Here is a 72,089-nt window from a genome sequence, read left to right as displayed (position 1 = left end):
TGGGGATTTGATGGGCGGAGATTCAACTTCCGTGACTTCTTCAAGCTGACTCAGGGGCGCCGTCTCCACGCTTGACCAGGGACCTTAAGAAGCCCAGCCTGTTTTATCAAGGGGTTGCAAGGATTAGACACCAGGAACAACAATCTACTCCAAACTAGAAATCATACTTGACATTCAACAACTGCACAAACCATCCTTGGCCACAACAGCGCAGCCTACCTAGCACCCATTTGCAAAGGCTTTTTCTTGATTGTCTGGGGAACTAAATTTCTGCAACCTTAACAATGCTTCAGTTGTCAGATCTAAACAGATTAATAGAGACACAAGCCTCAGATCCACAAACTTTTCCTGAATTTGTGGCTGGTGTCAAAAATAAAAAATAAAAATTTTACTCAATTAGGACTTTAAACTACCCGCTATCACAGAAGATTGACAAGTTCCTGCCCAGTTATGAAAGGCACGGGCATTAGTAAGGCATGCTTACAAACTATTCTATGACCTCCCGGCTCTGATTAATTTGAATGGCCAAGCACAAGTGACTCTGAGATCTGACACCATCTCTGCCATCCAAGCAGAGGCTTTCCTGTCCCAGTAGTGTCTCTCCACACAGGGATAAACATCCCATTGGCATTTCACTTTGTTGATTGCTGGATTTGAACTCAGGGTCTGGGCGCTGTCTCTCAGCTCTCCAGCTCAAGGCTAGCACCCTGCCACTGTGAGTCCCGACCTTGGTGCTTGAGTGCTTCCCCCCAGCTTTTCAGCTCAGAGCTAGCACTCTGCCACTTCGAGCTCCAAAGCAACTCTGTCCCAGCATCCTGCTGGCAGATTAGACACCACAGTCTCACAGGGACTTTGCTTTGCCCAGGCAGGCTCAAAACTGTGGCTTTCAGATCAATGAGTCCTACAAAAGGCCACTTTACTCCAATTAGAAGCAACAAGGTGGTCAATACAGAAATAGTCTGTAAGCATGAGCTTACCTAGAACCTGGTAAAAGCCAAAGTTACATCTGAAAAAGGATTGCTGTCCTTCTCCATGGGCTAGCTGGAAGTTGCTATAAGGTAACTTACAAGAGCAAGCTGAAATAGCAATTAAGCAATTACTTTGGTAATCCTAATTTTCCTTTTTTCTCTTTCTTTAAACATTTAAGACAACTTCACTTTCAAATATTGTTTAGAAACCCATTTCCAATGTTCTTAACAACTTTTACTGATACTGGCTTAAACAATTAACACCTTAGCCTTTATTTGCAATTGAAAAACCTTTAAGGGCACAAAGAACTCCTTCTGCCTTCAGGCCCCCTAAGGCTCAAGGCACTCCTCTTGCCTTTTAGAAAAAAGGGCTCTTTTGCAGTTTAGATTACTGTCTAGAACTCCAACAACAGTTTAAACTCAAATAACAGTTTTTCCCTAATTCAAGAACTATAGACATCAGTGCACCAAAAGTCTAAGTCTGGACTTAGTTTCCTCTCCTTTTTTTTAAAATACACCCAATAGCATGGAGATAAACCTTTAAACATTCATTTAAAATACTAATCACATTATCCACATTTTACCATCAGATTTCTAGTGTCAGTTTGCAAGAAAGGACAGGCAAAATTTCTGACGTTAATGAACAATTTTACATTTAAATTTCTAATACATGTTTCCAAACTTTAACTTAAAGTAATAAATCCCAAATTCCCTAACACCGCTGTGCTGAACAGGATACAATGTTTACAATGTAAACAGCTGTATGTATTGCAATACCAGATCTTTTAAAATGCAGATTTCAGGATCTTTAGAAAAAAATTTTTTACCAGTTTTTCTTTAAAACAATGCAATAATACTTTTAAGACATAGGAAACATTCAAGCATAATAATTTTCTTGAAGTTTAGACTTAGATTTACCCAATTGCCTTTGTTTCAAATGAGTTCAACCATTGTTTTATACAGCATGCTGACAATTTAACCTTGAACATGTTCACTCACTCATTCACACACATTCATACTCAAAGATCATAAAGTGCGCAAAATTAATATTGGCCGTTCGTTTTCCGGAAGTTTGTGTCAAGAGAGTTTTGCCAATTTTACTCTTATAGATGAGACCAGGTTCAAAACAAAACTTTTTGCAAGGCAACTTAGCTGGAATTTATTTTTCCAGGGCTTGTTACAACTGCAGACATGGGGGAGCGGCCATGCTAGGCCCAGAAATGTTCAAATAAATAACAAGGATGTGTGCTTGAGTATGCACAAAAAAACCATAAGGATCCATACTTAGAAATGGTACCAATTTTTAAAGACAAAACTGGACAAGGAAAAATATGTAACACGAACAAGACAGAGAAACGGAGACTTTTAAATAATCAGACATTGACATATAACAAGAAAATTGGACTCAATCAGATACACTTAACACAAAAAACATGAGCTCAAATGAATGTTTTCACCAAACAGTTATTTTTAGATTTAGACATGTCTTGCTGGTGGGACTCTCACGTATGCCTTGTTATCGACAAGAAACTCAGAAGGGGAGGGGGGGTCAAGGCGTCCCTTGACCACCCAGGCCTCTGTTTTAGGCCCACAGTGCACCATTTCAAACAAACAAACAAAAATAAAATAAAATAAAATAAAATAAAATAAAATAAAACGCAGACATACAAGGGGGTCGGCCGAATTCTGCTTACCTCTGGAGGCCTTTGCTTTTCACCTGGGCATCTTTTACAAAAAAGGTTATTAAGAAGAGGGCTGGTAAAGACAAAATAATGTCACATGTTAAATTGTGTAGAGTCAATAAATATGTTAAAAGGTCCCTACATAATAGTAAAAGGAGGAGAAACACAGCTCATATGAATGTGTGGAACAAGTGGATCAGTAGCAGTCCCGATTGACATGCACAAATAACTCAGGTCCTTCCCACGTCTCAGGATGCACCACTGGAGGGTTGGGGGTGTAGGCCCAGTGAGTCGCTGCTTGGATGGCCACTGTCACTCTCCAAGATCCGAACGCAGCGTTCAGGCAGCCAGCGGGCGTCATTTTCTCCTTGTGAAAAAACACATACATGCCCTCGACCCCAGGTTAGAACAGGATCGGGTCCATGCCAAGCACCAGTTAGGGGATCCTTCCACTTTACTAAGGCAAAAGCATGCTGCTCTCTTTTTTCCCAGAATCGCTGAGCAGCAGATAAATTATTTGAATCCAAATTCAAAAAATTTAAAACAAATAAAGCATGATTAAGTATATTCACAGGGGTAGCGGGATATGACTCTCCTTTCTGTATTTTAGCAATTTGATGTTTTAATAATCCATTAGCTCTCTCCACAATGCCTTGACCTTGAGGATTGTAAGGAATGCCTGTAATATGAGTGATATTATAGGAATGGCAGAAGGATTGAAATGCTCGGCTTGCATAGCCAGGGCCATTATCTGTTTTTATTTGCGAGGGAATCCCCATCTCAGCAAAGCATCGAATGCAGTGAGAGATACAATGTTTAGTGGCTTCCCCAGCAAGGGGGGTGGCCAAGATAAAATTAGAATAAGTATCTACAGTAACATGAACATATTTTAATCGGCCAAATGATGGAACATGTGTGACATCCATCTGCCAAATGTGATTAGAAAGCAGTCCTCGTGGATTTATACCTAAATGGGGGGCTGGTGAAAAAGGGACACAGTTGGAGCAAGTCTTAACTATTTGACGTGCCGCTTCTCTAGATAATTTGAACTGTCGGCGCAAGGCTCGACTGTTTTGATGATGGATGGCATGTGACTGCTTAGCAAGTTCAACCTGAGTTAAGTAAACTCTGGTGGCGGAGTCAGTAACTGCATTGCCCTCACTTAACGGGCCAGGAAGATTAGTGTGAGCTCGAACAAAGCCAAAAAAACAGGGGTGGTTGCGAGAACAAAGCAAAGTTTGTACTTGGCGAAATTGGGTCTGAATATTGGAGTTAGTAGTTCCAATAAAGGGAACAGTTTCTATGACTTGAAGAGCACGAATTACATATTGACTGTCTGAGTATAAGTTAAAGGGCTCGTCTTGTAACAGGACGAGTGCTTGTAAAACAGCCTCTAATTCCACCTCTTGGGCGGAGGAAAAACCCGTAACCCAAGACTGAGTTTTCCCATTAATGGTCAAAGCAGCCTTTCCATTAGAGGATCCATCTGTAAATACCAAAGCAGCAGAAGATAAAGGCGAGGCCTGTACTATGGAAGGAAATAGAAACGTATGACACGCAGCAAATTGTAGAAGTTTGTTAGACGGGTAGTGATGCAAAATTTTCCCCGTATAATTGGCCCAAGCAATGGCCCAAGAATCGCAATGGGCGAATAGCCAATCTTGTTGTTGTAGATTATATGGGACACAGATAAAATGAGGTTCCTGACCTAAATATTTACAGGAATCCACTCGGCACATATGTATCAAATTAGCTACCAATTCGTAGTAGGGGGTCAGCACTTTGCCGGGTGTTGATGGTAGATAAAGCCATAAAAGTGGGCCATCCTGCCACAATACAGCAGTTGGGGAGTGAGAAGTAGCTAAAATATAAACTCCCCATGGTTTAGAATAGTCACAATAGGTCACTTGTTGCTGGGAAATTGCCTTTTCTACAATTTGGATGGCCCTCCTGGCGTCAGGATTTAATTCACGCAAGGATGTAGGGTTGGTATCTCCTTTAAAGAGATCAAAAAGGGGTTTTAACTCTCCTGTGGAGAGCTTTTGATATGGCCGAAGCCAATTTATATCTCCTAAGAATTGCTGAAAATCATGAAGAGTTCTTAAGTGGGAAGTTTTTAATTGTATTTTTTGGCTTTTAAAATAGTGTGGGCCTAATATATGGCCTAGATATGTAAAAGGGGGGTGTTCCTGAACCTTTTCAGCTGCTATTATAAGGCCAAAGAGGCTCAGATCTTGCTTTAGTTGTCCAAAGGCTTGTCGTACGACGATAGGGTCAGAACAAGCCAACAAGATGTCATCCATATAATGAACAATATAAACAGAAGAAAATTTTTCACGAGTGGAAGAAATGGCTCTAGCTACAAAACTTTGACATAAAGTTGGGCTATTTGCCATGCCCTGTGGGAGCACAAGCCAGTGATATCGCTTCATGGGTTCTTTGAAATTAACAGAGGGGACGCTGAAGGCAAAGCGCTTACAGTCTTGAGGCGCCAGGGGTATAGTATAGAAACAATCCTTCAAATCTATAATAATCTTATAAGTATCCTTTGGGATTGCCATGGGTGAAGGCAAGCCAGGCTGTAGGGCCCCCATCAGTTCCATTGTCGCGTTAACCTTTCTCAAATCCTGTAACAGCCTCCATTTACCTGACTTTTTCTTTATAACAAAAATTGGAGAATTCCATGGAGAGTTAGAAGGGGCCACATGTCCCAAGTCCAGCTGTTCCTGTACCAGCTACTGAGCTGCAATGATCTTTTCTAGAGAAAGAGGCCACTGTTCAACCCATACCGGTTGTTCAGAGAGCCAATTTATGGGATCAGCATGAGGGGGAGGGCAAACGACAGCTCCCGTCAAGGGATACCCCAATCCTTGTCTCGTAGGGTGAGACTGGGGTTGGAGTGGCTCTAGCTCCCCCTGTGCTGCTCGGCCTAGTCCCCTAAAGGGGAGGAGGCCTTGATCAAGTAACTGCTTAGTGACCGCAGCACTAGGACTAAACATATACACTCCCATTTTTTCCATGATATCACGACCCCATAAATTAATTGGCAGATGATCCAAGACAAATGGCTGAAAATGACCAGAGTGCCCTTCCTCATCTCTCCAAACAAGGATTGCACTGCTCTGCTGTGGGTCAGTTGCTTGCCCAACCCCCTGTAGGGAAGTCATAGAGGTTGTCAGGGGCCATTGGGCTGGCCAATGTTTTTTAGATATCACAGACACATCTGCTCCAGTGTCTAATATTCCTTTAAAGGGCTTTTCTTGTATAAATATAGTCATCTCAGGCCTCTCTTGTTTTATGCTTTGTATCCAATAGATATCAGAAGATCTAAATCCTCTCTGTCCACATGGGGAATTAGCAGTCTCCCCGGGAGGTAAAGGCACAAGTATTAATTGTGCTAATTTTTGACCGGCTGGGATCGATACCACGTGTTTCAGGGCAGAGGCCATAACTTTGATTTCTCCAGTAAAATCCTGGTCAATTTTGCCAGGTGTAATCTGTATCCCTTTAAGGGCTGAGCTACTTCGCCCTAACAGCAATCCAGCCACTCCCGGGGGAAGGGGGCCGAAGACCCCCGTGGGGAGAGCTTGTGTCCCCATCTCTGGGGTCAATACTGAGCAGATGGAGGAACAGAGGTCCAATCCTGCACTTCCTGGGGTGGCACGGAGGAGGCCGGAGACTGATCTTGGGGGGTTGTTAGAAGATGCACTTGTGGCCGAGAAGAGGGAGGGACTGCCCCATGGTTTTGCGGGGCCAGGGGCTGGCCCCTTCTCCAGTTTCCCAAATACGGGCGGCCATTGCGATTTGTTGCTGACTTGCAATCTTTAGCCCAGTGCTTCCCTTTACCACAGCGTGGACATGTGCCAGGTGATTTTTCTCTCTTTTGCCTGGCCTGGCGTGGGCATTGCGTCATCCAATGTCCTATTTGTCCACAAGAAAAGCAACGCCCTGGGGGTCTAGCATCCCGAGAATGCCGCTGACCTCTATATTTTAGAGACTCACTAACAGTCTTTCCTTGAGGAGCGGCGGCTAAAGTAAGGCCTTGTACATGGGAGGGTCCAATATCAGCACACAGTGAAATAAAGTCCGTGATTCCTCCCTTATTCCTATGGGGTCTGATAGCCGCCTGACAGGCGGCGTTGGCATTTTCATAGGCTATGTGTCTAACTATACTCTCCCTTGCATTCTCATCTTGTACTAGGCAGTCTGCAGTCTCCATTAATCGAGACAAAAATTCTAGATAAGGTTCATTCAGTCCCTGTTTAACTTCTACTAGATTTTTTGTACGATTGGAATTGCGTAACTTTTTCCAAGCCTCTCTCGCCGCAGCATTTATTTGTAAATAGGCCTCCTTTGCATAACCCAATTGATCTTCGGTGTTTTTATAGGTTCCCTCTCCTAACAACTGATCAACAGTGTAAGGCAGGTTCTTAGACCTATTTGTTTCAATTTTAGCCCGACACTGTGCAGTGAACTCTGTCTCCCATAATAAGTACTCTCCTGCACTAAGGCATGCTCTGGCAAGCCGCTTCCAGTCATTTGGGCATGCAATACCAGCACACGTGGCCTCCAATATTACTTGAGTAAAAGGGGCAGTTGGCCCATATTGGGAGCAGGCATTTTTTAAATCCTGTAATAGTTTAACAGGAACAGGTTGATGGTATACTTGTTCATCATGATCAACTAAACTAGGGAAGCATCGAGGCCCTGAAATACCTTCCCTCTCTCTAGCAGCCTGGGTCAGGTTTAATTGCGATGCACTGTGCCTGGTTGTAGTGCCTGTTAAAAGGGACTTGTTGCTAGGGCCTTTAGGCTTGCCTAAAGGTTGAGAAAGGGATTGAGGCTGTAAGGCTGCAGCCGGAGGCGGTGGGTGTGAGGGGTAAGGTTTAGAATCAGACACCATAGTGGCCTGAGGGTCATATTTCTTTCCTACTTCTGGGGGGGCTCTCTGCTCTGTCCCCATTTTCGATAGAAGATGTAGCATTTCTTCTAACTTCTTCTCTATCGTAGCCACCCGGCCCTCCAATGACTCACCATAACTTTCCTCCTTGGTATTCAGACCTGAATTCTGATATTCAATATCTACTGGTTGTTGTTCCCTTTGCAAGATCTCACTTAGACTCTCTTGGGCTGCGGCATATGGCTCAGCCTCAGGTTCTTCAGAAGGGTCCTTTAACTCATAAAGTTCCCTTAATTCAAGATTAAGTTCAGCATCTTCATGTAGAGGATCTATGTATTTACTTACTAAATTCCATACAGTAGTAGCCTCTACTGGGGTCTTTTCGGGGCCATATACATCATAATAATCTTGAATTCTTTTTCCTATCTGCTGCCAGGCTTTTTGGAACTCCTCCTCTATAGACCTCGGGCATGCCTCCTCGAGAAACTGTAGGAAGCTCTGAAGCACCCCTTTTTCCACCCACGTTCCGTGGGCTTCAAATAGGCCTGTTAAGATCGGTAGAAATAACCCATGACTATTAGCTTGACCCATAATTTTTACTCCTGACTATACTCTCTTAATAGTCCTACGATATGTTACTCACCGCAGGGAGGGGTCCTTCACCTTCGTCCCAGATTTTCAGGGTCCCTGTTCGGGCGCCAGATGCCTGGGCCAACCGGCAGCAAACCAGGGTTCGCAGATTGGGGTTCCTGAAATAGGGGACAAGGACTAGGAAGAAAAAGAAGAGAGACAGACACACCGGGTCCAGGATGTCCGCAGTCCAGGCAAAAACTGCCGAGACTGCCGCGTTTATTTTCCACTCCCCCTTCTTCCCTCCTCCTCTCCCAGGGAACCTCCAGGTGTTACATTCACATGGTAATTCTCAGGTCATTTACATAGAATAGGGCCAGAAAGCAATAAGACAATATAGCCATCATCTGATGCAAGTCAAGGTACAGTTTGATTCCACTCTGGCTCCCAACACTAGTTAAACATTAATTATAACTAACTTGACCCAAACTGACATGGTTTCTTTTGCATTCCTTTTTATTCTTTAGCAAAACTGAAGTAGAAACCAAAAGAGTACCTACAAGTGGATTACCAATTAAAATGTAAGATAGAAAGTACAGTGTGTGTGTGTGTGTGTGTGTGTGTGTGTGTGTGTGTGTGTGTGTTTAAAGAAGCAAACACGGAGATCACTGCATTGGCATCCAGTGTCCATAGATTTCTTTCAACACTGTTCTTAAAGTCTTCTCACAATTAAGATTTTTTAAAGAATTATTCTTTATTTTTCAAAGAATTTTATTTTGAAAAGGTATACAGACTTGTTTATTTGCCTCATATTCAGAACAAAAAGAGCCAGGGCCCCACCCACTGATGCTGGCTGAGATGGAAGTGTAGCATTCCTGCCATTCTTACTGGCCCACAGCAATGGGAGAAAAGCCTGCTGTCAGGAGCAATAGCTCCTTAGTGTTCTGAGGCATGTAGTGGCATAGGCTTTCTCATGTTTTCTGGGGTTCTGTGTCTTCACACTTGGTTATTTTTAAATTAGCTGCACTGCTCCAGAAGCAATCAGAGGAACAATACTGGATCAAGTGTTGGGAGTCCTCATCCAATCCATCTGCTCATCTGATTCGGGTTCTACCAAACAATGTTATTGCTGTTCTTTTACTCTCAGAAACACATATGAGTCTGGATCTAGTTTGGTATCTGCCCTCTAGAGGTTCACCTTCTGTAAGTTGGGAGGCATATGCTTTAAGGTGACATTTTTAAGATAAATGTCCTTGTGAGCCATGTGCTCTTTGGTGAAGGGAAATTCCTCTGGAGAAAGGCTGCAAGGTTCCCCTTCAGGATTCTGTCTTCTCCTTCTCTAGAATGTGAGGGAAAAACTTCTCTATCATTGTGAGTCAATACTGCAAGCAGCTGCTAAGGACATAATGGATTCTCTCCATCTCCATTTGACGTATACTAACCTTCAGATCTCCCTTTTTGGCTCTTTTGAGATTTTCTTCCATGTGATCCAGCTGTTCTGTGACGCATTCTACAATTTCACACTTGCTTTCCAGAAGTTCAGGAGCAAAGTTTGCATCCTCCAGGCCTGCTCCAGCCTTTCCATGAGCTCTGCAAGAGTTAGGACCACCTCCTCACTGAGTCTTGCCCTATGAAATCCAGTTCCTCTGTCATCTTCTCTGAAACCAGGAACCTCACCTCCCACCATCCAACTCCCGCACTCCTGCACCAAGATTTTGTTTTTCACTTTAGACTCTAGATATATTTATGGCTATTTTCCCCACATATTTATATATCTTAGTTTACTCTAGAAGATGACAAGACAGCTTCCCCCCAGTAAAACCCTGTCCTAGGTAAATTTGCTTTACTTAGGTAGCAAGGGGATAACATTAAACATGGAAGCTTTAATTTGTGGCACTGAATGATGGCCTAAACAGGGCACCCTTCAGAAGGTACAATTAATGACCCACCTAGCTTTTCAGCAATACAAGCATGTTGAGGTCTTCCAGCCCATTTGCTTGACATTCGTGCTTTATGCCTTGAAGCTTCTTTGTAATGGCATGGAGTTCACACAGATCATTTGACTTTTTTTGCTCCCACAAAAATATCAACTCTTTTAGAATTTGTGGTTTCAAAGCTTGCATCATACAAAGCATAGTGACAACCTGTTTCAAGAAGCACTCCCCCAAAATGCTTGAAAGGATCAGTTATGGTAACACCAACATCTCCATCCAAAATTACTTTGCCTTCTTCAACAATGATGTAAGTTTTGTCTGCAATGAGACAAAAAAGGACAACCTTCTTCCTTTTCTTGCTTTATTCTGGTGTGGAGAATTTTTAAACTTCCATGTCATAGAAAATGTGACACACTTCAGCATCTTGCACTCTAGAGGCCATCTTGGCTGGGGTGGTCACAGGGACTGGAAGGGCCGGGAAGGGAGACGGCCAGTGTCTAGACTTCAGAGCATTTTCCTCACTGAAGCGGGACAGACTATTCCTCTGTCTTTGGTTTGAGATAGGATATATGTAGCAAGTCATTTAAGTGTCTAGCATGGGCAAGTTCTTGGGTCCAATCCCCATTACAATGCAAGAGAAAGACAATTGGACAAAGGGAAGACATAAAGGATGAAGACACAGAAGAAAAAGAGTAGGGGGAGAAAGTGGCAGGAAGAGGAGAAGAAGGGGGAGGAGGAAAGGGGGGAGTGATTTTCTTATTGAGGGAATCATCATTCCTACATTTGTCACTTAGATACTTCATGTGGACTCTCTCAGGGAGATTAAAGTTCTCTTAAGTTTTACAAAGCAGTAGTGATTTAATTATTTTATTTGGAGGTAATAGGATGTAGGAGGCTCCACTGTTTTCTGAAGACTCTTTAGCAGAAAACAATGAAACTAAAATCCTAGAAGTATTCATTATCCTGCCAGAGTGCTTCTGCTATGGTGCTTCTACCAAGTGAAGTGAGGGCCACAATTCTAATCCCAAGGATCAAGCTCCTGCCTCAGGACTATGGTTTCTGAATCCTATCTGAGACAGAAGCTTCAAGATGATGCTGAAGAATGGATGAGATGAAGGAATCAGCAAACTGGGTGGATTGAAAAGACAAATCAATGTTGTCACTGACATTTGATTTGATTGTGAATGCCACAGCTCAAGTCTTGAGTCATCTCACTTTACAGTTAATATATTTCATTAAAAAATTATCAAGTATCACTGGGTGCCATTGGCTGACCCCTGCAATCCTAGCTATTCAGGAGGCTGAGATTTGAGGACTGCAGTTCAAAGTCACCAAAGCACAAAACTCCAGGAGACTCTAATTAATCATCAAAAAACTGGAAGTGCAGCTATGGCTCCAGGAGCATAGCACAAGCTTTGAGGTGAAGACTTCTGGGAGAGCAGCCAAGCCCTGAGTATAAGACTCTGGACCAATGCCCAGCGCATTCTCCCCAAAAATCAAGTATCAAGCCAGGTGAAGGAAAAAGAAAGAAAGAAAAAAGACAGACAGAGAGAGACAGATAGAGACAGACAGAGAGACAGAGACAGAGAGATGGGGAAAGGGAGGGAAGAAGGAAGGATGGAAGGAAGGGAGTGAAACTAAGAAAGAAAGGAAATAAAAGAAAAAATAAACAACTGGTCTGAGTGGGTGGTCTACTATTAGATTGCCTATCTAGCACACAGGAAACCCTAGGTTTGATTCCTAGGTACTACATGCACATAGAAAAACTCAGAAGTGCTGCTATAGTGGTAGGTTGTGGTAGAGTGATAGATTGCAACAGCTCAAGGACAGTGCCCACACCCTGAGTTCAAGACCCAGGACTAAAAGGACAAAACCATACACATAAGAAATGATTGGGGGAGCTCTGTTTAGTCTTTTGAAGAAATGCCATACTGCTTTCCATAGTGGTTGAAGGAATTTGAACTCCCACCAACAGTGGAGTAATGATCCCTCCTGTCCACATCCTCTCCAGCATCTGTTGTTATTAGATTTCTCTATCACGGCCATTCTAACTGGAGTTGGTGGAACCTTAGAGTTGTTTTGATTTGCATTTCTTTTATGGCCAGAGATGTCGAGCATTTCTTCATGTGTCCATAGGCCATTCATATTTCTTCTTCAAAGAAGACTCTTAAGTCTTTGGTTCGTCTGTTTACTAGATGGTTGTTTCTTTGGAGATTAGTTTTGAAGTGATTCATTTTTTTTGAGCTGTTGATACATTTTAGATATGAGGCCTTTGTCGGTTGTATGGTTAGTGAAGATCTTCTCCCACTCTGTAGGTTGTCTAGTTAATTTTCTAGCTATGTCCTTTGCCATACAGAAGCTCTGCAGTTTAACGCAGTCCTACTTATCTAGACATAGAGCTCCCCTATGATCCAGCAATTCCACTACTTGGCATCTACCCAACCGTCCAGAAACAAGGACATACTAAAGCCACTAGCACAACGATGTTCATTGCAACACTAGTTACCATAGCAAAGAATGGAACCAACCCAGATGCCCCTCAGTTGATGAGTGGATCAACAAGATGTGGTATTTATACACAATGGAATTCTATGCTGCTGTCAGGAAGAACAACATCACCCCATTTGGAAGGAAACGGAAACACTTAGAAAAAAATCATATTAAGTGAAGTAAGTCAGACTCAGAGGAACATAGGCTCTATGGTGTCCCTCATTTGTCATAATCAGTAGAAACCTTGAGCTCCCCTAGCAGAGATATACAATAGAACAAAACCTAGATACATAAGTCCATGTCATATGACACTAAATGAAAGGACCTCCAGGATATAGAAACAAAAGCCATATAATGAGTGCTTGTTGTCCTTAATGTACTGTTATCTCTCATCTCTTTTGCTGTCCCTTGGTTATCTCATATTGTTACAGTATTTCACCTTGTTATCTAATATATTGTATATACATATATTTGGTTATTTGAAAACAGATAGGGAAGGGGGGGAAAACAAGATAATGTTCCGGGGGGAGGGGAGGGAATTGGGGACCAAGACATGAGAAAGGGTATCAATGTATGTGAAGTGATGCACCTTCAATCTGGTGAATATAATGTAACCCTTCTCTTAATTACAAAAAATATATGGGAAAAAAGAAATGATTGTATTACTGCATGCTATCATCCCATGATGGAATTCCAGTAGAAATAGACAGCTAGATAAACTACAGAATATATTGAAATACATAGAAGTAAAACAAAACATTTTTGAAGGGTTGGTTGATGGTTATTGGAGAAATATGGGGGGATATGTAATCAAGTCTAGAAGATACCTGACAATGTGCTTTGTTTTCATCCTGTAGCGATATCTTGTCTGATACCACAACAAAACGTGATGAACTTAACAACAATGAAGGGTATGTTCTGAACATATATGCACCACTCACCTAGGTATACTTATAGATATTAACATGAATGTAGGTACAGACACACATGAAAGTATAGTCAAAGAATGGAAAGTGATTTAGATTAGAGAACTTTCTTGGAAGTATTGATGACAATACAGGATTTTTGATATTTTTCTAAGATGCATTGGATGTAATATCTGCAGCTACCTTTCTAAAACCTTAGCTGTCTTAAGAATAAATATCAAGAATTCTTCTTATTCCTAATGTATTGTGGTGGCCAAAGCCAATTCAGTGTTTTGATGGAAGCCCCAGTAAGAAACTACTCTGCAGGTGCTCCATTATCTCCAGCTAGAGGATACAACACCAGCATTGATCCTCCTCCTCCTACACCACCACCAACTCCTCCTCCTCCTCCTCCTTCTTCTTTCTCTTTCTCTCTCTCTCTTTCCCTCCCTCCCTCCCTCTCTCCCCCCTCTCTCTCTCCCCCTCCCTCCCTCCCCCTCTCTCCCCCCCTCCCTCCCCCCTCCCTTCCCCCCTCTCTCTCTCTCTCCCTCCCTCCCTCCCCCCCTCCTCTCTCTCTCTCTCTCTCTCTCTCTCTCTCTCTCTCTCTCTCTCTCTCTCTCTCTCTCTCTCTCTCTCTCTCAGAATGAGAAAAGACTAGTCCTTAGGGAAGTTTTAATTTGAAATATGTTTTCCTATAATGGCTCACCTCCAAGGTGTATTTCAAGGCTTAAACAAAATTCTGCCCAACTACGTGTCAGATGTCTATATCAAGAGATGATGACGAAGACAGGAGAATCTTTTTGGGCCTGTGTTTATCCCGATGTATCTCATTTCATTGCTCTGGGAATTGGGTTGGCCAATATATAATGACTTGACTAGGTTTCCAGTTGTTCATGGAGAACTGACAGCTGAGGACAGGCCCCTCATATTGTATGTGCTTAATTTAGTGGATGAAAAGTCTTTTACCATCAAGTCAGGGTTAGAATTTTATGTGAAAGGTAAATATTACACTAAAGATTCAAAACTTGGTGTATGGTATATGTATGTTTGTTTCCTCATATATTCTGGATGTGAAGGTGAAAAACTCATGAAACATAAATGTAAATATTTTAGTTGTTTATTAAAAGCATTTCATTATAAAACTGGTGTAGAATATCCCTTTAAATTGATATTATACAGGACTTTGGTTTTGTTTAATCTTGTACAATGCATGTACTTTTGTTTGGATTTGCACCAAAGTTTTGGTTCCTAAGACCAACAGATTACTATTTTCCTAAAAAGGTAACAAAGCCATATCAAGAGAGACAAAATGTGACTGATTTTATTTTTATTCACATTTTACAGCAACCACATGAAGAAAATTGCAAATAAAATTCTACTGTTTTTATCATTCAGGTGGGTAAGACTGTAGAAATACAAGCAATGAAGTATGTATATAAAATATAACATCAATATTTGAAGTGAAAAGAATCTAAGAAAGTCCAAACTGAGCAAAAAGAGTTTCTACTGTTAAGATGTTGAAAAATAATCCGTGTGTGCCTTCATACTATAATCCAATTGATCTTGGAAAATTGTCTTAAGGTGGTCTTATAACTCAGAAAAAAATGGCATTTAAGCAAGTCAATGTAATGACATATGGCTATGTGTTTTTCTACTCATGAAAGTAAGTAAATATAAGTTGGGTGCTGGTGGCTCACATCTCTAATCCTTGATGAAAGCTGAGGATTACCACTGGAAGGCAGCTTGGACAGGAAAGTTCTTGAGATTCTTATCTCAAATAAATGACCCAGAAAAAGCCAGAAGTGGCATTTTGGCTCAAGTGAGTTTGCTAGTCTTGAGCAAAAGAAGCTCAGGGACAGCACCTAGAGTACAAGGCTCAGGAATGGAAAAGGAAGAAGGAAAGACAGAAATACTGGAAGAATGAGAGGAGGGGTGTGAGGGAGAGGGAGAGGGAGATTGCAAGGGAGAGGCTGTGGGAGAGGGAGAGGGAGTGCAAGGAAGGAAGGAGGGAAGCAAGGAAGGAAGGAAAATAGGAAAGAAGGAAAGAGGGAAAAGTATGGAGGGAGTGAGGAAAGAAGGAAAGCAAAAATAAAGGAAAGAATAACAATGAAGTGTTAAACTTTTGGAAGTATAGGTTGTATTCTAATAACTCCCTTATTTATGTGATTCCTCCATTCTGGAAACATGTTCCTTAGGCTTCCACTCTACATATGAGAATAATTTTATACTGTGCCTTAGAGTACATAAAAATTAATAGTATTTTCATTTGAGTTTCAGTTTTAAAGACTTTGAAATCTTCTCAATTCATCGTCATAACGACATAAACAATACAATCAACCAATGGGTAGTTCGTTTAAAATATGTGACAGAAAGGCTTCAAAGCACTTAGAGTTCAATTCCATAAATATGTATGGAATTGAATTCTTTTTCATGTGTCCATAGCTGCGCAAGGAGTACCCCCAAATAAATAATCATATACATGTTAAAATCCTCAATAAAAATCTTAGGATCCAAGAGGGCATTAGTCGTTTTAGGGCCTCATGCTTCCTGGACAGGCATTTTACTGACTGAACTAGACTTCTAGCCCTTCCTACTTTCTTATTTCTGAGATAAGGTTTGGCTTTTTGCTCTGACTGACCTGGACTTCAGTAGGAAGACTGAAGTTGCCTGACTGAGCTGGCTGGGACAAGAGGCTCACATCATCACACCTAGCTTGTCTTGTTGAAGTGGGTTTGTGGAATTTCTTTGCTGGGGCTGGCCTTGACCTGGTATCCTCCTCAGTCTCATGAGTAGCTAATATCATAGCTATGAACCACCGCACACAGGCAGGTAGTCCTTCAAGTGCTTAGGTCAGTTATGCCTTCACTGAGCTTTAACTATTACAGTCTGACAAAGATTCAGATTGATGACTTTTTATGTGCTAAAAGAAACTGATAGATTCATCTTCAGAATTTCTCAATATTTAAAGAGTTTATACTGACAGACTGGTCATTTCATTTCCATTTTTGTTCTAGCTTGCAGTTATTGTGTGGTTTCTACATACCCTCCAGTATACTGTTTAGGAGGGAATGTTGTTCACTATTCAGTGCTTCTATTGCATAAAAAACTGAACAATGTTTTTAGATAGGAATGCACTAATTCTTCATACCACTGGCCACTATAATCTTAAATAATGTCTTTTTAGCATCTGACATATAGTTTTAGGAATTGTTGAAATGTGTTGCCAAACTCTCATTGTCTTTATTTATTTTAGGATTTTGGCAATACTACTGATTTTTGTCGATCTTGGTCTAATGGTAACAGATATTATAGTTACGATCAGCAAACTACATATTCCATTAGAGTACAGAACAATTTCCCTTATGATTGCTATATTTTTCCTTTTGGATGTTGTTCTACAAGTATTTGTGACAGGGTAAGTTTTATTCTCTCTGAAGCCTAAATCTGAAAACTCTACTGAGACTGGCTCCTCCAACAAGTAGCTCAGGCTCACTATTTCCCTTAACTGTGTGCTTGAAACTCCCATTTATCTCCTTGATTTACATAAAATAACATTTATTTGCCAGTCCTGGTGCTTGAACTCAGGGCCTGAGCGTTGTCCTTGGACATTTCTCAAGGCTAAAGAACTACCACTTGAGCCACAGCACCACTCCAAGTGTTTTTCTATATATGTGGTGCCAAGGAATTGCACCAGGGTCTTGGTGCATGATAGCAAACATTCTCCTAGGACAAACTCCCAGCCAAATTTTTTTCAGGATACTAAATTAATTAGAAGATCAATCCAAACAAATGTGTGCCTCTTGAAAAGCATTCTTGAAGCCAAGGCCCAAACCCAAATTTTCATTGAGTAGCTTTAATTAGTTTTATATTGCTTGAGACACTCTCATGGAGTAGTTTAGAAAAGTCTTTGAACAGATAAAGCTTAAAGGGATTTACCAAAAGGGACCAGGTAATTAATATGTCAATGTGTATGTTAAGAAGGAGAAGTTTGGTGGAATGCCTGCCAAGCATGCAGAAAGACCCAAGTTCAATTCCTCAGTTCCACATATAGAAAAAGCCAGATGTGGTGCTGTGGCACAAGTAGTAAAGCTCTAACCTTGAGAAAGTCCAAGGACAGTGTTCAGGCCCTGAGTTGAAGCATCAGGACTTGAGAAAAAAAGAAGAATCTGGGCCTAGTGTCTCATGCCTGTAATCCTAGCTACTCAGGAAACTGAGATCTGTGAATCACAGTTCCAAGCCAGCCCAGGTGCTAAAGTCTGTGAGATTCCTATCTCCAGTTAACTACTAGAAAACCAGAAGTGTTTCTCTGGCTCAAGTGTTGCATGGTATCTTTGAGCTAAATAGCTCAGGGACAGTACCCAGTCCCAGAGTTCAAGCCCCATGACTGTTAAAAAATAGAAGGAGAAGTATATACTTGAGGTCTATAGATCAATACTTTGATTCTGACTGGAATTTCAGGTAATGTTTGATAGTATGTGAAATACTAGATACTGCACTCTAAATAGTCCTGAGATCATTGAAAGGAAAAGTTTCAATGAAAGCATCTGCAGGTGATGTGGAGATTGCTTATCTCATTAGTGAAATGTAGCAAGAAAGAAATAGATTGCTTCCCTCTCCTGCTTGCTGGTTTTCTGAAAAGTAGGATGGGTGAGGCAAGCCTTGGGGATGGGCTGCTGGGCGAGTCAGGCACTGGGTTTCCTAGCCTCCCTTTCTCCAAGTCATTTCAGAAGGCAGTGTATGTTCTTTCCTGAGGACTTGTTCTCCTTCTTCTCTTGAGCTAAGCAGAGTTATTCACTGCCAGGTTAGTCTGATCCTGACAGACTGCCTCAGAGTGTGAAGATGCTTTTCCTGGAGGACTAGTGCTCACCTCTGCAGGAGTCAGTGGTGGAAAGGAGTCTGGTAGATGGATGTCTGTCTTTGTCCTTTTAAGGACACAGCAGCCCCTTGGGATTCCATTGTGGGTGCAAGGACAGATTATGAGGTCAGAAGCACAGTTCCTACCCATCTCATATGATACTCACATATTGATCTAGAGATAGTATGATGTACTGAAATTGTTGCTCAACAGAACTGTACACTTGCACTTGTCTTCTTCCAACTCCATTGGAGAAGGCAGTGCATGCCTCTTGTCCAATGGCTAGGGTAGATGGCTTATTCATTAAGCTTTGATTGTCATCAGGTATGCAAGTATGTAATAATACAAATTTACTACTTGAATACCTTCCACCAGTATTATGTTTTCTCTTTCCCAAATCCAGTCCATCCATTTCATAGAATCTATTACAATAACAATTTTAATGAAGTTGAGTCAAGTACTTTTTGCTCTAAAGATTTTCCTCTATCCTCTTAAAGAAGATAACCATTTTTTTTACTTTCTCTTACAGGAAAAAGCATTATTTTTCAGATTTCCTCAATATTACAGATGCTGCCATCACTATAATTATTTTATTTATGGACATCACATACATATTCTTTAATGCTACATTTTTTAAAGATATCCAAATGTAGGAAACCCATGACTTAACTGTTACACTTTTCTTTCATTTGTTCCTTAATTTGTACTTATTCTTGTCTTAAATTGTGTATATTGAACTGATTTCTGTTTAAGTTCTGAACCTGATACATTTTTTGAAAATAAAATATTAGCGATGATGACATGGATTGAGTGGTAGAGGCCTACTTAGCAAGTGTAAGAAGCTGATTTCAAGGGACTGTAACACAAAAATGGAAGAACAAATGAAGGGAAAATGATACATTTTCATACCCTTGAGATCTAAAAAAAGACAGCATTTAAGGCCAGTTAAAGGTGTCTTCACTAAAGTACTTCCATTGGATATAGGAACTGGAACATCATTTTGAAATCCCCCTTGATGATCTACTAATCTGCTTTTCCTAATATTGCAAGTGTATTGACTTGAACATGTATGAAGTTTCAGTGACTCTAGTTATACTTCTCTAAAAAAATAGCCGATGGAAACCAGGAAATCCCGTATATGGCAACCCAGATAATGGATTTTTGCAATGGCAGTTTGGTAAAATGAAGAATGTTAAGGCAAAGTTAAAGCAGTAAGGGATTACTAAGTAATATGTGTATGGGTGTGGCTGTCTGTCTGTATCTGTGTCTGTGTCTGCCTCTGTCTCTATCTCCCTTTCCCTAAATGAGATAGAAAAATAGCAATGTACATTGGAGGGCTAATGTTAGGAGGCTTTTAGCTATATTCATTAGAAATCAAAGAAATAGATTTTTTCTTACCAAAGTTTCTGAGAGGTCCAGTGTGATCCCCAAGTAAATATTGCTTTCGCTAGGGTTTGGATCTTGAAAATAACCTCAATCCATATGGTCCTTCAATGGGCAACCTCAACACCACTTGAGACCTTGGTAGCAGGACAACACTTGAGGTAGCAGCTACAGCAGCTGAATCAAGATGGATCGGAGTCAGAGTCGTGGTCATGGCCAGAGGTAGCATGAAGGATGATAAGGACAAGAAAAGGAAATATGAAGTACCTGTACCAACTAGAGTGGAGAAATAGAAGAAGAAAACGAAGTGACCAGATGCTCCCAGCAAACTGCCACTGGTGACACCCTATACTCAGTGTCGCTTGAAATAACTGAAGTTAGAGATAATTAAAGATTATCTTCTCATGGAAGAAGAATTTCTTAGAAATCAGGAACAAGTGAAGCTATTTGAAGCAAAGCAATAGGAGGAAAGATGGAAGGTGGATGACCTGGGGGGGGGACCCTGATGTCAGTAGGCACCTTGGAAGAGGATCACTGATGACATTTGTGCCATGGTGTCCACATCTGTGGGCTCTGAGCACTGTGTCATCATCATTTCCATCCTGGAAAAGAACCTGCTGGAACCAGGCTGCTCAGTCCTGCTCAACCACAAAGTGCATGCGGTGATAGAGATGCTAATGGATGACACGGTCCCCCTGGTCACAGTGATGAAGGTGGAGAGGCTCCCCAGGAGACATATGCAGATATGGGTGGCTTAGACAACCAAATCCAGTATATTAAGGAATCTGAGGAATTGCCGCTCACTCATCCTGAATATTATGAAGAGATTGGTATAAAACACCCATCATTCTCTATAGGCCACCTGGCACAGGTAAAACTGTGGGCTAAAGCAGTAGGAAATGAAACATTGGCCACTTTCTTGAGAGTGGTGGGCTCACAACTTATTCAAAAGCACCTAGGCAATGGGCCCCTACTTGTATGGGAATTGTTTGGAGTTGCAGAAGAACACGAACCATCCATTGTGTTTATTGATTAAATTGATGTCATTGGCACCAGAATGTAAGATTTGGACTCTGGAGGTGAGAGAGAAGTTCAGTGAACCATGTTGGTGCTGTTAAGCCACTTGAATCGTTTTGATTCAAGGGGGGATGTGAAAGTGATCATGGCCCCAAACCAGATAGAAACTTTGGATCCAGCACTGATCAGACTGGGCTTCATTGACAGAAAGTTTGAGTTCCCCCTGCCAGATGAGAAAAAAAATGAGCTCACCTTCCACATTCATAAAAGCATGACTGTCCTGGCAGACAACGTGATTCTAGATGACTTGATCAGGGCAAAGATGATCTCTCTGGGGCCAACAATAAGGCAATCTGTACGGAAGCTGGGCTGATGGCCTTGAGGGAATGCAGAATTAAAGTAACAAATGTAGACTTCAAAAAATCTAAAGAAAACCTTGTTTATTCAAAACAAGAAGGCACACCTGAGGGGCTCTATCTCTAGGAACCACAACTGCCTCAGGAAAGTGATGGGAGTTTTCCTGGCTCTCCATTGGGAAGCCATTAGTGCCTGCTCAGTGGAAACCATGGGTCAGATGATTTTACTAAAAATTCCCCTTTGTCTTAGGAAATGTGGCTTGTAGGTCTCACATCTGGCAATCTCTGTTGTCTATGCTGTGCAGCACTCTGCTTCCCAATAAAGTGCGTTTTTCAGAAAGAAAGATAGAAAGAAAGAAAGGAAGAAAGAAAGGAGGAAGGAAGAAGGAAGGAAGGAAGGAAGGAAGGAAGGAAGGAAGGAAGGAAGGAAGGAAGGAAGGACGGAAGGAAGGAAGAAGGAAGGAAGGACGGACGGATGGACAGAAAGGAAGAAAGGAAGGAAGAAAAGAAGAAAGAAAGAAAGGAAGAAAGAAAGAAAGAGAGAGAAAGAGAGAGAGAAAGAAGAAAGAAAGAAAGAAAGAAAGAAAGAAAGAAAGAAAGAAGGAAAGAAATAAAGAAGGAAAGAGAGAAAGAAAAGATGAAAGAAAGAACACATTAGCCTCCACCCTAGACCACTGAATTGGAAACTCTGGGATCTGTAAACCATGGTTGAAGCAGTTCTGCCAAATGAATCTTGTTGGACATGACCACATCTTTGTGTTTCTGAATGGAGGAGAAACACCAGCCAGTATGGTTGGGAAGTATTGCAACCTGTTCCCTGCCTGATATGCATGTACTAGCTGTAGGGAGCCTCTGTTACTAAAAGGAATAACACCAATGTACAAACAAAGTCCATTTGGGGGGAAGATGAAAACTAAAATAGTCTATAAATCTGAATGAACTCGTTACTGTTTGTCCAGACAGTAATTTCTCAATCTTAGCATTACTGATATTTTGAGAAGATAATTATTACTTGGGTAGGGAAGAGAGGACAAAAACATCCTATCATTCTTCCTAGATTCATACTTATTGTAGGGTGTTTAGTAGCAGTCCTAGATGTGATTAGCACCTGCATCCATTTGGTTGTGACCACCAAGTATGTCCATATGTTACCCAGTGTCCTCTGGGATGAGGGGTATAGCTGACTGTTAGAGCACTAGAGCAGAACGTGGAGGCCATGGGGGTGGTGCAGAGCAATGTAACATATGTTCACAGATTTAAACGTATGTATTGATGAACTCTTCTCTTTCTGAACTAAAAGTATGTATCTATAAATTTTTAGAATGATTGTATTCTTTCAGCTTCTGAGGCTGATAACACTTATGAGGATCTTTCACCTTGCAACTCAGAAAAGACATCTAGAAAAATTAATCAGAAGACTGGTAAGTGGGCAGGACATGTTTGCTTCCCATCCTGGTAAAAGTTTTAGGTAGCAATATCAAATTCTTTGTGGTTGACTTCTGTTTTACAGCTTCATCATTTTTGTTCCTCCCAGGTGTCTGGCAATAAGAGACAATATGCCAAGGATGGATTTGACCTAGATTTAACTTACATCACTGCTTTGTGAAACTTAACTGTTGATTGACTTCTCTTAATTATAGTACTGTTTTTTGAAACTTGTCATGTGATTGACTTATGTTTAATCCACATTTTCCTTTGAAGTAAGAATATTCCCTTTGATTTTCCCAGACCACAATGTTTTTTATCTAAGGCACATTGCTTTATGCTTTTTGTTTTTGATTTGTTACTACGTTGGCTTCTTTGGTGGTTCTGGGAAAAGAACTCAGTCTCTTGCTTGCTTGGGAGGCTCTCTTACTTCTGCCACACCACTAGCACTTTTTATGTAATTGTTATTTTCAAGGTAGGCTCTTGCTTTCTGTCCCAGCTTTTCTGAGCTACAGTTCTTCTACTTGTACGCCATTGTACCAAGCCATTTATTGAGATGAAGTCTTTCCATGTTCCTCAGATCTTTGCCTCCTGAATAGCTGATTTCCAAGATTGAGCCAAAAATGCCTAGCTTTTTTGCTTTCTCTCTTTTCTTTTTTGTTTCTCTTCTTTCTTCCTTTCTCTGTCTCGCTTACCTTCTCTTCTTTCTTCTTTCCTTCCTTCCTTTCCATACTCTCAAAGTATTTTTCTCAATGATTTCATAGGCTACTGTGTTATGGTAATAGATTGGTAGATTACATCTGGGCACAGGTAATCTCATTCATTTCAAACCAAGACTCCCTGGTGGTTAGACAGTAAATATGGTGCAATTTCAAGTGGCTCCATGAAAATTTCACTTATTATTTATTCAGTTTTGTTAGCTATCTAAGCATCCAAGAGAAAGAGACCTTAATCTTCTAAAATCCCAGAGAACAAGTTCATTATCCATGCGGTCAGGTTTACTAAGGGAAGAGGGCTTCAAACACTAAGTTCCTGTTGAGCCTAAGGATATTATGATATTGCATAGCTTATTTATTTACTTTTGTATTGTATTGTCAGTCCTGGGGCTTGAACTCAGAACTTGATAACTGTCCTTGAGCTTCTTTTGCTCAAGGCTAGCACTTTACCAGTACAGCCACACTGCCACTTCTGGTGTTTTCTGTTTATGTTGTCCTGAGGAATCCAACTCAGAGTGTTTTTGCATGCAAGTCAAATGCTCTGCCACAAAATCACCTCCTTAGACCTCTATTGCTTCATCTTAATGCATCATCTTGGTTATGTCACTATCATATCAACTCTTCTTGTACTCTGAGAAAAGAACCTGGATAGATGTACAAATAATTTTTGTTATTATTGTTGTTCCCATCTGTACTGACTTTCCTAATAGGGATTCTTTTGCTTTCCAGACCGTCTTGTCGCCATGTCATTTCCATCCTCTGGGATACATACGTTCTATAGGAATCCAATGCAGGTAAGCATATTTGTGCAGCACAGAGTGAACTCTATAGACTCAAGAGCTTAGTGTTGACCCAGGCAAAGCAGTGTTCTACCATTTTATTCTTTCTGGTATCAACTTGCTTTTGTTTATGCGAAGCCCTGGAGGTCCTACTGATTAGTAAGAGCACCCATTTATTTATCTCAAGATAGAGTAGTTTGAACATTTGGATGGGGCTTAATGAAGTGGTTCCAATGATTAGGTACAGGACTGGCTACTTCACTGGGCTGATCTGGGCATCTCTGATCAGTTCCTGCTCCTCTGAGGACTAGCTAATCTGAATTGGCTTTTCTGATTGCCTCTCTGTTATTATATCTCTTCTCCCAGGCAGCTAGATCTTGGGGACCATTGAGATGGCCTTAGGAACAGCAAGCAAATGGATGTAATTACATTAAGACTAAGTCTTCAAGTGAGTGTGAGTGGCCTTGAATTCATTAGCTAAGACAAAAATGAATTACAAAAGCAGTCTGGATTCAAGGATTAGAAAATAGGCTCCATCACAGGAGGAGAGGAATTGTGTCCCCATATGTAGTCTTTTAGAGAGAAGAAAGCCATGTCTAAAAATATATATGTTCTTTCACATAGATTCCCTGATAATTAAATAAGGGAAATCCCACTTTTGGCTCTGTAAGTGACTAAGTTAATTTGAAGCCCCTTGAAGCTCCTTACTAAGAAAGTACATAAAATTTTGGGTTAGGGATATATGTACGTATGTATTCACATACAGTGAATTCCTATAGTAATTCCTACTGTTTTTCTTTAATGAAATATAATTGGAGATCTGTGTATGGGTTCATATATAATGTATTTACATTCAGTGGTCAATGACAGGAAATGCTCTGATGGGTGATCACTCAGTGTGTGAACATCAGTGAATGTACTTGAAGTAAGTTCCTGGAATTCTCAGCAGCTTTATCCCATAAGAGTACTGTTGTGTAAGCTGGGCATCAGTTATCCAAACTGAGTTATCCAAGCGAGTAAGTCCTAGTAGGAGAGTGCTTTCCTAGTATGCATGAAGCCCTGGCTTCCATTCTTTGGTATCACATTCACAGAAAACGCCAGAAGTGGTGCTGTAGCACAAGTGGTAGAGCCCTAGCCTTGAGAAAATCCAAGGAGAGTACCTGGCACTGAATTCAAGCCCCAGGTAAAAAAAATAGTGTAAGAGAAAATGTAGAACCTCACTCATCATCAGAAAAATGCAGGTGGAAACCACAATGTGATAGCACTGCAACATTCCACAAGCATGACAATTATTGAATAGTTAAGAGGTAACACATGCTAGTAAACTGTGGAGAAAGATGGCCCATGGCAAGCTATTGATGGGGATATCAATTAGCATAGACATTCAAGAAAACAGTGTGAAGATTCTCAAACAAATCACACTTCAATGATCCTGGGATCCAATCATACCTCGAGTGGGTGTTGATGGGACTTAAAGAGATCATTATGTGGCAGAGACATATGTACCCCTGGTTAAAAGCTCACTGCTCAGCAGTGAATAGCCAAGAGATGAAATCCACCTCTTAAGTTTCCATTCTAAAGTGAACGTTGTGGCACTACATGATAGTGCATTGTTTACTCCTGCAAACAACTGTCTTTGTCAATAACACAAAAGGAGAAGTTATATGTTGATAAAATAAGCCAAATGGCAAGTATGGAATATGTGAAATAAAAAAGCATTGATCTCAATGAAGATGAGCCTAGACTAGTGAATATCAGAAACTTGGGTGAGTCAGAAGGAGGAAGGTTTGGACAAAGGTTGATCAATGAGCAAGAGATTATAATGACATAAGAGGTAACTTTTCGCTGAGCTGTTGCACAGTAGATTGGTTACACACAACAGCATTGTGTTATATATTATTAAAGAAGAAAGGATTTTAAAGTTTCACTATGATGTTATCTAATGCTTGACATAATAGTTGTATTTAACCTGATTTATGCACATATATGTATGTGTTTTTGTATGTGTATACGCATATACATGTGTGTGTCTCAAAATCTCATGTGATATTTAGTAATATGCATGATATTTATTCTTCCGTATGTATCAATAAAGAACAATAGGGTACCACATACCTAGAAAAAAGCCGGAAGTGGTGCTGAAGTGGTAGAGCTCTAGCCTTGAGAAAGTCCTAGGACAGTGCTTAGGTCCTGAGCTCAATCCCAGGACTGGCAAAAAACAACAACAACAAAAATACAATTGGTGTTTAACTGAAAAACTATCATTATATAATGCATGCTTATATAAATAAATCTTTACGGATGCAGACTCCACATTGCCCTCATCTTACATTTGTCTATTAACGCAATTATGTATGAGGGCATGCAATGAACACCACTATCAAATTGTTGACAATGTTCTGGCATTTATAATCACTTTTCAAACACTGAAAGTGTTCTTTTGATTTTTGATTGCCATAGATCAGTTTTCATGTTTCTTGAGTTTCTCATAGTAGAAACATATGGTAGCTCTTTTGTAACTGAGTTTCTACCAGCAAAAGAAATTCTAGTTTTGTGCCCTGGTTGTTCTTTTAAAAATAGGATTAATATTTATGGATCTTTGGAAAATGCACGCACAGAAAGTATAGTGTTATATACTGCTCCAAAGTGTCATGAAATGCATTATATTCTGCAAATCCATTTGGTAGAAAGGAAAACATGCAACTATGACAAAATAAAGCTGGAGGAAGAGATGTAAATTTGGCAGCTGGAAGTTTTTGAGTGGACATTTTATAGCCCATATGACTTTAAATATTTGAGTTTGAAAACAATGAGGGTAAACATTGTACTTTGTGTTGATCTGTACCTCATAAACATAACACTGAACAAACTTAATTCCTGAGGAGGCTAAGCAGGTCATATGCTCCTGCTTGTCCTTCAAAGGGAAGAAGGTTTCAGCATTGTATTTTGAACAACACTGAATATAGAAAGAAAAGGGTCAGAGTGCAGGTGCGTGGGACACAGCCACAGTTACTGGAGAAACAAACACAGTGAGGAAGCATCAACAAGTCTGGCCACTTCTGTATGCAGTCAGGCCATGTCCCTTTGCCCCTAAGTCAAGTAAAAGCTACTTTTGCTGGAAAATACAATGTGTTCTTGATCTTAGCCATGCTCTCTTGCAGTCATTTCATAGATATCTAGGGATCCAGGAAGAACAGGATTTATAAAACTGCAAAAGGCAGACTGCTTTCCAAACACAATGCCTTTTGTTGTCATCTTGAAGAGAAAAATCCAGAACTATAAACACTGGCCAGGCCTCCAGAGACAAAGGCTAAGGGCAGGTCATTCAGACTGAGACTTGGACAGATTTAACATGCCTACCTTAATGCCGCTAGCACCTTCCTGTTTAAGATGAGGGTCTATCTGGAGATAGACAAGAATTAGAAGGCATGAATGCTTGGCTGCTTTGTCCTTCAGAACAAGGGGGGAGCTAGTGTATACTCTTAGGTCAAAAGAAGCATTTCGCAGACTTGAAGAAGAAGAAAATCAGAAGATTAAAGCTGTGACAAAAGCGTTTTCAAAAGTAGACAGCATGTTTTACTAGTATCTTTAAGTAGTTGTACAAAGGAGCCGCCTTCAACAATATAGTTTATGAATGTATTTATCTTTTTTAGGAAGTGGCTCGTTTCTTCAACACCAGACATCCTGAGCATTATTTTGTATACAACCTTTGTAGTATGCATATCACTTTAATATATTTGCTACTGTAGATATGTAAGAAAGTCACCTTGGGTATCTTTCATTTAATTGTAAATATTACGTAGTAAGAAGTCAGATCAGAAATCTCTGTAATGCGCTGGTGCTCTGTGAGCTTGGCAGCACAACATTCCCTAAGAAAGAGATGGGCCAGTGAGACCGAAGAGGCAGACTTACAGAGGAAGTGCTCAGGAAAGATCTGCTCGTGCTCTTATGCTCAATCAGCTCTTCCTGCCTTTCATGCCAGATTGTATCACAGACAATTCAGCAAGTATGTTCCATGATCCACCAGAAAGGGTTGGTGATGAGAACAAGGCGCGTGATGAGAAACGACAAAAGAAAACAGAAGAAAGAGAAGAATGTGCCCCCAGTTTCTCTGCTGTGTCTGTCTTCAGTTTTTCTCCTGTCTAGACTTTAACACCTGTCTAGATTTTTTATGGTGGTGTGGGGTTTTTGTTGTACTTTATTTAGGGTTAATGTATAGAGGGGTTACAGTTAGATTTTTTTAGGTAATGGTTACATTTCTTCTCAAACCGTGATACCCCTTCTCATGTTTTTGTCTCCCTTTCACTGTCCCCTGATTTCCCAATCATGATTTTTATGTAAATTTTTATTGCATTTTATTGTCAGAATAAACATTTAATGATATTTTCAGGGACTGAGCATTTAGACAGCACCATTAACCTCTGCTTAGTGGTACCTATGTAGTATGATAGAATAAGCAGTCTAGAAGATAGAATAAGCAGAATGCAGGATGATAGGATATGCAGTCTAGAAGATCGAATAATCACTCTGTTAGAAGGTTAAAGGTAAGGAATATAAAGCATGAGCTGATTTTAGATTACTTGGGATGAAAAAGTCTTTAAGGACAAGAATCTGTCCCTAACGTCCTTCATGTCTCTTTGGCTCTTTGGTCCACTGGTCTACCTGTGTTCCTCTCAGGACCTTTGTGCTGGTGATGTTAAAAATCCTTTTAGAACAATGGAAAGGAGATAAGAATTCCTAAGAGAAATTTTAAACTTCGTTCCTAACTTTCATGTCAGTAGGCATACAGCTCTGATACATATCTCATTTCTTTCAGGCGAACGGTCTTATGACCCCAAGTATTTTCATCACCGTGTGCATAGAATAATGATAGATGATCACAATGTCCCCACTCTTGAGTAAATCTGATGCCACACTGATGTTCAGAAAAGCACTAAATTCACTGGGCTTGGAATTTGGGAATGAATTTTAATTAACTAAAAATTTTTGTTAAACCAGAGAGATGGTTTCCTTCTCTAAAGAAGTCATTGCCTGGTTATCCAAGGATCCTCACAACATCATCATAATTCACTGCAAAGGTGGAAAAGGTAATGATGCTTTCCTTTCTGTCTCCTTTGTAAAAAGATAGTTGAGAATAAATATTGACGGGCAGTAGGAAGATACCTACTGCTACTCCTCAGATAGATTCAGCATTGCTAACATATTAATATTGTGTTTAAAGGATGAAAGAAGCAAAGAATACTAAAAGGAAAATAGAGAAGGGGAGGGAAGAATAAAGGAAAAAGTAATGTAAAGAAGGGAGGACAATGAGCTACTTCTCTTAATTGCTGATTATATGGGTTTCTTCCATTTTGGTTTACCCATGTATACCTGCCTCCCCCAAACAGTGTTCAACTTCAGGATGGTATTGCATTTGTATCTCATTTGCAGTGATGCCTTTTTCTTCTTTAGCTGACAATGCTGCACTTATGTATCATGTAAATGTAATACTTTCCTATTTATATACAATGTGGAATGCTGAATGAAGCTAGTTAACAAATGCATTCTCACCTTGGGCTTTTAAGATGCTCTTCCCTGTTACCTAGTGACATTGAGAATTGTTTCATAAATCTGTTGGCCACTTTAAGGTTTCGTTTTCAGAAATGTCTTTCCAAGTACTGTGTCCTACCACACTGCCTTTTGATTCTTGGGAGTGTGGGGTGATTTTGTATTGTTTCTTGGCATTAATATGGTCGGAACCCAAGGCCTCACACGTCCTGGTGCCCTTTACTACTGGAGCCACTTACATTCCTCATACCTGTTTGCTTTAGTCATTATTCACATTGGTTCTCACTTTTCATCCTGAATACAGAAAGGACTAGACTGTGACCCTCTTTAACTTTTTCACACACTTGAGTTCATGGATACATACTGTGATGCTCTACTTTTTACTTGAGAAGAATTCTTGTATAGATTTGGGCTTGTCTTGAATGACAAACCTCCCCATTGTCTATATCTAAATAGCTAGTAATACAGCCACTATGGCTGGCTTTGTGTTTTATGAGCATTTGTTTGGTTTTGATTGAGTCAGGATTTCCCTATATAGTCTCAAGCTTGTTATCTTCCTGCCCTTGCCTCTGTGTGCTGAATGGCAGAAATGGCCACCATACCTCCCTCTTTGTCCTGCTTTAGGAAAGGTTAATGTATTGTCTTGCTATTTGTGTTGTTTCTTAACCCATTTTGGAGATTCTCTGGTTCCATAGCGTATACCTCTTTGCTCAGCTGATTATCTACTTTATTTTTAAAAATTTAGTGTATAGAGGGGTTACAGTTATATTTGCCAGATAGAAAGTGCCAAACTTCTCACACATCTATATTCCGTCTCATGTTTTTGTCCCCATTTCCCTCTGCCCAACCCCTCCCCTGATTTTTCTCCTATATCAAATACACAAGTAACATCTAGATAATATACCAGGTAACAAAGTGGGATACTGTAACAATATGAGATTAACCAAAGGGCAACACAAGAGTAGAGAGAAGAACATAATACATTACAATAACAGTCACTTATAATTAAGCTCTTGCTTCCATGTCCTAGTAGTCCATTAATTTGGCCTCATCCTATATGGCATTATGTGTGTAGGATTTGAGCTACTGTATTTCTCAGCTAGGGGCATCCTAGATGTGTACTAATTATTACAAATGGGAATCCATTGAGCCTATGTTTCTTTCAGTACTTCACTTAATATGATTTTTTCCAAGTTTTTCCATTTCCTTACAAATCGTGTAATGTCGTTCTTTCTGATGGCGGCATAGAATTCCACTGTGTATAAATACCACATCTTGGTGTTTCAATCATCTACTGAGGAGCATATGGGTTGGTTGCATACCTTTGCTATGGTAAATATTGTGGCAATGAACATTGTTGTGCTAGTGGCTTTAGTATGTCCTTGTTTCTGGACTATTAGGTAAATGCCAAGTCGTGGAATTGCTGGGTCATGGGGTGATCTATGTTTAGCCTTTTGAGGAACTGCCACACTGCTTTCCATAGTGGTTGAACGAGTTTGTACTCCCACCAACAGTGTAGTAATGATCCCTTCTGGCCACATCCCAGCCAGCATCTGTAGTTATTGCATTTCTTGATCATGGCCATTCTAACTGGAGTGTGGTGGAATCTCAAAGTTGTTTTGATTTGCATTTCTTTTATGGTTAGAGAGGTTGAGCATTTCTTCATGTGTCTATAGGCCATTCTTATTTCTTCTTCAGAGAAGACTCTAAGTCTTGGCCAATCTTTTTATAGGATGGTTATTTCTTTGGAGCTTAATTTTGGAATGATTCTTTTTTTTTAGCTTAGGTATATTTTAGATATGAGGCCTTTGTCTGTTGTATGATTAGTGAAGATCTTCTCTTACTCTGTGAGCTTTCTATTTAACCTGCTACCTATGTCCTTTGACCTACAGAAGCTCTACAATTTAATGCATTCCCCTCTGTCCTAACTATACTTAATTTTTTGTGCTTGTTTGGTCTTTATTAAGAAAGTTTCGACCTGTGCCAGGGGGACTTAGTGTATCTCCCATTCCTTCTTGTAAAGTTTTTAAGACCCATTTGGAACTAATCCTAGTGTAGGGTGACATAGAAGGTACCAACTTTAATTTTCTGGAGGTGCTTAACCAGTTCTGCCAGCATCACTTGTTGAAGAGGCTGTCTTTCTTCCATTCTATTTTTTGGGCTCCCTTAACAAAGATTAAGTGGCCATAGGTTTGTGCGTTGATTTTTGGGCCTTCAATTTGATTCCATTGGTCCTCTGCCCTATTCTTGTGCCTGTACCAAGTTGTTTTGATTACTATAACTTTGTAATAGAGTCTGAAATTTGATATTGATATTCCTTCAGAGTTGCTCTTTCTGCTATATAGGGTCTTTTATAATTCCATATGATATTGTGGATTTCTTCTTCAATTTCATTAAAGAATGATATTGGGCTATTGATGATTATTGCATTGAATTTGTACATAGCCCTTGGCAGGATTGCCATTTTCATGTTGTGAATTCTTCCAATTCAGGAGCATGGGAAGTTTATCCATTTCTTCAGATCTGCTTAAATTTCATTATTCAGGTTTTTAAAGTTTCCATCATAAATGTCCTTTACATTCTTAGTTAATTAATTCCTATGTATTTTATTTTCCTTTAGGCTATTGCAAAAGGAGTTGCTTTCCTGATTGCTGCCCCAATACCCTCATTGCTGGTATACAGGAAGGCTGTTAATTTTTGAGGGTTAATTTTATACCCTGCTACCTTGCCAAAGTTTCAAATCAGCTCAAGCAACTTGCAAGTAGAATCTATAGATTTCTTTAAATAAAGAATCATGTCATTTGCAAAGAGGGAAAGTTTCACTTCCTCTTTCCCTGTTTGGATCCCCTTTCTACTTGCTTCTTTTCTTATTGCTCTGGCTAGGAATTCTATACTATGTTAAAGAGAAGTGGAGAGAGTCAGCATCCTTGTCTCATTCCTGAATTTAGTGGAAATGGCTTTAGCTTTTCACCACTAAGTATAATGCTAGCTGTGGGTTTGTCATACACAGCCTTTATTATACTGAGGAATGTTCCATGTATTCCTAGTTTCTCCAGAGCTTCTAGCATAAAGGGGTGTTGGATCTTGTCAAATGCCTTTTCTGCATCTGTTGAGACAATCATGGAATTCTTGCCCTTGCTCCTGTTGATGTGTTGAATTATAGGAATTTACTTGCGTCTATTGAACCAGGTTTGCACCCCTGTGCTGAATCCTGTTTGAGCATAGTGTATAAATTTTTTTCGTAGTGTATAATTTTTTGAGGAGTTGCTGAAGATGGTTGGCCAGTATTTTGTTGACCAGTTTTGCATCAATATTCATCAAAGAGATGAGTCTTTCTTTGATGAGTCCCTATCTGGTTTTGGGATGAGGGTTAGGGTGGCTTTGTACAATGAGTTTGGCAGAAGAGTGTTCACTTTCAATTTCATTGAAGAGCTTGAGGAGTATTGGTGTGAGCTCTGTTCTGATGGCCTCATAGAATTCAGCTGTGAATTCATCTGGCCCTGGGCTTTTCTTGGATGGGAGGTCTCTTATTGCCATTTCTATTTCGGGACTTGACATAGGTCTGTTTATTTGGACTAGGTCTTCTTGGTTCAGCTTGGGTATGCTAATATTGGCTAGAAATTCATTCATCTCTTCTAGATCCTCAAATTTGTTGGCATAAAGTTAGAAGTGTATTCCGTTAGGATGTTCTGTACCTTGGTAATTTCTGCTGTGGTATTTGCATTCTTGTCTATGATTTAGTTTAATTTTGTTTTGTTTTGTTTTGTATTTTGGGGGCCTCAAATCTAAACTATATCAGCAGCTCAAAAAATTGAATGACTGCAAAACTAATCTCCAAATTAACAACCATCCCATTAAAAGATGGGCCAAAGACTTACAGAGAGTCTTCTCTGAAGAAGAAATAACAATGGCCTATAGACACATGAAGAAATGCTCAATATCTCTGGTCATAAAAGAAATGCAAATCAAAACAATTCTAAAATTCTACCTCACTCTAGTTACAATGGCCAGGATCAAGAAATCTAATAACAACCGATGCTGGAGGGGATGTGGCCAGGAGGGATCACTACTACACTGTTATTGGGAGTGCAAACTTGTTCAACCACTATGGAAAGCAGTTTGGCAGCTCCTCAAAAGACTAAACATAGATCACCCCATGATCCAGCAATTCCACCACTTGGCATTTATCCAATTGTCCAGAAACAAGGACATACTAAATCCACGAACCCAACAATGTTCATCGCAGCACTATTTACCATAGCAGAGATATGGAACCAAATCAGATGTCCCTCAGTTGATGAGTGGATCAACAAGATGATTTGGTGTTTATACACAATGGAATTCTATGCTGAGGTCAGAAATAATGACATTGTCCCACTTGTAAGGTAATGGAAAGACTTAGAAAAAATCATATTAAGTGAAGTAAGCCAGACTCAAAGGAACATATGCTCAATGGTTTCCCTCATTTGTCATAATCAGTAGAAACCTTGGGCTCTCCTAGCAGAGATTTACAATAGAACAAAATCTAGTAAGCACCTCCAGGATGTAGAAACAAAAGCCATATAATGAGTGATTGTTGTCCTTAATGTACCATGTTATGTCTCATCTCTTTTGCTGTCCCTTGGTTATCTCATATTATTACAATATTTCACCTTGTTATCTGATATATTTTATATATACTTAACTGGTCATTTGAAATTGGATAGGGAAGGGAGGAAATCAAGATGAAGTAATGCACTTTTTATCTGATAAATATAATCTAATCCTTCTATCAATTACAATACGGAAAAAAGAATCCTGTCATCTGCAAAGAGAGAAAGTTTCACTTCCTCCTTCCCTATTTCAACTTCCTTTATGTTTGGCTCTTGCCTTATTGCTCTGGCTAGGAATTCTAATACTGTATTGAACAGGAGTGGAGCAAGTGGGCATCCTTGTATCATTCCTGATTTCAGAGGAAATGGATTTACCTTTTCTCCATTTACTTTTATGCTAGTTTGTAGGGTGGTCGTGTAAGATTATACTGAGGAATGTTCCATGATTCCTACTTTCTCCAGAACTTTTTGCATCAAGGGGTGTTGGATCTTGTTAAATGCCTACATCTATTTAGATGAGCATGTGATTGTTGTCCTTGCTACTTTTGATGTGATGAATTATATTAACCCACTAGCATATATTGAACCAGCTTTGGATCCCAGTGATCAGTCCTGTTTGATCACAGTGCATAATTTTTTGATGAGTTGTTGAAGTTGATTGGCCAATATTTTGTTGAGCCGTTTTGCATCAATATTTATTAAAGAATTGGGTCTCTGGTTCTCTTTCTTTGATGAGTTCCTGTCTCATTTTGACATGAGGGTTAAACTGGTTTCATAGAATGGGTTTGGTAGAGAGCCTTCACTTTTAACTTCATTGAAGATTTTGGGGAGTATTGGTGTGAGCTCTTCTTTGAAGGCCTTATAGATTTCAGCTATGAATCCTTCAGGTTCTGGGCTTTTCTTGGATGAGCGGTCTCTTATTGCTTTTTCTATTTCATTATTTGAAGTGGGTCTGTTTAGTAGATTTAGATCTTCATGGTTCAGTCTGGTTATTTCAATATTTGCTGGAAATTCGTCCATCTCTTCTAGATTTTCAAATTTGTTGGCATGAAGATTTGACAAGTAATCCCTTGGGATGCTCTGGATATTGGTAATTTCTGTTGTTGTATTGCCCTTCTTGTCTATAATTTTGTTTATTTAGGTGTTCTCCCTTCATTTTTTGATCTGATTTGGTAAGGGTCTCTCAGTTTTGTTAATTTTTTCCAAGAACCAACTCCTTGTTTGTGGATTCTGGGGTTTTTTGGATTCTTAATTCATTTGATTCTGCTTTACTTTTAATAATTTGTTTCCTTCTACTAGATTTTGGTTGGGTTTGGTACTCTTTATCCAGCATTTTAAGTTGTACCATTAAATTGTTGGTTTGAGATTTTTCTGTAGTAAAATGTATGAAACACACACACACACACACAGCACACACACACAGATCTCACCACATCCAACGTCACAAACAAGATATTCTATAAAATGGGAGGTTACCTTGTAACTTATAAGACCTATAAAACTTACAAAGTAAGTCTATGATTAGTGTTTTGAAGAAGACCCTCCATACTGATTTCTCTAGTGGATAGACTAATTTCAAACCAACCAACAGTATACTAATATAGTTCATTCTCACCTTTCTGCTCCATACTTGCCAGCCTTTGCTGTTGTTTTTTTATGACTTCCATTTTGCCTTGGTGTGATGAAATCAGCACAGATTCTATTTGTATTTTCTTTATGGTTAAAGAAGTTGAACATTTCTTTAGGTATCAATTAGCCATTTGCATATCTTCTGAGAACCAGACCTCAACATGAATGACTTCTCACTTGGCATTTAAGATACTTTGTTTTTGCCTATGTGAAAGTTTCACCCAGGCACTGGTAACCCATGCTACTCAGGAATGTGAGATTTGTGGCAACCCAGGCAAAAAAATCCCTAAGATGGTTGTCTCTGTTTAACAAACAAAAGGCTAGAAGTAGAGATAATATGACTGAATTGGTAGAGTACATTCTCTTGATCAAAAGAAGCCAAAGGAGTTCATGAGTTGAAGCTCCCAAGACATATACTCACGATGAGATCTATCCTCACTGGGAAGGCACGTCCTCAGTCCAAAATATGTGACTCAAATTGGCAAGCTGGAAAAGGCAAAGGCTAAGGAATTGGCTACTAAGCTGGGTTAGATGTGCAATGTTGATTTCTCTGTACATGAAGATAATAAATCTGTTCTTCCTCCACTGGAAAAAAATGTTTAAAGAATAGATGAAAAATGTGTACTTTTCAGGTGAAAGGGTATGTTAAAAATTAGATTATAAGGATGAATATAGAAAGAGAAAAGAACATATTTTCAAACTTAAATTTTGTAGGACAGAACTAAGATATAAGTAGAAGGTAACAGAAGAGACTTAGAGGATGAGTGATTTGAAGCAGGAAGAAGTCAAGGATTTGCTATAATTGTCAAAGTATTTGCTACAAAACACTATCACACACACACACACACACACACACACACACACACACACACAGGCAGAGGCAAAGAGAGAGGGAGAAGAGAGAAAAGCAGGCATGTAAGCTGAGGTAGAAAGTGAGCAATAACACTACAGCAAAATACTTAGAATTACATAATCTGAGGAATAAGAATATGCGTATTCATTATGCTTGTCTCTCTATATTCTTATGTTTGCAAATGTTCACAATACAATTCAAATAATACAATTACGTAGGGACTACAGTTCTAGTTGGTAATGTGGGTTCCTGCTTGCATTTGCACTCAGCACCTGGCACGTGCTTGGCCAGCATTCTCCCACTTCAGGTATATGCTCAGATCTGTTTTTCTTCAATGCTTTTTGTAGATAAAGTATCCTACATTTTCCTGAGCTGGCATCAGTCTGAAACCCATTTCTATATCTCCCACACAATGAGGGCTGTAGATGTGAAGCACCCGGCCCATCTTGCTGGTTGAGAATGGGGTCCTGCTTATTTTGCCTAAGCTGGTTGGAATCACAACCATCCTGATCTTCCCACCTGGGAATCTGGAATTATACAGGAGGACCAGCGTTCTTTTCATTACATTAATGAAAAATAAAGTCTTAATATTTCTCAATTGGAAATTTTGAGACAGCAGCACTTCAGAAGAAACAGTACCAATACCAAATGAGTATTTGTGAGTGTATTTTTACACTGGAACAAAGGTTTCTTGAACTCATTTCTGCTCTTTTCTAGGACGAACAGGAACAATGATATCGATTCTACTTCTTGCCACTGGCACATTTTTAACCGCAAAGGTAGGAAAAAGGTTTTGATACTTAGTCTTTTATATGTATTGAATTTGCTAGTTCTGAAGCATTCATGGTAAAATATTAAGGAAATGCTTAGCTCATGGTGATTAAGTGAAAGTGAAAGCCTGGATTAATGCAGCCTTGTTTAATATGCAGTTACTTACTGGACTTGTGCCCTTGTATTCTTGTTCTGGGCCAAGCCTATAGTGAGAGCAGTACGACACAAATGCAAAGGAATGTCCAAATTCAGAATCACTAAGAAGAACAGCATTTTAAGGTATATTTTTTACCATCTATAAGTAGTTGCCATTCAAAAAAGTAGTCTGAGAATTCAGTTCATTGTGAGTAAGGTCACTCGTTCATCATTCTCCTCCCTCCATCTCAACCCACTACTTCCTTCCTACCATTTCTTTAATGTTGTAGGATATACACGTGACTTTGTAATTCCGTATTTAAGAAATAAGAATCAACGTTTTCTAAAAAGCTGTATCCTCATTAACTGACTTATGTAATTGTAGCCTCCCTGTACAACACCTTTATAATGAGTTTTAAAAATATTTTTTATTGTAATTAATAGGAGGGTTACATTACTTTCGCCAGATAGAAGGTGCATTACTTCACATACATTGATACCCTTTCTCAAGTCTTGGTCCCCATTTCCCTCCCCCCACTCCCACCCTCATCTTGTTTTTGCCCCTTTCCTATCCAATTTCAAATAACCAAATACGCATATATACAATATATCAGATAACAAAGTGAAATACTATAAAAATATGAGATAACTAAGGGACAGCAAAAGAAATGGGAGATAACATAGTATATTAAGGACAACAATCACTCATTTTATGGCTTTTGTTTCTATTTCCTATAGGTCCTTTCATTTAGCGACATACTGTATGTCCTTATGTATCTAGGTTTTGCTCTATTGCAAATCGCTGCTAGGAGAGCCCAAGGTTTCTACTGATTATGACAAATAGGTGAAACCATTGAGTATATATTCCTTTGAGTCTGACTTACTTCACTTAATATGATTTTTTTTCTAAGTCTTTCCATTTCCTTCCAAATGGAGTGATGTCATTTTTTCTGACAGCAGCATAGAATTCCATTGTGTAAAAATACCACATCTTGTTGATCCACTCATCAATCGAAGGGTATCAGAGTTGGTTCCATATCTTTGCTATGGTAAATAGTGCTGCAGTGAACATCGTTGTGCTAGTGGCTTTAGTATGTCCTTGTTTCTGGACGGTTGGGTAAATGCCAAGTAGTGGAATTGCTGGGTCATAGGGGAACTTTATGTTTAGTCTTTTGAGGAGCTGCCATAATGCTTGAATGAGTTTGCACTCCCACCAACTGTGTAATAATGATCCCTCCTGGCCACATCCCCTCCAGCATCTTAATAATATATATATATATATATATATATATATATATATATATATATATATATATAAAGAAATTAGGCACAATAAAAATGTGTGATGGAAAAATATAGTCTTTTCAATAATTGGTATTAGGACTTCCATATGTAGAAAATTAAAATTGGATCCTTGTTTATCACCATGCACCAATATCAACTCAAATGAATTTAAAGACCTCAAAGTCAGGCCTGAAACACTGAAACTATTGCAAGTTGGATTAGGAGAAATATTAGAACTGATAGGCATAGGCAGGAACTTTTTGGAAATAGTGGCAAGGCCACAGAAAGTAGGAGAGACTTGACAAATGTGATTATATCAAAATAAAAATTTTCTGCACAGCAAAGAACATAGGTGCTAAACTAAAAAGACAGCCAACAGACTGGTAGATCTTTACCAACAATATATCTGACAAAGTCCTAATATCCAAAATATACAAGAAGCTCAAAAATTAACATCTCCCCAAAACTAATGAGCTAATCAGTAATTTGGCAAAGGAGCTAGAAAGACCTTTCAAAAAAATAATAAAGTAATTTTTAAAAGAATCAAAGGAAAGGTGGGCATTGTAGACTTGTGCCTCTAATCTTAGCCACTTAAAAAGCTAGGAACTAAGAAAGTTCATAAGTAGCTCTGTCCAAAGAGGACAGATAAGCACTGTGATTGTATTAACCCCTTTTCTGTAGGACAGCCTGGAGTACTTCGGGGAGCGCAGAACTGACAGAAATGTGAGCAGTCAGTTTCAAGGAGTAGAAACTCCTTCCCAAGTAAGTTTCTCTTGTCACAAAGTTATTTATGGAGATATGTTAGTGGCACATTTAGCCTGGTCGCATCTATAACCCTTCTTTAACAATCAATGATGGCAGAGGACTTGTGACTACTAACCATTTCCTGATCTTTGGAGGCCCACATCTGTAGCCTCATAGGCTACTTGGCTTGGTTCTCTGCTGGGGCCTACCGGCAGCAAATTGGGGTTCTGTGGGGAGCCGGAGCAGCCGAGACGGCGCCTGTCCCCTGTCTCGCTCATTGTATACAAACTTCTTAGTTCTCCTTATCTGGTGTGTGAGTGCGGAGCCTTTGCTCGTTCCAGTCTGCGCGTATGACGTCAGAGGCCTGACCAATCCCGAGTTCTAAAATGACCCTAGCAACAGAGCAGCCAGTGGAAAAAGTCCCGCGTTCTTTGATTGTTTATAAGCAGCTGCATTTCCCTGCCCCGCGCCACTCTGCTTCAGCTCTCCCTTTAAACGAGTTGCTCTTCATTAAAAGCGTGATCCAAGAAGGATCCTCGGGTGGTGTCCGTTCTTCCCTGCTGGTCAGGGGTGCCGGGCGCCGCAACTGGTGCCGAAAACCCGGGACCTGCAGAGGGGCCAAAGAGGATCCAGAACTTGACACATGAAGAGGACTCCTTCTAGGTATGTTGTTCTGAGAAGTTCCTGTCTGGGTCCTTGTTATCCTTCTTCCTCTGTGGTTTGTGTTAACTCGGTCTTTAAACATCAGTATGGGTAACTCTTCAGGAAGTGTGTGCCGTATAAGGGACTTCTGTGCCCCCTTACAGGCCCTTCTTAAACAGCGTGGGCTGAGAATTTCCCGCGGCACAATACATAGAGTGTTAACAGATATTGAGATACACGCCCCATGGTTTGCGGAGTCTGGAGATCTCTCACTGGCCTGTTGGGATATATTAGGCCAGGACCTGGATAGAGCTCTAGAAAAGGGAGGGGTCTCCCGCGCCACGTTGCCCATGTGGAGAATGGTACGCGCTTGTTTGGAGGAGGGCAGAAATACTGATATTATTAAAGAAGGGAGGAAGGTATTAATTAAGCACCAGGATAGTCTCTCGGAGTCATCGTACAAGGAAGGAGGGACCACCAAGAGTGGGGTAAAATGTAAGAGAAAACAAAAGAATGGAATTGAGGGACTGCAGCCCTCACAAAGTACAGTGCAGGAGGAGGAGAGAAGAGAAAAGAAAAAACAGGAGGGACCAAGGAGCTCCCTCTATCAGGATGCAGGAGAGTCAGATCAAAGCACAGAAAATGAGGGGGATGGGCTCCCGGAGGAGCTAAGTTCAAATGAAGAGGAGGAGCTAGAGGAACAGGCTGCCGCGTATGGGGCTGACAGATACAGCCCCAGGGGAGAATTTGGTGCAGACAATGGCCAGGCCCGACCTGCCCCCTCTGCCCCACCCCCCTATGTCCCAAAGGGAAGTTCCTTTATCAAAGCCCGCACCTGGTCTCGGTTGGCCTCTGCTTTTCCTGTTTTTGAAAATCCCATTACGGGACAGAGACTTTTTGAGCCAGTCTCTTATAAAACTTTAAAAGATCTTATGGCCTCCGCCAGTTCAACACCCATACCCTGGTTAACAAATAAAGCGGTGTGGGTGCCTCAGTGGCCCCTGTCCCAAGAAAAACTGGAGGCTATAACTCAACTGGTACAGGAACAACTAAGGTTTGGACATGTGGAGCCTTCTGTTTCTCCATGGAATACCCCTATTTTTGTTATTAAAAAGGCCTCAGGCAAGTGGAGACTATTACATGATCTCAGAGCCATTAATGCTCAAATGCAAATATTAGGGTCAGTCCAACGCGGCCTCCCACTGCTTTCTGCTTTGCCCCAAAAGTGGCCCATTATATCTATTGATATTAAGGACTGTTTCTTTTCTATTCCTTTGCATCCCAGGGATAGAGAACGTTTTGCCTTTACCCTGCCTTCTGTTAATCATGAACAACCTGATGCACGATTTCAGTGGAGGGTTCTTCCACAAGGAATGGCTAATAGCCCTACAATATGCCAACTATATGTTGACACAGTTCTTTTCCCTGTGAGACAGCAATTTCCCATTGTTAGAATTCTTCACTATATGGATGATATTCTAATAGCTGCCCCAGAGCAGACTATACTTTTTCAAGTATTTAGTAAATTATCTAAGCTCCTTGCAAAGGCAGGCTTAAACTTGGCACCAGAAAAGGTGCAATTTTCAGAAAAGGTTCAGTTTTTAGGTTCCATAATTTCTCCCATAGCTGTGACACCCCAAAAGGTCGTCTTGAAAACAAAGCATTTGCATACCCTTCATGATTTTCAAAAATTAATGGGGGACGTAAATTGGGTCCGAAATTTTCTTAATGTCCCTCGCTCTGAATTGTTGCCCCTCTTTTCCTTATTGGAGGGAGACCCGGATGTTACCTCACCTAGAAAATTGACTGTTCAGGCTAAGAGTTCCATTCAGCGTCTTGAACAGGCCATAGAAAATGCACAACTCTTGCGTGTAAATCCATCAGCGCCAATCTTACTGTGTATATTTAAAACAAAAAATTATCCTACAGGAGTATTATGGCAAGAAGGCCCATTGTTATGGTTGCACGGAAATTCTTATGGCTTAAAAACTATTCAGTATTTTCCAGAATTAGTTGCTTTGTTAGCTCTTACAGGTTGCAAGGCGTGTTTGACTCACTTTGCAAAATTTCCTGACAAATTAATTATTCCTTATACCGGGCAGCAAGTACAAATATTGGCTGCCTCTGTTGACTGGTGGGCAGTTTTGGTGTGCTCCTTTCCAAATATAATTGACAATCATTATCCCAAACATCCACTGCTGAATTTTGTGTGTGAAGATTGGGTGTATTTCCCCAAAGTTACAAAAAAACTGCCTCTGAGTAATGCCCTAATTATATTTACAGATGGGTCAAAAACAGGCCGAGGTGCCTATGTAGTTCAAGGAAAAGAGCCAGTAACTTTAAATTTTCAACCAGAAACTCCACAAGTAGTTGAATGTCTAACAGTTTTAGAAGTATTCAGGAAATTTCCTGAGCCTTTTAACCTATATTCTGATTCACAATATGTAGTTAATGCAGTGGCATCCCTGGAAGTCGCAGCCTCCATAAAAGGTAGCAGTACAGTTTCAAATATATTATCCCAACTTCAGAGTTTAATTTTACAAAGGAAAAATCCTTTTTTCATTGGTCATATTCGGGCACATACTGGCTTGCCTGGTCCCATGTCAGAGGCCAATGCCTTAGTGGATTTGACTGCCAGAGCCCTGGTGGGCCTTTCCCATAATTCTGTTCAATTAGCACGAGATTTTCATCAACTTTATCATGTTTCTGCAAAAACCCTTCGTTATAAGTTTTCCATTTCACGCCAACAGGCTAGAGAAATTGTTAAAGCTTGTCAATCCTGTGTAGTATATCACCCCTCTTTCATAATTGGAGTTAATCCTAGAGGCCTTTGCTCTAATGCCTTATGGCAAATGGATGTTACTCATGTGCCTGAGTTTGGCAGGACAAAATATGTTCATGTTTCAGTGGACACTTTCTCTGGCATATTGCATGCCACGGCCCTTACAGGGGAAAGGGTGTCCCATGTTAAAGTTCATTGCTTGGAAGCCTGGGCAGCATGGGGAAAACCATTAAAATTGAAAACAGATAATGGCCCTGCTTATGCCTCTGCCGGATTTCGCTCTTTTTGCACTCAAATGCAGGTAGTTCATTCTACTGGCCTCCCTTACAATCCCCAGGGTCAGGGAATTGTTGAACGCGCCAATAGAACACTTAAACAACTTTTATTTAAACAAAAGGAGGGAATAGGCCGAGATGCCTCCCCCAGAGAAAGGCTGGCCATTGCACTGTTTACCTTAAATTATGTAACAGTGGATGACAATGGACAATCAGCTGCTGATCGGCATGCTGGAAAAATGGCAATACCACCCACACAAAAAGTAATGTGGAAAAATGTTATCGATAACAAATGGTATGGACCAGATCCTGTAATTCAGAGATCCAGGGGAGCTGTTTGTGTTTTTCCACAGGGACAGGAATCCCCCCACTGGGTGCCGCAGCGCCTCGTAAGGATATTGGAGGAAAATCAAACGCCTAAAGAGGATGATGTGAAACAAAATCCTGGGAATAACCCTGTTAATAATTCTTCTGCTGCCACGACTTTGGATGAAGAGACAGAAGGGAAAAAGCAACAAGGAAAAGACGATGTGGGCAGTGATGAAGACCTTTCCATTACCAATGCCTGTGACTAATGCTTCTTCCATTTTCCCCTTTGTGCCACCAATTCTTCCTTGCAACTTCCCTAGGACTGCAAGGTTCCCTATGCCTTACCCTGTAAAAAAATCTGTCCTTCTGTGTTAGGCTGGTTTCTCAAAAATTGGGTCGCTCTGATTATTTTAAATTGTTCTGCCATAGAGTGTAAATTGAGTCAATGCTGGAGCCGTTGCCTACATTTGTTCCAGTTCCTGTGAATGTTTGTTGCAGTTTGTTTTGGGTTTTGTGTCTTTGGCCTTTGGTTGCTCTGCTGAATGAGGTCTCGCAATAAGAGAGAGAGAGCAATGCTTGTTCATGCACTCACTGCCTTGGAGCAGGGACACTCCCCCAAAATTTGGCTTGCAGCTTTAAAGGCCAACTAAAACTGCCCTGTACTGCCTTTGCACCCTCAAGACCTTAGTCTATTGCACGAGGAATAGGAGTATAGGCAGCCAAGAGTTGTGAAATGATGGACAGAGTACCACTCCTGACCCTAACAGGTCAGGGAGAGCATGTGCGTCAGCATATGGGTCTGCGCCCCTAGCCCATCTCCACAAAGGGAAAAGAGGACCTGGAGGGGAGGGATCCAGGGTTGGCCGCCTGGGTCACTCCTCTAGAGTAGGACCTCAAGTTTTACTTTGGAGGACAGCACCTCTACTCTCTTCACAACAGGTATGTTGGCCTGCTGCGTTAAAACAGAAAGGGGGAGATGTGGGGAGCCGGAGCAGCCGAGACGGCGCCTGTCCCCTGTCTCGCTCATTGTATACAAACTTCTTAGTTCTCCTTATCTGGTGTGTGAGTGCGGAGCCTTTGCTCGTTCCAGTCTGCGCGTATGACGTCAGAGGCCTGACCAATCCCGAGTTCTAAAATGACCCTAGCAACAGAGCAGCCAATGGAAAAAGTCCCGCGTTCTTTGATTGTTTATAAGCAGCTGCATTTCCCTGCCCCGCGCCCCTCTGCTTCAGCTCTCCCTTTAAACGAGTTGCTCTTCATTAAAAGCGTGATCCAAGAAGGATCCTCGGGTGGTGTCCGTTCTTCCCTGCTGGTCAGGGGTGCCGGGCGCGCCGCAGGGTTCCTGAAATATGGGGCAGGGACTGGAAAAAATAGAAGAGAGACAAACACATGGGGTTGGTAGGTCTGCAGCCCAGGTAAAGACTGCAGCCCCGTTTATCCTCAACTCAAGGCTTATATCCCTTCTTGAAACCAGGGAACTTCCAGGTGTTACATTCATATGATAAATCTCGGGTCATTTAAACAGAATAAGGCCAGAAAACCATAAGACAATAAAGCAATTGTCTGATGCAAATCAAGGTACAGTTTGATTCCACTCTGGCTCCCAATAGTTCTCAACAGAGCATCACACATTCCACTTCTTATTCTTTATTCCCTACAGCTTCTGGAATTGAGTCCCCTCCCAAAAAGGAAGGTCAAATATCTGAGGTTTTCTGATGCCTGAAGATGATCTCTGGCTAGTAGAGGATCTACTAGCCATTGGTTTCCCTAGAAAGAGAGATTGGATCCTTCACCAGTTTTTGCTAAGGCAATGAGCAATTCAAGGTCTTTAGAACACTGCCAGGATGGTTTTGTGATGACCCCAGTGTAGGGGAAAGAAGAGTGCAGAGAAGAGAAAGAATGAGAGATCCTCAGACCAAGAATGAGAGATAAAGACACACAGAGATAATGGGAGTATGAAAGAAGAAAACAGAATGAACTGGGAAAATAAGTATTTTACGAATCTTGTTCCAGCAGACGTTATCATAATACTTTCATGCCATATTCTTAACATTGTTTAAACTATCCACTGTTGTCCTATTTTCCTCTGATAATACTTTTTTATGAAAATATGAAAAATCCCAATTATATTGGATTGGAGTGTTGGTCACTATAAAAAAAAATAACTGACCAAAGAACTTAAATTGGGGAAAGATTCATTTGGGCTCACAGTTTCAGGATTTACTTTAAGGCCACTTGATCCCATTGCTTTGGGCCTACACTGACACTGAACAATCATGTCAAGGAGGCGGGTATCGTGGAGAAGGATTGCTCACCTCAAGGTTCCCAGGGAGCTGAGGAGAAGGAAGGGTTTGTGACATGATCCATCCTTCCAGTGACTTCTTTGGTTTCATGAGGCCCCAACTCCTAACATTTTCCCCACCTCCTACTAATGCTTTAAATTTAGGAAGCCCTCAACAAATGGATCTGTGGATAAAGTCAAAAGCCTCATAATATAATTACTTCCCCATACCCACCTCTGAACGCTGCTGGTATACTGGGGATCAAGCCTTCCACCTATGATCCTTTTAAGTGCACATTTCATATCCAAATTTTAACACACAAAGATGGAACCATACAGTGTATCCTGCAATCATCATCCCAACCTACAGTCATGCTTTGTTTATTCCTTCCCCACTCTTCTCAAACCCTGGGTCTCCCTTCCTACTCTTCTTTCCTCAACCAGGATTACTTTGAAGGAAATTCTATTCATCAGGTCCTTTTACCTCACAAGAAGTTTGGCATGACACCCAACATATGTACTCTTAAAAAAAATCCAACAACTGCAAAGCATCTACCCGACACTGATGACTGGCACCTGTCTGTATTTCTAGATACAGGCTGACATTTGAGAATGGTGTTTCAAAGCCAGCCCTGGCAGGAAATCCTTTCATTCTTAGTTCTAATGAAGAACCAAAACAGCCTGAGTTGGAGATGCGAAGTGGTACAGCACTGCCCTATTGCATCTTGCATTGCCCTATTGCATTTTCAGGCATCTTTCTCACTATTGCCTTTTCATTGTTTGCCCATCCTGGGGCTTAAACTCAGTGGCCTGCTGCTCAGTAGGCTTGAACTCTTCATAAGTGGCACTTTATCAGGTGAGCTAGATCTCTAGCTCAACTTCTGGATAAGTATATAGAGATGGATTATCTCAAAGTTTTCAGCCCTGGCTGGCATTATTCTTCAGTCCTCTCAGCTTCTGCCTCCTGAGTAGCTTGGATTACAGACATCAGCCACTCACATGCAGTACAAGTGCTTTTGCTAATTGGAAATGTGGCAGTTCACTTTCTGAACTCTTCTCAGTTGGTTCATCATCAGACATCTGGAGTTTCTCAAAGAGAATTCTAAGAAATCCTGTTTGAGCAACTTGCTAGGTGCCAAAGAGTATTGAAAGGTTCCCTTACAAAAAAAAAACATATTGGAGAAAAAGGCAGATAAAGAATCTCTTCTCTGTAGAGGACCCCTCACTAAGGGTACAGAATCATCTAGTGCAGCTATGTGGAGATGTCATTCCTCCTGATGAGGAACTATCTCCCAAACCATAGTCCTTTCTCTAGTGCATGACAACAGATTTTGTCATCGCTGTTTCAGTACCTTCACTGTTCTCATGGTCATAAGCAAGCCTAGAAGCAAGGGATTGTTCTTTTCATGTTACTGTCTGCAAGTCTCAGCTGGGCTCTTTTTCCACAATGAGGAAAATACATAAGAATGTTGATAATGTAAGGGCTCATTCTGAATGTTGTCTTCCTTTCTTACTGCTGTTCACAAGCTGAAAAAGAGAAGGAGATTAGGATACTGACTTTACATCTGGCATTCCCACTAAAGTGGAGGCTTTTGTTGCTTTACAGAGTCGCTATGTCCACTACTTTGACATCTTGAAGAATGTGTTGAACTGGGAAATGCCAGTGAAAAAACCTCTTAAAATTGTGAAGTTTGTGATTTACTCCATCCAAGGTAAGTGCTTTAGAAAGGAAGGAGAAGACAAAGAGGATGTGCGATCCACTATTTGGGAGGGTTTTGCTTATGTTATGCAAATGATCCCACATCACAGCTAAGGGTCAATGCATGTGACCTTCTCCCTCTTGGAGCTGCCATGTCAGCTCTCTTTAGATGCCTCTCTTATCCCTTACCCATTTCCACTTGAGGGGAGGTTCTACCCCTTGTGTTCTGTTCTCGATGTTCTTGTCTCAACCTAGTATAGATTTTTTTCATAGGAGAAGAGAAGATTAAAGAACCCAGTAGAGTCCTTCTTTCTCAGACTCATTTCTCCTTCATGGTTCATTTCAGCATTGCTGGCCCTGCCTCATTTTCTTGGCCAGTCCTTCCAGCGGCCCTTTCTTCTCAGAACTATAGTCTTTTCTCTCTTTCCTCCTCCTCTAAGCATCTCCTCACTATCTTCTCCATCAGGATGCCTTATTTTATTTGTTACCACCTTTGGCCAGGTCATATGCTAGCAGTCAGCTGGGGTTGTGAGCAGAAAAGACAAATAAGTGCTTAGATTTTAAAAATCCAACTACAATGCAGGGCTTCTTAAGGCTCTTTACCTAAAAGCCTCCTTACTGAGAAGGCTGACATGTAGAGGACCACAGTTTGAAGCCATCCCAAGCCACTCTGAGTCTCCAATTGCAACCAAAAAAAGTAAAATGGGGGCATGCCTCAAGTGATAGAGTGTCAGCTAGACAAGCTGAGCAGGTTCAAGACCCAGACTTCAAACTCTGCTACTTGCAATTACAAAAGTTAGACTCTGTTGCAGGCCAGGTTTAGGTAGTACAGACAAGGTTCCTAGAGGGCAGCACTTGGATTCCCCTGATCACCCTTGTTTGACACTCACACCTGAATCTCCATGGACATAGAACAGGTTTGGAGAACTTGTTCTTCTACTAGACTCCTCTAGCAACTGCCAAGTTGGTGCTGTTTCCAAGAAATGAGACTGTCTAGTTTAGACTTCCCAATATTGCTGGAAAGACTGGCACAGACTACCCAGTTCTCCAAAGTTTTCCCCTGGGTTCTCCATCTCAGTCTTCCCACAACTGGGGCTACAGGCTTGGGCCGCTCTACTCTTTTCCTAGATGAAGTCTCTCTTTACCCAGGCTGGCCTAGAAAAATAGTGAAAGAGGTTATTTATTTAGAGCTAGAAACCTAAACATGTAGAAGAAGGTGAGACAGAGAATTTTCACTTCATTTTGTCTGTATTTTGTCGGTGGGTGCATGGGGGGATCATGGGTTTCCAGCCCAACCTGTGAGTTGTACCTGAACTCTTCAGCTCAAGGCTACGACCCTACCCCTGTTCCTGGGTGTTGTCCCTGAGCTCTGCAGTACCCTTGAGCCAAGCCCCACTTCCTGTTTTCTGGAGGTTAGATGGAGATAAGAGTCTCAGGTCCTTTTGTGCCCAGGCTGGCTTTGAACCTTGATCCTCAGATCTCAGACACTAAGGAGCTATGGTTACTATGGAAGCCACTGAGCCCAGCTTTGTCTGTATTTTTCAAGGATGAAATTCCTTTGTGTGATGTAAATTGTTTAAATGTGAGGAAAATAAAGGCTTAGCACATTGTACTTGTGCATTTCAGTGGCTTATTGCTAGAGGATATCAGTAGAAAGCAGTTGGACAACTGGAACAAGGGAGAGGAGAGTGCAGCAAAAGCCATGTTTCCATCAGAAATCTTTCTGATGATAGTGTTTGATCCATGAAATTAAGAGACACCAAAACAAGGCAAGATGAAAACTCAATCAGACATGCTTCATGTTAATGTGAAATAGGCAAGGTTGAAAGGAAAAACTTCATTGTGGACTCTGAAACCAGATCTTGGAGGAAAGGATAAAGGAAGACGGGCCATTTGAACTGAGGAAAAGGTCACACACCCTGGGGTCACGTTGGTTATCCTAGCTACTTAGGAGGCTGAGAACTGAGTATTGTGGTTTGAAGCCAACCCAGATAGAAAACACTTATCCCCAATTAATTATAAATATTCCAAAGTGAAAGAGTATCCCATCCAGCGGGACATCAACTAGGGCCAAGAACCTAGAGGGAGGAATGAAAGGGACAGGCGACATGAAGAAGGCAGCAAGCCAAGCATCCTGATCAAGCTGCCAATTTTATTTTTCACACAAGGGTTTATATGCCTCTTCAGGAGAGGGATGGGGTATAGAAACTGCTCGGGGGAGGGGGTCCGGTAGTAGGATGTTTGCTTGGGGTAGAGGCCAGGTAGTAGGATGTTTGCATATCAACGCAAGCAGGCATGTGTTGCTTAGTGACCTACTTACAAGATGTAAGCACATTCTTACAGTAAGAATTCAGGGAGGGGGAGAATGTCCCCGATCTCCTCCCGTCATCTTGAAATAAGTGAGGGGCAAGGATTTAGGCAATATCTGAATTATGGTAGGCATTAACCTGAGAGGGGGGACAGAGGCCCTGATTCCTAGAATGGAGGCCATGTTGAGGAAGAAGCAAGACCCACTGGCTCATGTATCTGTCTATCTGCTGAGGCCAAGCATCTATTTGCAGGGGAATGGTTTTCATAGATGCCAACCTCCATGCTATTGGGCGTGTCCCTCAGGAGACCCCGAGACTGATGGCTGTTTAGGCTGTCTCCTCGCAGTCTTAGCTGCACCTCATGCAAATGCTTACACCTGTCAACGGTAGATGCATATCCCTCGGGTGGGGATTACGGTTCCTCTGGGGGCCCCATAGTCCTCATACTCATTTAGCATCTCCCTCATCTAGGCTGTTCAGCACTGGATGGAAAATTCACCCATCCAGAGTCACCATAATGGCTGGAACCAACTAGGGGACTTTGAGTTTAGCACAGAATGTCCTATCACCAAGAGTTTTTGGTTCCAGTCCTCTCAGGAAACGGCTGTGGGGTGGTGGTAGAATCAGGCAGAACAGAATATGTGGCAGCAGTTTCATCTCTCAGTAACTCCAATGGAATGTCACACCTCCTGCTGGGTTGCCTGCAAATTTCTGCACAAACTGGTTAAAGAAGCTAAACCTAAGGCCTGACTTTGGTGAATTTTCCCAATGATTCCCTGGTTGCTTTTCCTGAGCACACTCATTTTGTCAGGCTGACAACCCATTAGTTTTTTTTTAACCTTTTCTTTTTTTTACAAAAGAATTTATTAACGTTGATTTTTACATCATATTTTAAATGACAAGTTCAACATACAAGTGTTCAAGGAGGCAATCTCTATTTACAACCACTGGGACTTAGTATTTAGAACTTAATCACAATGAAGCTAAGGTTTGTATGTCATAGAAACACATTAATTTATGAAATAAAACATTATGTCTATAGAGTCATAGGTTTTTATGTCTATATAGAGGAGGAATTTAGATTAATGTGGAGAGAATAGGGGAATGCAGCCATAATATTTAACAACATATATCCTATGAACCTAGGGAAATGGAGAAGATAGGATAGGGGTTGATATATCCATCAAGATACATTGTACTTATAAACTGATTGGTTAATGTAAACCCATTTGCATAACCACCTAAGATACTAAAAGTATAAGTTAAAATGGCATAGAACTATTTCTCTCTAATGTACACAAACAGGATTGTTTGGGTATACCTGACCAATATTATCCTTGATATTGATTTATAAATTTGACTTAGAGAAAATTAAATTCAGATTATTATTATAGAACTCTAAAGGTAGCATTTCATAAGCAAGAAATTCTGGAAGCTCCCAATGTTTTTCTTTCCTGGAATGGTGATGTAGTAAGAATTTATCTTGTAGAAGATTAAGATATAATGATTTTTCTCTTTCTTTGCAATATTGTGAACTGCTTTAAGAGGCAGAAACCATTTGTAAAGGACAAATTCTATGCAAGATCAAATGATTAACTAAACCCACAACCTTAGCTGGCCAATATTTTCTCTCTTTATTCTCCATTGAGTTAACTGGCAAGACATTTTGCTCTGTACTCTAACAAACATATACGTTTTCTTTTTCACTTTTATGCAGGAGTAGAAGAAGGTAATGGAGCAGACCTGAAAATTGAAATAATAATGCAGCACAAGACTGTATTTACTTGTACTCGCCAAACCTGCACGGTGAGCCAAAGCTCATAAATGAGAATTCTCATGTTTGTTTCAATGCTCCCAGTCAAGTGGCATGATGGTCTTCCCCAAAGTAACACTCACCAAAAAGAGACATCTCTTGCCCTCTGTCACCATTCCAGTTGGCATTGCTTAGTTCAGATGCAAAGCAGAGCCTTGTTCCAAACAGTTTCTGAAAGACATTGTCAAACTGTGCTTCAGTTTACTGGTGCTTCGAATTCACTTGTGCCCATAAATGCTAAGAATGTCCCCAGGAATTACTCGAGGCTTTAAATGCATACATCATGTCAGTATTTGCCATATGATCTTCCTTTTGATCATTTTGATCATGTATTACAAAGCTATGATTCTCAAATGCAGTGTTCTTGAAGGTCACCTTGGCACTTGTGGAAGTGGAAAGTCATAGGTTCAAAGAGTGATGCAGAATCTGTCCACTCAGCAATGGGCTCAGTGACTGTCATTGAGATGTTTTGTTGGCTGTCACCTTGAGATCAGTAGAGACAGCATAGGGACTGAGGAGATGCCTCTTTACCCACAGCCATTTCTGAAATGTTCAAGAAATTCTCAAGACTGTGCACCTTTTCTAGGAGAAATTGGCAAATTTCCTTTTTAATCCCAAAGGAAGCTTTCAGAATGATTCCCAGGTTCCTGTTGTAACTTCTGTACATGCACACAAGTGTAGTGTGTTGTGAGGTTATGTAATATATTTGAATTTAATCTCTAATCTATGAGTTATCAAAACAGTGTAAAAAGTGACCATTTTCAAATCACTTTGTCACATAGGACACTGATCCCATCAATTCTTAGCCCATATTTATTCTTATTTTCCTGGATTTTAAGCTCTGAATACATAACAACCCTAGTGTAGCCAAGCTATTTCCATCAATATCTGGACCTACAAATTCCCATTAGAGAAGACTGACTCATCTGTTTGGCACATGGAATAAAATTCTCAGTTTCATTGATATTTTTGCTGGTTTCTCTTCTCAGGCCTATATTATTCCTCCTTTATTAAAATCCTCCAGTGACCAACTGAAATTCTACTTTCTAGAATATGCTTTGTTATTCAAACTTTCTGCTGTATACTGCCCTCTCATAGGACACACTTGCACACTTCCTTATAAAGCTTGAAAACAATATATTATTTTCATATTGTTCTGTATGTAGAAAACTTCCTGAAAACTTGAAAAGCATGTGAGAGTCTTCTGTGGGTATGTTTCTTGAAGCCTAGCATAGCTTTCTTCTTATTCTATGATGGTATATGAATATCAGAGTAATACATGGGATGATTTCATAGTTGTTAATCCCCAAACTTGACCTGTTTGAGGTCATTCCATTCACTGGAATGGCTCATTGACTTCATCAGCAACATAATATTTGTCATGAAAGTGGGGTCAATTATTCATTGCTTCTTGAACATCAATATACTGTTTCAGACTGAAGTTAAAAGCGCATCCTTAAAAGAATATAAAAATTGGATGATTCACATAGAACAGTAATGTGTATTACATTAGAAACTCCTGGTCATATAGGATGAGACTAAATGAAAGGATCTCTAGGATATTGAAACAAGAGCTTTATCTTGTGTGATTGTGGCTCTTAATGCACTCCGTTATTCCTCTTCTGTTTAGTTTCCTTCTGGTTAATCTCATATTGTTACTGTATCTGACTTTGTGACCTGGTATATTGTATGTATGTTTATTTGATTATTTAAAATAGGAAAGAGAAGTGGGGAAACAATATGATTGGGAGAGGTGTTGGGGGAGGAAAATGGGGACAAAACCATGAGAGGTGGTATCAATGTGTGAGAAGTAAGACACCTACTATCTGGTGAATATAACTGTAATCCCTCTATACATTACAATAAACAAAAAGACACTTGTCAAAAATGAATACTTTGCTTCTCAAGTGCAGTCTTAAGATAGCTATCAAACATTTGGAGCCTAGTACCTTTACCACTTCAGAAAAAATTACTGCTATTTTGTATATGAAATTACCGAGCTATGAAATTATGAGTATATAATGGATTAAGGATGATTTCATGAGTGAAAAAGAATACTAATCGCTGGCAACACTTTGAGTTCCTAATTCCATGTGTTCATTAACAGGTTGTCCATGATATTGATACAAATAGAGCAATCTTTTTGGTGCCCAACTGTCCGGACTTATGTGATGATGTAAAAGTAAAATTTTCTTCTTCGGTGAGTCCTCAAGTATCCTGCATGATTGTATGCTCTTTTGTTTGGTCTGGGTTTGCGATTTCCTTTGCTGCAGTTCCCTACAATAGAAAGGACAGATAAAAATGCATGTCTCGGGAAGGGGAGGAAAACACAAAACAAAGTCATCAGGATTTCTTGTATATATTTAAAATATTTCTGATCACTTTCTTCTGAATTGTAAGCAACTGATACCTGTTACTTATCAAATGAGAAAAGGATGAAAGCAAAGATGCTAAAAAGAAACCGACATTGTTGACTTTCCATAAGAGTAATTACAGTTATCTTGTCTATCTTTTAAACACGCCATGATCAGTGTGTTTACCAAATGTGAGGGAGATTTTACTTTCCTGTCCATAATTATCTATTGACTTGCTATCATTAGTATGACTGTGTAATTTTAATGGATCAGCCGTACATGTCATGTCTGAGTGTCATATATGGCTATAATGATTTTCTATGAAATCATCTATTCCTACTCTGAGTAAGAACTTCCATGTGTTCTGTATGCCCTCCTTCATTACCTGCTTGCTCACTGCTGAGCAGTCTTAGGTACTGAGATGTGAATGTGAATGTTGAAGCAAGTGACCACCTGGGAAGTCTCTCCATTTCAATGTTTCCCCTTGGATAACAGAACCACTGTGAATTCTTGCTTAGCTAGTGTCTCTAAACAAACACTGTGGTTTTTCTTCCTGGTGCAGGGGGTCTTGATGAGAGCTAGTTTTGTGATTATTAAGGGTTAAGATGGGATGGCATGCTTGTGAAAAATGAGGAAATTATTGATTACTGGTTTGTTTTGTTTTTGGCCATACTTTGGTTTGGATTTTTGCTTGGTTTACTTGCTTGGCTAAACATCTATCACTCGAGTCATGCCTCCAGCCCTGTTTGTTTACTGGTTAACGTGGAAACAATATTTTACTTTTTGCCATGGCTGACTTTGATCCTCCAGATCTCAGCTTCTTGTGTAGCTAGCCATCACCAATATTGATGCCTAATTATTCAAACTAGCTGTCAGTTATGGAAATAGATGTGAGTTCTATGTCTTTGGGCTGACTCTCAAGGACTCTGTCTCTGGACAGGACCATACATTCCAGCTTTGTTGTGATGGAGCTCCAGGTGAAATGGCTGTGGATGCTGTACAGTGTGTCTTTCACAGGATGATTGTTTACCCTGGTGGGGAGTGGCTTCATGTCTAATTGTCCCACTGGTGACCATGGATCCTCCTCACAGGAAACTTGTTTGTACTGACAGATGACCTATAGCTGCTGTCTGACTTGTTGTGTTTTGACTTTCTACCAAATTAATCACTCTAGGAAAACCCTGAATAGAGCAGGTTGTATATGCTTATTACATAAGTCACCAACAAAGCATGAAAACACAACACAGTGAATAAGAGAAGCAGTTTATGACAGAGAAGGGAAAGGCAGCACATCTTTCAGGGCCAGTGGATGGAGGGGAGCCATCCGGGGGAAACTGATACCTGACAGTGGAGGGACACAAGGCAACCTTAGAAGCAAATAACATTCTCGTGGGGGCCAGGTGTGACCTTAGCAGGTTTTCCATGGGAGGTTTCATTGTGGTATCCATTTTATTATACAAATCACCTCTTTCTTTAATCATGTGTTTTTAGAAGCTTCCTAACTATTATGATGACTGTGCATTCTTCATGTGGTTCCATAAATCTCTCATAGAGAAAAACAGGTAAGGACAGATTGTAAGACAGATTGGCAATTCCTTTGTCTACTATACTAAGCTCATTTTCTACAAAAATAAATAATTGCTTAAGCAAACATTTCCTATCCCCTACCATAAGGCAATGTGTCAGTGAAGAGGCAATTACCCAGATCATAGTAATGATCAAGTTCTCTCACGAAGTGTACATCTACCCGGTTCCTGGAATATAGAAAGGTCTAGGTGGATGTCACTTTATTGGGTCATGATTGGTGGGATTAGTCTAGGGAGGTTTTAGCTGGCTTTCTTCTGCTGTAGGCACATTTCCATGTAGGACAGAAGTTTTAAGGCCTGAAAAGTATTAACAATTTCAAAAGCATTGTTTGGTTAACCTCCCCTTTGAAAAGGTTTCCTCGTGACTGAATGATGTATTATTGCTAAGAACCTACTACTTTATCTAGAAACTCATTCCTAAACCTACAAAGACTCAGTTTTCAGGAGTATTGACCTGTGGTGGTAAAAAGAAAAACACTTTCTAGATCATTCATATCAAGGCAGAAATGACTGTTGCCATGTCATCATAAAAGTGTGAGGATAGATATGAAGACCTTGGAGCTGGGGGAGGTGGCTCAGGCCTATTATCCTAGCTACTCAAGAGCCTGATCTGAAGATGAAGGCTCAAAGCCACCCTGGGCACTAAAGGACTTGAGACTCTTATCTCCAATTAACCTCTAGAAAAGGGAAATAGGGGTTGGGTTAAGGGTAGGGTGTTATTCTTGGGTTGTAGAGCTCAGGGACCACACTCAGGCCCCATGACCCACCAAGAGGGAGGAGAGAGAGAGAGAGAGAGAGAGAGAGAGAGAGAGAGAGAGAGAGAGAGAGAGAGAGAGAGAGAGAGAGAGAGGAGAATGAAGACCTTGGGCCATGAATTTGTCCTAGTGGTAGAGTGCTTGTCTAACATGCACAAAGACCCAGGTTTGATTCCTCGGTACCACATACATAGAAAAAGCCAGAAGTGGTGTTGGATAGTATTGGTTACATCCAGTGCCAGACTTCTCTTGAAATCTGAACTGGGCCTGATAATACCTCAAATCTATTAAGACAACAGCAAGAAAGCCTCATCTCTACAGAATTGTAACTCACATACAATTTGATTTTGGAAAGAGTAAACTCTGCATTTAAAGGAAAAATTCTATCAATTTTCCTACGTGTCCAGCTGTCTCTTGAGCAAAGTCCTCGACAAAGGCAGGGTGTTTACTTGTTGCTTCTTGTCAAACTGGTTCTTGCTAAAGGATAGCTTTGTCCTTTCCAGCACCATCACCTCATTGGAGATTATAAGAACATTGGATCCTCCTTTTTGTAGTCATTTCTGGAAAATTGGTATCATTTTTCCTTGCTTGATAAATCTTTTTTACACTGATGAGATTGTGGCTTAGACAAAAACATCATTTCACAGATTCAGGGCGATATATCTGGGCACTGGTGGCTCAGTGACCTGTCATTCTAGCTACACAGGAGGCTGAGATCTGAGGAACACAGTTTGAAGCTAGCCTGGGCAGGCATGTCTATGTCACACTTATCTCCAATGAGTCCTTGAAACATCAGAAATGCAACTGGAGCTCAAGTAAGAGAGGGTCAGCTTGAGCAGAGAAAGTTTATTGAGAACTCAAGGTCGTGAGTAGAAACCCCACTATTGACATTAACGAAAACAAAGACAAATACAAAAAAAAACCCAGGACACTATTTGATTACTAGGTTTCATTATACACCCAATTATGTCTTGGTAATTATTGTGACAGTCCTGGGGCTTGAACTCATGTCTTCTGCACTGTTCTTTGGCCTTCTCAAGGCTAGAGTCCTACCACTTGATCCACAGCACCACTGTCAGCTTTTCCTATGTATGTGGTACTGAGTCATTGAACCTGGGTCTTCATGCATGCTAGGCAAGCACTCTTACACTAGGCCAAACTCCCAGCCCCTTGGTAACTTTTGTCAATTATAAACACTTAGAATATATGTTTGTTTGTTTATTTGAAGTAGGGAAAGGGGGGAAACAACATGATTGGAAGGGGGTGGGTGGAGGGAAACAGGGAGAAACACATGAGAAGGTGTATTAATGTGTGAGAAGACCTGCACCTCCTACTACCTGACAAATGAAATTTAAAAAGTTTTACAAAACACTTAGATAATATGCTCAAAGTGGGTGTCAGTAATTCTCTAACAGTCACGTTGTGACTGATCAATTTGTTTCTGAAGATTAAGGTCTTTTATGTCATTCCAAAGAGGCAGAATGGGCTAAGTAGTGAAGACAAGTAGGACTTAAATCCTGGTTGCAGCCAGCAAGTCTCTGTGTAAACAAGGGTGTGCTATTGGATGACTCTTCTGTTTTGGTTTTATTGTTCTTTTTTAATGTCAGGAGAATGTAAAGATGGATTACAGTTATATTCGTCAGGTAGTAGGTGCATTTCTTCTCATATAATTGTACCCCTTCTCATGCTTTTGTCCCCTCCTCCACCTCCCAGTCCTCTCTTTTCCCCCCTTCCCTTCCCTGTTTCAAATAAACAAATAAATGTGTATACAATATACCAGGTAGTAAGTCACACACAGTAACAACATGAGAAAAACCATAAGGGCAAAAAAACCAGAAGAGAAATAACATAGTACATTAAGACCTACAATCACATACTGTAAGCCCTAAAAGAAAATGTAATGACTTTTTTTCCTGTCCTTAGACTTTATTTAACACGAGCTGACCTGGACAATCCACATAAAGAAAAGACATGGAACATATATCGTCCAGACTTTGCTGTAGATATATTCTTTGAAGAAGTCTTTCAGTGACAAACACACTATATACCCATCACTGTTTAACTTTTCTGTATGTTTATTAAATAAATTATATATTGGTAATAGTAACCTCTCTTCAGAGTGTGTATGTTTCTATGAACTCATCAATGCATGTATACATATGTACATACATCATAATCTTGAATTGGCTAGTTTATGAATTTACCAATTGTATGTCTCCACAACTACTGGCCTTCTTCTCTCAACTCATTTTCTTTCTTCCCTTTGTATCCATTTTTCAGAATTGCTGGAGTGGTGGCTCACTCCTGTAATCCTAGCTACACAAGAGGATGAGATCTGAGGATCTGGGTTCAAAGCCAGCCAGGGTAGTAAAGACCATGAGACTCTTATCTCCAATTAACCACTAGGAAAACCGGAAGTGGCCCCTGGCTCAAGGGCCAGGGCAATAGCCTTGAGCTGAAGAGCAAAGGGATAGTGCCCAGGCCCAGTGTTCAAACCCCATGACCAGCAGAAAAATAAAAAAGTACTGCTAGAAAATATGCATATAATTTATATCATTCTACCTCTAATAGTCTATAGTGAAAATAATTTATTTCCAATACACTATGTTACAAGCTCTTTAAATTTTAAAAAGAGTTTTCAGGTAAGATAGGTATTTAGAACTACTTATGTTCCAGCAGTAACCCTCTTGGGAATTTATCCAAAAGACTGAAAGTCAGTATACAATATATATATATATATATATATATATATATATATATATATATATATATATATATATATATATATACCTCCATGTTCATTGATGCACTAATTACTATGCAATCATGTTATGGAAACAGCTCAGATGCCCTACATCAGATTGATCCAGAGAGAGAGGAAGGGTGAGGAATTTTATATCAAAATGGACCTAGGTAACTTGAGAAATGGAAAAGATTGGGAGAAATTGGGAAAAATGATTGAAGGCGTGGCATGGATCAACATGCATTGCACTCAGAAAGTGACATGTTCAATTGAAACCACTAATTAAATATTATGTACTAATTAAATGCAATGCAGAAAAGATTTTCCAAAGATGCTTCAACTGGGAGACAATGCCTCATGCCTGTAATTCTAGCTACTCAGAAGGCTAAGATTTGAGGATCACAGTTCAAAGACTGCCTGGTCAGGAATGTATGTGATTCAGATGTCCAGTTAATCACGTCCCCCAAAAAGTAAGAAGTGGATTAAGTGGTAGAACACTACACTAGAGCCAAAAAGCTCATGACAGTGCCCCCTTCCTGAGTTCAAGCACATAATGGGCACATACCCAGGTACATTCCCGCATGTATGGGCTCTCCCCCTCTCTCTCCCTCCCTCTCTCTCCCTCCCTCTCTCTCTCTCTCTCTCTGTCTCCCTCTCTCTCTCTCTCTCTCTCTCCCTCTCTCTCTCTCTCTCTTTTGCTCTCTCTCTCTCACACACACACATACATACATATGCACACGTGCACACACAAATTTTAAAAAGGAAAATAGACTTTTCAATATCATAGAAGAGCAAAGTTATTAGTATACTTTGGTAGCTACTTTAGAGAGTTATTCATGATAATTCTAAAAATAGTAACATTTATGGAGCCCAATCATAATAAATCACACTGCCTAGAAGCTCTTCAATAGTAAATTCATTTAGTCCTCATAATTCAAGTACTATCATTACTTCTATTTTCTTGGGAAATTAGAAGTTTGGACAATGAGATATATCAAAAAATTAGTAAAGTAGCAAATTCAGGATTTACACCCAACATAGTAATCTAATACCTTGGATAGCACGCCAGTAAGGGAATAGCTTTCTCTATTTTTTCTTATTCACTTGGTATCATAATGATGGACAGCTGTAGAGCAAAAACCAAGAGAATCAAACAGGCAAATCAGAAATGATATTATTGAATTTTTCACATAAAATTCCACTAGAAATGTCTTCCTCCATTTCTGCTAAGTATCTTAAGAAATTGTGTGTGTGTGCGTGTGTGTGTGTGTGTGTGTGTGTGTGTGTGTGTGTTTAAATTTGTCTTCTGTTGCTAACTGCAGAAAGGAACTTAAATGACATAATTAAATAAAAACATACTTTTATTTCTAAATTGTTGTCATGGACTACAGTATAAAATTAAAATTGTGGGCTGGGAAGGTGGCTTAGTTGTAGATTGCTTGCCTAGCATGTAAAGCCCTGGGTTGGAATTCCCAGTATCACACATACATGCAAAAAGCTGGGAAGTTGCAGAGAGCTAACCTTGAGTAAAAAGAAGCTCAGAGACAGTACTCAGGCACTAAGTTCAAGCCCCAGGACTGGCAAAAAAACATTATTTATTTATTCATTGATTTACTTTTGTCTTCCTGCCTCAGGTTTATTGGTAGAATTGACACAGGCCACACCCCACCCTCTAGATGGCAGCCAGGGAGCCACAGCAGTTCACCTGTCATCACACTGGCAGACAAAGGTCTTCTCTGTGGGGCCTTCACAGAGCCCTCCAGCTTAGAGGCTGAAGGCCGCGCACGCTTAGGAGGCTGTGGCCTGAGCACCCTTAGGAGCTGGGGCCTGGGCCTTAGCTGGCATTGCAGCTGGAGTCTGGGCCTTGGATTGTGCCCTAGCCAAGGCCTGGGCCCTGGCCTTGGGCCAGGTGAGCCTAAGACCTTTGGAAATGTAGGAATGGATGCAATTCCCAAGCTTGGGGTGGGCGATGTAGGCAAGTTGCTGGAGCTTGCTGGTAGCCTGCTGTGGAACTTGTGTTTGTTGCTTTGGGCTTCTCAGGGTCTGATGGCCTTGGGCCACGTTCTCATGGCCTTGGCATCGTTGGCCTTCATCTTCTTAAAGCCCTTCTTGTTGTGCTTCTTAGCAACACGCATGTTCCTCAGGAACTTGGGGTCCTCCCCTTCAGAGATGCATATGTTTGTTATCTGGGTGTCCTGATGCCATTTCTGTGCCATTTCCTGGACTGTTGTGTGCAGTGTGGTTCTTGGACTCGGCCATGTCTATCTGAACCGCTAACCCGCCGGCGCTGATGCACCTGGACTCAGGAGGGAAAATTTGTTGTTTAAAATTAAATTTTCTACAAGTTTCTCGTTAGGTGAAAAGACAAAAATAGTAATTTATACAGCAGCCCAAAGAACTGAGGTGAGGGACACGAGAATATATCATGATTCCTGGCAGCTGCTCAGCGGGCTCAGCTATGAAGACCACAGTGGATAGCCAGCCCGAAGAGACGACCCTGAGAGCCTGACTGCCAATAAACCATGAAAGGGCGATAGGAAAGCTGTGACTCACGTCGTACAGCACCAGCATTGAACAAAAACAGCTAAAGGAAAATACATTCATCCAGTACCAGCACAAACACACACAAAAACTTAAAATTTACAATATACCTGGAAGTAAACTAGGGTGGAGGTTAATAGCCTGTGATCTGGAACTAGACTGCCATGTTTGATCTCAGTCTTCCCTGCTGGCCTCTCTCAGTCAAATTCACTGGGCCCCTACTACTCCTATTAACAGTTGACAGTAACAGATCCTATTCCATTTGCAAGGCCCTTGAAACTGTTGGCTCGAGCAAGTGCTCGTTATGTTAACTGCTGTTCCTATTTGCACAGTATACTTAGACACAAGTGAAGCTATTAGATAGCAAGATACTCTAGGTTTATGGCTACAGTCTAGACTGTAGACCAAACCTAAATTAATTCTGTTGAAAATTGAATTGTTCATTCTGAAGACACGGTCCAGATTTCAGGGTCTCCTCCAAGGAGCTGAATCCAATGTAAGAGCACAAGAGTCCTTATTGCAAGCTCGAGCCTGGACTCAAGACCGACACTGACACAGCAGGTCTGAATTGAGAGTCCTGACTTCCTGTTGTACACGGTTTCTATAGGGTTAGCTCACAGGGTTGATGTATTATTAATTGATTGGCTAGTGCTAGGGGATATGTGCCAAGCTACAGGGCAGCTGAAGGGCAGCTGGCCAGGGTATCTCAATGGTTATCACAGGATGTTTCGATGGTTATTTTATCCTGGGGCCTCAAATCACTGGGAGTAGGCTGTAATTTATTACTTTCTTTGAAACTGCTATCTCTGCTGGTTTAGAGTTAGTTCAGAGTGACCTTCCGGTGGGGCCTGCTAAAAAATACCTTTTTGCTGAAGTTCATACAACTTCAATATTAACTTAGGCTTCCCATTGGTACACTGACACAGCCTCTGCTTAGCAAGTGCTGGGTCTTAGGTTTGATCCCCAGCACCAGGCACACATACACACACAAATACTTCTTGGAAATGTCCTTTTCAGACAACCTTCCCATAAGTATCACGTTTAGACTCCTACTGGCCTTTGGTAAAGTCATGATTAGCATTTACTAACATCTGACCAAATCTGAGCCCCAGTACTTGGCACCTATAATCCTGGCTACTTAGTATGTGGAGCTGAGAGGATCAAGGTTCAAAGCCAATCAAGGCAGGGAAATCCATCAAACTTTTTTCTGCAGTAAACCACATAAAAAAAATCAAAAGTAGGGGGCCGGGAGTTTGGCCTAGTGGTTAAAGTGCTTGCCTAGCATGCATGAAGACCCGGGTTCGATTCCTCGGTACTACATATGTAGAAAAAAGCTGGAAGATGTGCTGAGGCTCAAGTGGTAGAGCTCTAGCCTTGAGAAAGTCCAAGGACAGTGCTCATGCCCTGAGCTCAAGCCCAGGACTGGCAAAAAAAAAATCAAAAGTAAACCTGTGCTTAAGTGATAGAGCATCAGCTTTGCACAAAATAGCTAAGCAACAGCACGCAATCCGTGAGTTCAAACCCAGTACCATCACAAACACACACACACACACACACACACACGCACTCTCGCACACAGGCACCACAAACCACCAGTTTATTCACACAAAATTGCATAGAATGCATGCAATTGATAGAATAGGATTTGATTCATGTGCTAATTCCAAGAACTAGACATACTTTGATTACTGTGCTGTTAACACAATCTTCTTGCATTACTCGTTACCCATTGTCCTGCCTGTCTGGCCAGCTGCAAAGAGCCAAAGTTGGCAGTGGGAAGGGGAGCTCCTGTCACAGGTACTGGGGTTGGAGAGAGGCCAAAGTCAGAGGAGCTGGATAGCAGGAGGACTAGTGGTAGGCAATTATAGCAGTGGGGAGTGTTGTGCTTTATTTAATTTTTGTTATGTTTTGGGGTGTGTGTGTGTGTGTGTGTGTGTGTGTGTGTGTGTGTGTGTGTGTTTGTATTTGCCTGTGAGACTGTCCTGGGACTTGAACTCAGGGCTCGGGCATTAAACTTATACTTTTTTTGGTTCAAGTTTTGTTCTTTGTGCCTAGAGCCACAAATCCACTTGTAGAGTTTTGGTTGTTTCTTGGAGATAAGAGTCTCACTAACTCAGTACCAGCTTTCAATCACAGTCCTCATATCTCAGCCTCCTCAGTAGCTAGGATTAGTGGCAAGAGACACAACGACCTGGCTGTCTGAAGTTTTAACAAGGACTACCTCGTGTAGTTTTCCTCAGAAAGACTACATGTGGCAACTGGGAAATCCATATTGGACATTTGGAAACTGAGGCTCAGAGGAGGGAAGTTCCAACCCAGGGGGCACTGCCACAGAGGCACTCACAGCTTTGCTTCTCTGAAGTCCTGTCTGTGGCTTCCTGACCAGGCTCTTGATTGAGCTATGGGTTTCTGTTGCTGCACACCCTCTTGTGGGGTGTCCCCTGAACACTGAGGACACTGGGGTGGGATCATCCTCTGGGATGTTCCTCATGAGCCCCACTGTGTGCAACGTCAGCCAGGGCTACCACCTTCTTCATGCCAGAAGTACCTACTCTCACGTGCAGTAGCCAAAATGTACTGTCTAGAAGCCCCCCCTGCTTCTGCAGTCAAGGCAGTCCGCTGTCCTGGCATCGGGTGAACACCACACATTAGCCTACATTCCTGGGGTGGCCACACAACAGCCCAGGGGAGAAAGAGGTGCTCTCCCTTCTGCTCATCCATGCTACACTGACAATATTTGCTCTCCTGGGTGCCAGGGATCAATAATCCTAACTACACAGGGGGCTGAGATCTGAGGATTGTGGTTGGAAGCCAATCCAGGTAGAAACACCAATCCATGAGACTTATATGTAATCAACCACAAAAAACCACATGTGGAACTGTGGCACACTCCCCTTGAAAGATAAAGCAAAAGAACAATGCCAAAGGCCTGAGTTCAAGCCTCAGCATTAGCAAAATCATAAATAGGGAGAGAGCAAGACAAGTACTATGTGTGTTGCCTATAATCCTAGCTACTTTTGCAACTTAACACCTTTGTATCTCAGCTCTATAAAAGCAATAAAAATTTTTATAAATGCTCTCTAAAAGGATGATGGAGATGAGGGTAGTGACAGGAGGCAGAGGTCAGCTGTGTGTGGGTCTGGCAGATCCCTGTGTGGTGCTCAGGTGCTGTGTTTTCTTTGCCCAAAGTAGAGGGGGACCCCCTTAGCGTAGGGCAAAATGCTAGGTATTGAAGGTCTGTCTTTGGAAGGTTCTAGAGACACTGCAGGGAGCATGTGTGTGATTCTTGGGATTGGATGTGGTGGCTGCTGTCCCTCTCTGTTCCAGAGCCTGTGGGCCAATAGCTGTCCTAGCCTCCATGTGCTCTCAGTTGTCCCCAGTGCCACTCAGTCACAAACTCTAAATCCAAGTGAACAGGGAACAGATTTACTAGATCCAAAGCAGATCTTGGTATGTAAGATGCAACCTTGTAGATGTTTTTGCCAGGCTTTGTGAATTCACTGAATGGCCTCCTATCTGGATCTGAACAATCACCTTTGGGCACCAGGAGGAAATAAAGACTCCCTGAGAAGCATCCTGTGTGGAAACAAACAGCAGTCTTAAGATGCATCTTAGCAGCTGAAAACCAATGGCCCAAATCTCAGGAGATAATTTGGTCCCTGTTTTGTTCCTGTAATCAAGTGATAACAACTTCTTTAGAATTCTTCTAGGGACAATGTCTGAGCTCACTAGTGGTCAACCAGGCCACCATGGGATTTCGGACTATTTTTTGTATGCAAGCTCTTCTCCCTGCCTTCCCCTAAGCCTCCCTATTTAACCTAAAATCCATATCTGTACCTCTGAAGACAGCTGAAGAAGTAGTGCTATCTTCCTAAGCCTGCTATAAACTAAATATCCTTTACCCACACTTCACCATATCACTTTATTTGGCTTCTCTAGGAGAGTGGCTGGACCTATTGTGGGTAGGACTCCTTGATTTGGTGGCTGGATTCTAAAGTCCCAGTTTCAGGAACAATAATGGTGCAGACAGTTTCAGACTGGGTTTCTGATTTCAAACCTGGGCCCATATGGTTCTTCCTCTCATTAACCAAGAAGATAACAAGGACTTTCAATTAGTCCAGCACAAGGTGGCTCACGCCTATAATTTAGCTACACAGGAAGCTGAGATGTGAGAATCAAGGTCCAGAGCCAGCCTGGGCAATCAAATCCAAGAGAACCTTATCTCCAGTCTTCCAGAAAAAAAGACAGAAGTGGAGCTTTGGCTTATAAGTTTTCTGCTTCAAGTAGAAATAGTTAAGGGAGAGCATAAGGCTCTGCTTAAAACCCTAGTACGAACACACACAGTCATGAACATATGCACATATGGAGGCACACACACACACACACACACACAGACACACACACACACGCACACACCACACACAAAGATTTCATAAAAAATAATAGCAAACTGATCACCAGGAAAAAGAGACGAGGCTGTTTTTTTTTTCCTTTCCTCTTTCTCTCTTTTTTCTCATATGTCAGCATGCTTGACCTCAAGGCCTGGGCCCTCTGTCTAAGCTTTTCATTCAAGGCAGGCATCCCACCACTTCGAGTCATAATGCTACTTCCAATTTTCCAGTGTTTAATTAGATGTTAGAAACTGAAAGGTTTTCCAGCTTGAGCAGACTTGGAACTGCAGTCCTCAGTCTCCTGTGCAGCTGAGATAACAGGCGTGAACTACTGGCCTCTCGCATTTTTTATTCCCCTTTCTTTTCATCCTGTGTTCTCATTCTATATCCTTGGAAGAATGTGGGGAGGAATGGTGGGAGAAATGCAGCAGTGGTATTCTCTGGATATTATATTGAAAATAATCTCTAAAACTTGTAGGTGGGAGCTGGGCACCAGTGGTTCTAAACTATAATCCTGGCTTCTCAGGAGGCTGAGATCTGAGGATCAGGATTCAAAGCCATCATTGGCAAGAAAGTCTGTGAACTCTTCTCTCCAATAACAATTCAGGAAAAGCTGGAAGTGATGCTGTGGCTCAAGTGTAGAATACTAGCCTTGAGCACAGAGAGGCTCAGGGACAAAGCTCAGATCCTGAGGGCAAGCCTCAGGACTGGCAAAAACCAAAAACTTGTGGGTGGGGATAGAGGAAAAAACTAGGAGATAGTGAGGAAATGGATGCCACTGTTTCAACATCAATATACACATGACCTGACTGTTGACATAATCCCTCTGCATATCATCTTTCTATAATCAGTAAGAAAAATGAAAGAATGTAAATTGAATTTTAAAAATTTATAGCTGTTCAATTGCCTATAACGTGTAGCTCTATGACCTCTCTGCATTCCCTCCCCCATCACTCAGCTTCCTTCAGTAGAAGTGGGTTTTCTTTTCCCTTCCCCCTCCAGAGCTTTAAAATCTGCCAGAATCCTTGGGCCCCATTGTTTCTAGTCCAAGTCTCTGTCTCCTGAGAGGCCTGGGTCTGGCTAGCTCAGAGATACTTGTGCTCACAAATGGCTCTGGGCCAGAGCACCCAGAGGTCCCTGGGCCAACCTATTTTTGTTTATTAACCCAGGGAAGCTGTGTTAAATGTTTGTGGTTATGGTCTTGTGGTCTAGGTCTCTCCTAGGCCCTGGATTGGAGGAGGGCTCTCTGAGCACCGAGCAACAGGGAAAGTTGGGAGCATCTGAAGCTAAGAAATAATGGGTAAGGTACCATCTTCTCAACACCATACCCTAAAGCTACTACAAGCAAACTGGACTACTAGTGGCTGAGCAGTAAAGGAAGGAACCCAGAGACAACAGTAAGGTAGATATTACAGGCAATTAAAAGGCTGTTTTGTATTCTATTTTATTTTTTGCCCAAGGCCTAGTATTTGAACTCAGGGCCTCATGTTCTCCCTTACCTATTTACACTCAAGGCTGCCACTCTACACCCTGACCCACAGCAATTTCCTGCTTTGTTTCTGGTCAATTGGATATCAGAGTCTCAGAGGCTTTTTTGTTTGGCCTGCCTCAAATTGCAATCCCAATCTTCAGCCTACTGAGTAGCTAGCCTACTGAGTAGGCACGAGCAACCATCTTCTGATGATTTTCTGTTTTTGTTTCTTTTTTTTTTCATGGGCCTTTCTCTTGAGAAGGGGACATAATTCACCAACAGTTTATTGATTTAACATAGCTTAGCAGAATTAACCCAGTTCCTGTGTTCTAGTCCTAACTTGCCTAATTCTAGCCTGCCTATCCAGTGCACATGCTGGACCCACCACTCTGACATCTCTTAGTTTCTAAGTCAAACAGGGCCTGCCAGTCAGTTGGTAGATGCAGTTCCCAGTCCTGTCATGGTGTGAGCTCTGGGGCCCCATCAGTCCTCATCAGTCCTCTCGGCTCAAGAGTAGCTCCTGTAGAGCAAAGATCCTCAAACCACAGTCTTGGTTAAGGCCAGAAGAATTGCTGACCCTCATTTTTGGTCTTTTGGTTATATTGGGCATTGGCTGTTCCTCTCTGGCCCAAGCTCCTTCTTGTTTATTTTGCTTGGTTAGGGCCCAGAAAAGTCTCTTTTCAATTAGTTGTGCCCAGGGGTGTGCTGGGTTCTTACCTTTTCTCCTATGGCAAGGTGTCTGGTTCTTAGCCATTTGCAATTACTCTATCCCATGTGCCTGGATGCTGGCCATTTCCATCGTTACTGCCACATGCCCTGTTCTAGTGGTTTTATCTCTTCTGGCCATATGCCTTTAGATACAAGTTCGCATTAACAATATACTTCTAGAAGTAGGTTAGCTCTATTTCATCCCATTGTTTTTCATTCTAATCATATTCATTATATTAGTATTTTCACATCATATTCATCTAGTATTTTCATAATATATTCATTATTCTAGTATTTTCCCATCATATTCATTATGTTAGTATTTTCACATTATTACCCCCTGTTCTACCTTCATATTTTTATGGTCAAAACAGCCTTGAACTCAAGGCCTGGACCCTGTCCCTGAGCTTTTTCAAACAAGGCTAGTGCTGTACCACTTTCTGTCACAGCACCACTCACTGTTTTCTGATAGGTAATCGGAGAGATGAGTTTTTATTGATATAATTACCAAGGTTGACTTGGAATTCCAGTGTTCAGATCTCAGCTTTTCAAGAAGCAAGGATTACAGGTGCATTTGCTGCCTGTTTATTAATTATAAGCTTCAGACATCCAAGCCTATACATCTGGTATTTTAGCCTTTTTCTAGGGGAAAACTAGGTCTCACCTGGGGACATGAATGAGCACATGGCCAAAATCGTGCAGAAGTCCAAGGTGACCAGAGGGGTCCAAATTGGTCCTCTATGCAGTGGAGGTGCCGTGATCCCTGGGCCACATGTTCTGGACATCTGAGACATCACAGGAATCCAGCATGCTCCTGGCCACTGTGTGTGTGTGTGTGTGTGTGTGTGTGTGTGTGTGTGTGTGTGTGTGTGTGTGGTTATTGGTCCTTAAACTCAGGGCCTGTGACCTAGTCTTTGGAGAAAAATTAAGAAAGATGAGCAAGCAAGAAGGAAGGAAAGCAGGCAAGCGGGTGCTCAGGTGGTAGAGCAGTACCATGGCTACCACTGCCCCCACTCCGGGGCCAGGGCCAGGGGGACCCATGTGGGGTTCTGCACCTCACATAGGACAAGGAAGGCCATAGGCCTGAGGGGCCCTGAGGAACTGAACTTTGCCTGGTCCTACCATGTGTGGAAGGGAGTAGCGTGACTGGGAAGACAGGACATTCTCCCAAAGCTCCCAAGCGCATCCCCTATCCAAAGAGCAGAGCAAGGAGGTTTCCAGTCAAGGAACCCAAGGCCTCATATCCCACCCTCCCCTGTTTACCAATTTATGCCTAGCATATGTGGACTCAAATGTGTTCAGAAAAGGGCTTGGCATTGAGGTAGAAATACACGAAGACACCACAGGAAACTACCTGTTATTCACACATACTGCAGGTGAGTGATAACCTTACAAAACAGAGGACATCAGAAAGGTTTTCCGTAAGCAGGGGAGAATTAACCCTCAATAAACCCTGTCCTGAAATAGCTACCAATTTATAAAAACAAGAGAAAGAGATCCGGAAGTTTGGCCTAGTGGTAGAGTGCTTGCCCGCCACGCACAAAACACAAAAACAAAAACAAAAAAACGAAACAGCAAAGCCAAACAAAATAAACAAACACAAATCCTAAGAGTAGGAATCAATTTGTTTATAAGTGACTAAAATGTTTCCACAATTAGAGCTAAAAGGAGCAAATTATGTAGTACTCATATAAATGATATAAATCATAGAGAAGGTTGATAAGAATTACTAAAGTTACCCATGTGTTAACCTCCTGGTGAAATGGCTCAGGGACAGTGCCAAGGCCCTGCCTTCATCCCAGGACTGCACCAAAATACAAGTGAGAATATAAAGATTGTATCCAAAGTCCATGAAGATGGCAAGGACTGTTTCTCTGGACAATGCTGAGTCACAGCAGAGGCCTCTTGCTCTTTTTCTGAAATATTTCAGCATGAAAGGAGATTTGGGTAAAGCAGCCTCTTTCTCCATCTCCTTTCTTTTCTCCTCTTCTCCTCCCATTCCTCTTCCTCCTTCTGCTTTCTCCATCCTTCTCTCTAATTATTTATCATAGCATCAATTTAGGGCCTGGGCCTTTTGTTTGGCTTTTTCACTCAATATTGGTTGTCCACCCCTTGAGGACCCTCCTCAATTCTGTTTTTTTGTACTTGGATTCAGGAATCTGCTACCTTTTTCTGCTGAGGTTGGCTTTGAACTACTATCCTCAGAACTCAGTCTCCAGAGTATTTAGGATTACAGTTGTGAGGCTCTACAACACTATAAATGATTGTGTTTTATAATTAACTGAGAGCTAATTATAGTGCTACTTTGTCCAAAAATGATCATAAACTATTACTCGCCATCATTAACCCAAAGAATGTGTCTGATCTCATTTGTTTGAAATAGAAAAATAAAATCACATTCTGAATTTTGAGGATAATTTGCTTTTAGCCTTTAGGTTCAAAACTACTAGCTGTGTGCTAGTAGGTCAGGCTTGTTACCCTAGCTACTCAGGAAACAGATCTGTGCACCAATGGTTCAAAGCCATAAGGGCAAGAAAGTCTGAGAGATTCTTATCTGCAAGTAACTCTCTAAGAGCTGGATGTGGAACAATGGCTAATGTGAGCATGTACTAGGCTTGTGCAAAAAGCTCATGGACAATGCCCAGGGCCTGAGTTCAAGTCTCAGCACTGGCACACATGCACAAGTATTAGTACAGGATAAATAGATGATAGGCAGTCACTAGTTTATTGGAATTGGCTAGGTAAATCTGTGAAAGCTTTTTAGTGCTTGATAAATATCTTACTAGGTCAACACATGTTTTTCCAATGCTAGATGTTTTGAGTCCATTTTCCACTCATGAAACAAATACCTGAGAATGAAGTTCTAAATCAGAATGGTTCATTAGCAGGGCATTATTGGCTTGTAATTATAGCTGCCCAGAAGGCTGAGAACTGAGGATTGCAGTGCAAATTGAACTTGGCTTGCAAAGGGTATGAAGCTCTTATCTTCAGTTAACAAGAAGATGGAAAGAACCAAAAAGACAGAAATCCTGGCCAAGTTTGAGAGATCAGTGCTGCAGCTGCAAGAGCTATTTCGTGGCAGCCAGCTGGTTTTCACCCATCTTCTTCCAGATGGTTTAGCAGAGTTCGGCTGGCTCTTGCTCCACTGACCTTCCCTCAGAGCTCAGTGAGGATGCCCCTAGCAGCTGGGCTGGCAGCCTGCAGGTGGACTGCAGTCCATCCAAGCCCCGCCCCGCGGCCCCACCCACCCGCGCTTAGACACGCCCCTCCTGCCCAGAGGACCATGGGAGCTGCTTGCCTGGAATCCCTGTGGAAAGCACAGTTGGAGGCCAACAGACAGGGGCTCTTGGTAGACCTACTAAAGGAGCATTTGGAGTTTGCTCGTACATTGACTTTATCTTAAAATAGGTACTGCAGTTATAATTTAGATGTTTATTTATATATAGTTTACTTATCATTAAGAAGTTGTTCATTTATTTCGTGGGGAGTGGGTCCTGAACTGGGTTGGGGAAAGGTCTGGGTTTTCTTGTGCACGGTTAGTGCTGTACCATTTGAGCCACACTACTTATGGCTTTCTGGTGGTAAATTGGAGATAAGAGTCTCCTGGACTTCCCAGTCTAGGTTAGCTCCAAACGGTCATCCTGAGATCTCAGCCTGCTGAGTAGCTATGGTGAAAGATGTTTGCCACTAACAACCAACTAAAAGTTTTCTTAATAATAATATTGTCATTTTTCATATATTCCAGTTTCACTCAATAACTTACAAAAAGTTGTTAGGACTTACAGAGAATATTGAATTGACAATTGTAAGTTAACTTGATGAAGAGGTCACCACTGAAATTTATATATCACCTTTTTCTCCCATAAAAGTTTAAAATTGCTGGATAAGATGAAAA

The 72,089-nt window shown here is 41.0% G+C and overlaps 1 protein-coding gene, 1 long non-coding RNA gene and 2 pseudogenes across 2 annotated transcripts in view; 3 read left to right on the top strand and 1 right to left on the bottom strand.

The window, feature by feature from the left end:
- The window catches only part of LOC150039991 (uncharacterized), a 16,340-nt gene extending 1,512 nt beyond the window's left edge, over positions 1 to 14,828 (top strand). Inside the window, exons 2-4 of the long non-coding RNA XR_016534129.1 lie at positions 8,648 to 8,701; positions 13,402 to 13,455; positions 14,794 to 14,828. This is a non-coding gene — a long non-coding RNA (uncharacterized LOC150039991). The remainder of the gene's footprint in view (positions 1 to 8,647; positions 8,702 to 13,401; positions 13,456 to 14,793) is intronic.
- Positions 9,181 to 9,773, bottom strand: LOC150039992 (DNA replication complex GINS protein SLD5 pseudogene; annotated as a pseudogene).
- A 5,046-nt stretch (positions 14,829 to 19,874) lies between the features above and the next one.
- Positions 19,875 to 21,187, top strand: LOC150039990 (26S proteasome regulatory subunit 4 pseudogene; annotated as a pseudogene).
- Positions 21,188 to 23,935: 2,748 nt separating this feature from the next.
- LOC150039989 (phosphatidylinositol 3,4,5-trisphosphate 3-phosphatase TPTE2-like) lies at positions 23,936 to 58,385 on the top strand. The gene is made up of 11 exons (XM_090327492.1): positions 23,936 to 23,995; positions 27,634 to 27,694; positions 28,797 to 28,878; positions 28,979 to 29,067; positions 37,319 to 37,380; positions 39,473 to 39,553; positions 47,431 to 47,536; positions 51,562 to 51,638; positions 53,753 to 53,845; positions 55,491 to 55,561; positions 58,264 to 58,385. The coding sequence occupies exons 1-11, from the start codon at positions 23,945 to 23,947 to the stop codon at positions 58,370 to 58,372; spliced, it is 882 nt and encodes a 293-aa protein (XP_090183618.1). The 5' UTR covers positions 23,936 to 23,944; the 3' UTR covers positions 58,373 to 58,385.
- The last annotated feature ends 13,704 nt before the right edge of the window (positions 58,386 to 72,089 follow it).

This window comes from Megascapheus bottae, unplaced genomic scaffold (genome assembly GCF_031878675.1).
Source record: "Megascapheus bottae isolate mThoBot1 unplaced genomic scaffold, mThoBot2.hap1 HAP1_SCAFFOLD_43, whole genome shotgun sequence".
Lineage (NCBI taxonomy): Eukaryota > Metazoa > Chordata > Mammalia > Rodentia > Geomyidae > Megascapheus > Megascapheus bottae.
The sequence above is the reverse complement of the archived record's forward strand: the minus strand, read 5'-3'. Positions and strand labels throughout refer to the sequence as shown.

Excerpts from the sequence above, each read along its gene's own strand:
- LOC150039989 (XM_090327492.1), top strand. The coding sequence starts at position 23,945 with ATGTCATTTCCATCCTCTGGGATACATACGTTCTATAGGAATCCAATG. Across the intron at positions 23,996-27,633 it reads TCTATAGGAATCCAATGCAG|GAAGTGGCTCGTTTCTTCAA; the intron begins GTAAGCATATTT and ends TATCTTTTTTAG. Across the intron at positions 39,554-47,430 it reads GAGTAGAAACTCCTTCCCAA|AGTCGCTATGTCCACTACTT; the intron begins GTAAGTTTCTCT and ends GTTGCTTTACAG.